Raw genomic sequence first — 72,089 nt, forward strand, 5'->3', positions numbered from 1 at the left:
GAATAGAGGAATAGAGTGGGCAGGTGAGAGGACAGCTGATACAGAGACTAGCAAGACTCTTACAGTCATTCAGGTGAGCAACGGTGCTGCTCTGTGCCAAGGGCAGCACTGATGATGTAATGAGTCATTGGAACATGGACATATTCTGAAGATAATATCTACAGGATATGTTGAAGGACCAGATATATGATATGAATCAAGGGTGAGGTAAAGCAAAATTTCTCTTAAGTTTTGATCTGTGCTGAAGGATATATTTACCATTTACTGAAGTGAATAAGGCTGCAGGTTGGGGATGGAGATCAGGTGTTTACCTTTAGACCTAGGAAGGCTGACATGCTTATTTGACATCCGAATGCAGATGCTGAGTAGACAGCTGGATATACGAATCGAGAGTTAAAGGGAAAGTCCAGGGTAGAGATATAAATTTGAGGCATGTTCCTCGCACAAGTAAATACAAGCAGAGCATAACAAGGCCTTAAGGACAGGGTACCAAAGTCCTGCACAGCTTAGTGGGAGGTTGGGGAACAAAAAGCAATGAGGTGAAAAGACTCAAAGAAGAAGATGGCCTCTTGAAGCCCAGTGAGGAAAATGTTTCACAGAGAAGTGATGTCAGATGGAGTTTGAGAGTCACCACTGGCTGCAGCAACGTGAAGTTTATTGTAACCGTGACCAGAGTGTATGAAGTTGAGGGGTAGACTTTCTATGTGGATTAGGTAGAAGATGAAGATAAAATAACTAGAGACAACTCCCACAGGTAGTTATTTTGAGAGGTTTTGTTATAAAAAAAGGGGAAAGAAAAATGACACATTGGCTTGAGGGGGAATTGAGATCAGGAGGACTTTTTTAGAGGTTGCGTACTAGGGATTAAACCCAGAGGCGCTTTACCACTGCACTACAGTACCAGCCTTTTTTTTTTTTTAAAGTTTTGAGATGGGGTCTTAATAAATTGCTTAGGACCCCACTAAACTGCTCAGGCTGGCCTGTCACTTGACATCCTCTTGTCTCTGCCTCCCAAGTCATTCAAATTATAGGTGTGAGCCACTCCCAGCAAGTAATTTTTAAATGTTGATGGAAATGAACTGGTAAAGGGAGAAAAAGTGATCATGCCCAAGGGAAGTGGAACACAGCTACTATAGTATCTTTCAGTAAGGAAGATGGACTAGGACCTAGTGGAAAGGTGTAGGAGTTCATACAATAGTTTGGATACTTCATCTATGATGCCAAAGCAAGCAGGAAAAGTGTGTGGGTAAATGCAGATGTTGGGTAAAGGTGGCAGTAAGAAATTGTGGAAATGATTTTCTGATTGTTTAAATTTTCCCAGTGAAATAGAAAGTGGTGTATGAATTTTAAAATAACAATAGCATATTGGATGTAATAGGAGATCTGGAAAGTACAGAGAGATCATTTGAGGTTAGTCATCATGTATTGAAAGGTGAACCAATTAAAAAACCATCCACTTTTAAAAACACATTGATTTGTGTGAACTCAAGAGTAGAAGAGTCAGGGATTTAGATTTAAGCAGGATTCGAGTTTTGTCTGGTGAAGGAGGGAAGCCAGATGGGACCAAGGGAGTTGGTTCCTAAACATATGCTAGAAAATGCATGTGCTTTCTCTGGGTAAAGAGAGAAAATTAAGTAAGCAAAGGGCAGTGGAAAGGGTATGAGATTGTCAAATTGAAAGTCCTGGTGGGGCAAGACAATTTTGTTATTGTACTTAGAATTATTAAGTTTTCCAGAACTGTCAACCATTTTTAGCCAATTAGTTAAAGCAATAATTTTTAATTAAAGCATTATAATAATAAATGTTCAAATCTAATCATAGGGGAATGCTAAATTGAGTCAACTGCTGGTCACCTAGAATTTCTCCTTCCTGTAAAGAGATATCTATAATGTCTCAATCTTCTTATATATTGGGAAATAATATATTACCTCCAAAAGATTGGCAATATCACATAAATTAAAGATGATGGTTTGTCACAGATATTCTCAAAATTCAACCATTTTTGTTTCTTAAATATTTGTAAACATTGCCTCTTCAAAACAAAATTACTGTTTTCATCTGTTTATAATTTGATCTCTTGTCAACACTTCTAGTTTTCCACTGCATATAAATAGTAGGCATGTGGGTTTCTGTCTTCAGAATGTAGGAGCCCCATCTATCCTTGGTAAGGTAAGAACACACATTAATATAAGCTTATAGATGATTATATAATAACAAGGGATCCTAGGGAATGGTACACCAGGATACTAGGAAATGGTACATTTGTATTCCTGGTTTATAACAGTGCAAATGTATGTCCTGCTGGAAATGATATATAGAATCAAGCAATTCTGAGGCACAAAAAAGTCTTTTTCTTTCAGATGAGCATATGGCAGAAATCTTGTAAAGAATGCATGAATTTAAAAGCTGTTTTCCAGCAGTTTTGTAGAGTAATAGATATGAGAACCAGAGATGTGTTATGTGGCACTGAACCTCAGCTTTTTCTTGCTACAATTGACACACCAAGATAAAAATCCCCATCATTTCCTCTGTATCACTTAACACCTACTTGAAGGCCCACAAATAAAAATAAAATATAAATATTTAAACTATAATGGATTGTGAGCATCCCATCCTAAAGATAAAGCTTCCTGGTGTTTATGTGTATAGTCACTCTCAAATCAAAGATATCAGAGGATGCCAATTTTGAAGAGTTAAAAGATGGGCTTGCATTATTGTGACTTCTTTTTTTTAATATTTATATTTTTGGTTGTAGGTGGACACAATACCTTTATTTTATTTTATTTTATTGTGGTGCTGAGGATTGAACTCAGTGCCTTACGTGTGCCAGGCAAACACTCTACCACTCAGCCCCAGCCCCAGCCCTATTTTAACTTCTTAACCATCAAACTAAAGCACCTGGCATCAACAGACCTGAGTCAGAGTCCTTAAGGGTGAGGCTATGGGAAGTGGTTTCCTACACCTCATTTTCCTACTCACACCACTGTTTCCTTTTTTTTTTTTTTTTTTTTACAGCCATGTTTGCCTTGCCAGCAGTAAATCCTGAGCATTTCAGAATGGACCCAACCAGAAAGACGACATTTCAGAAAGTTTTAGGTGAGTTGGATTCAGATAGAGGGCATGTTGTAGGCACAGATGTCAAGCAGATGTTTTATTTTCAGCTATCATTCCCCACAGAAACTTTGTACTCTTTGAATTCTTTGAATTAAAAGAAAAAAAAAGCAAAAGGTATGAAACAGTAATTTTCAGAAACTGGGAAGTAGTCAGGAGAGGGAGGCTTTGAGGGAAGGGAAATGAGTGAGCAAAGTCCTATCAGTACTCATCCTGTTGAATGGGGGCCGTTTTCAGGTCACAGTGAAGGTAGGGAATCAGCCTGATTCAGTCAAAAGAAAATTGTTTGTAAATCCTTGGTGTCAAACAACACTTCTTGTGGAAATTTAGAATAGTGCACCTAGTTCGAAAATAGTTCAACAATTTCTTAAAATATGAAACACATACCTATTATGGTTCAACCATTTCATTCTTACATATTTACCCCAGAGGAAAGAAAATACCTGACCACATCAGTAGTAGTGCATGAAAGTTCATGGCAGCTTTATTTGCAGTATCCCCAAACTGCAAACCTCTCAGATATTTATCAATGTGGATAATCAAATGTGTTTACCTATGCAATTGGATCTTCACCATATCAAGAAATAAACTATTAATATACCCAACAACAGGGAATGCATCTTAATTATGCTGAGTGATGAAAGCCTGTTAAAAATACATACAGTATGATTTCATTTATAATAAATTATACTTAATGGGAGCTCATTTATAGTGAAAGAAAGCAAAACAGTGGTTTCCTAGGCAGGTGAAAGAAGAAGTGATGACAATGGGCCACAGTGAAACTCTTGTGAGTGAAGGAATTGGTGGTGATAGTTTCAGAAGTGAATACATATGTTAAACTCATCAGATTGTGTACTTTAAATACACAAGTTGTATTTTATTACAACTGTGCTTCAAAGATATTGTAAGAAATAAACCTGTACTAACAAACTCTTTTACAAGCTTTATATTTTATTCTAAACTTAAGTTCCTGGTTACCCCTTTAGGGTAATTGCTTTTTAAAGCCTACCTCTAATTATAGAACAGTGTGCTTCAATTCCTTCAATATGGCGCCAGGATTTAGCAAGTGGATGGGGAATACATCTAGAGAGTAAAGAAGATAATAGGAAATAATGATCTCTAAATGGAGGGTGAAGTATGTTGCAGGAGAATATGTACATCACTTAAGCATTTACTTTTTTTTTTTTTTGACAATGCATAAAATCCAGACATCTAGGGAAGTAAAGAGCTTAGGATGATCTCTCTTGCCTTCCAAACTAAAGATCAGTTTGATTTTCCCAAGTCTTAAGATTACAAATGAGACAAGATAAATTTGTTGTGAATTATGCCAACTGGTGGGTTGAGAGTCAGGAATGTAAGTTGCACCATGAAAAGTTCTAAGTGAGAATTTAGAGATAACCCAGCCTGACTCCCTCACTCAATAGATGAACACAGTGGGAACAAAAAGGTGAAATGACATCTTAATACCCTATCGTCAATTTCATTATTTGCCAATCAGAGATCAGTCACGGTTATAAGGACAACCTTATTTAGTTATTTTAACAAGAAAAATTAAGAGATTGTATCACAGATCTTAAAGATCAGGGCATCATTGTCCTTGCCAATTTTCTTTCCCATACACCTATTGATGCCATTAACACAGACACATCTGTAGTGTAGTGATTAGAGTGAGTGTTAGTGCAATGGATTGGAGTAGATTTCCTAACAGATTCCATTTAAAATACTTTCATTTATGCATGGGCTTCAAAAAATGCCGGGCATATTTAAATTAACATGAAAATCAATAACAATAGTTTCAGGTTTATGTATGATCTCATTCTAAGAGATAAGTTTAGTATGAAGGGATAATGCAGTGTTTTCTGTTATAACACTACTTAAATTCAGCACTGATTAAAAGGTTGAAATAAGTTCAAATATCATTGCTTTCATTTTTATCGGTGAATCCCAAATGGAAATTCTGAAGCTTAAATTGATGTACAAAGTGCTATTATTCTCATGTATTTTTTGCCTTGTAAAACTTATAACCCAGCACAGTATTACTTCACAAACAAAAGCTTTGCAAGGTTATCTTTTTTTGTCTGATTTGCCTCATAGCTCCCTTGTCTCCTAAGCTTGTATTACACATTCTGAATAGGACCCTGTGAACATAATTAAGGGTCACACATATGGTATAAGAGTAGGGGAATGAGGAATTAATTTCTCAGCTTTTTTTTTTTCCCTGGGCTACAGATTGGTTTGCAAGTTACTATTCAATTCAGCAACACAGAGCTCAGAGGGAAAAAAACCAAACTGCTACAGCTGCTTTGCATTATAAAAGCAAAAAAGAGAGAAGGAGAAAAAGATTAGTTTTTATTTGCACACAAAATGAACATCTACAGTCTGTATACTCTGGGAATCGCTCCATGTTTTGGGTTAGGTAGGTCTTTTAAATGTTCTTTTTCTTTTTCTTCCCAGTTCTACTCAGTTCATGAACATCATTAAAATTCAGACAGAGTACCCTTTTGGGCCTCATTCATGCAAATTGTGGACTATTCAAAAGGAAGAACATAAAGGTGATGCAGAATGGCCAGGAAATTGCACTCTAAGGGTGATTATTAATGACATGAAGGGATCTGAGGAGCAGGACTAAGCCTTATCTACAATGAGTCACTATCTCTAGCATTTTGACTGACACCCAAATGTGGTTTTACTGTGCTTTCACCAAGTCAATAAAGACTAAGATGCTTCTAAAGACAAGAAAATAATAAAATGGGTGAATCTATTGACATAACATCATAGGTGTTAATAACATGTTTAAATAGGCATCAATTACTTCATCATGTAGAACAGCACACTTAGTAAAAATTTATTATACTAATTTTTGTCTTCCTACCTACAGCCAATTGGGTAGGCTTCAAGGAAATCAAATAACATTAGACTGGTCTCTTTTTAGGACTAAATTCACCAGTGGGTGCAAATAAGTTTGTAATATCTCAGTCCTAACAAATTCACAGCACCATCTTAACTTGGAAAATTCATTCTTTTTTCCTTTAACGTCTACTTTTATACTAATACATTTCAATTGTACATAGTAAAAGTATTCACTGTAATATTTTCATGCATGCATACAATGTCTACTCTTCCCCCAATGTCCTCCTGCATGTAACACCCACCCACTACACACACATCACATACCTTCCCAGTCTGGAGTCCCTAGAAATCAATATTCTACTATCCTAAGCTTCTTTGTGGCTTAATAATCCTATATTGTACATAGGTACCATATTTCCTTTTCATTTATCTGTTGATGGGCACCTAGACTAATTCCATATGCTAGCAATTGTGAATAACAGTGCAATAAAAATGGGCATGCAGGTATTTCTTTTCTGCTGACTTCATTTCCTTTGGATATATACTCAGCTGTGGGATTGTTGTATCATATGGTAGTTATACTTTTAGTTTTTCATGGAAACTCTATACTGTTTTGCATAGTGGCTATACTAATTTTCATTTCCACCAATTGTGTATAAGAGTTCCCCTTTTTCACACTTTTCTCAGCATTTTTTACTATAATTTTTTTACAAGAGCCATTTTGACTGGGATGTGATAATATATCATTGTAGTTTTGATTTGTATTTTCTGATGGTTAATGATATTGAACATTTTCTTATATATTTATTGGCCATTTGACTATTTTAAGAAGTGTCTATTCAGATCATTTGCTTATTTTTCTAACTGGTTGACCTGGGGTTTTTGCTAAGTTTTCTGAGTTCTTTGTATGTACTGGATATAATCCTCAGTCAGGTGAGTAGCTGGCAAGTATTTTCTCCCATTTTATAGGTTTTCTCTTCACGCTTGACGGTGCAGAGGGTTTTTATTGATGTAATCCCACGTGTCAATTTTTGCTTTTGTTTCCTGTTCATCTAGAATCCTATTCAGAAGATCATTGCCTATACCGTTATCTTGAGGTGCTCCCCTATATTTTCCTCTGGTAGTTTCAGGTTTTATATTAAAGTCTATCACTCATTGAATTAATATTTGGACAGGGTGAGAAATATATGTCAAGTTTCCATATTCTGTATGTTCATCAGTTTTTCCAGCATCATTTGTTTGTTTCTCTAATGTATGTTTTTGATACCATTGTGAAGAATCAGTTGGCTGTACATGTATCAGTTTGTTTTGTTTTGTTGTTGTTGTTGTTCCATTTTGTTGTTGTTGTTGTTGTTCCATTCATTCATGTGTCTGCTTTTATGATGATTTTTAGCTGTTTTTTGTTGCTGTGGCTCTGTAATGTGCTTTAAAATCAGTTTTGTGATGCCTCTGGCTTTGCTCTCTTTGCTCAAGGTTGTTCTGGCTATTTGGGGTCATAAAGCTCCATTTAACATTTGGGACTAATAGATAACATTCATTGAAATGTTGGGTTCTGTCTTGTAAATGAATGCTATTGTCATTTCTGACCTCTTCCCCAAACTTTTCAGTAGTCAAATTTTGATTTGGTTTCCTCTTCCTCCAATGTATTCACTTCTTCCCATTTTTTCCAAATGAGGTACTATAGGAATCCAAATAGCCTCTTCACCTTTTCTCCATACTCCCATCATCTCTTATCCTATCCTTATCTTTACCTACCTGCTCAGGTTAATGGACTGAGAACAGACAGGAGGAAATCCTTAAGAAGGAAATGACACAAGATAAGATTTGTAAGTAGAAAGCAAGCATGCATCTCCAGGGTACACAGAGGGTGAAAGGAATAGAAATAGTAGAAATATAAAGGAATCAAAAATGAAGAAAAACAGGATATGGAAATCGGATGGATGTAGACAGTAGAGACAAACCTTTGGAGAAGACAATTGACATATGGGTAGCCACCTTAGTTATCCTGGAAAAGTTCCCAAAGCTCAAAGCAACAACAATGAATTCTGGGTGAATAATAAGTCTTGTAAATTAAAAATATAATGGTGGATTTAAAAAAAAATTTAGTGAATCAACAAAAAATTAAATACTTATAGCAATAATAATTTGCTTCAGAAGACGAAATTGAGGAAATTTCCCAGAATTAAGTATAAAAGATTATGAGTCAGAAAAAAATAAAATTAAGACCCATGAATGAAAGATACAGGAAACTTAACATCATTTTAATAGGAATTACAGAAAGACAAAAAGGCAAGGAAGGGGAAATAGATAAATATAAAATAATATCCCTGAGCCAAAGAATAATAAAGGCATTCTGATTAAATAAAACCATCAAGTATCAAGAAAAAGAAAAACTTGGATGCCCCTTTTTATAAAGATTCTGGTGAAATTTCAGAATTTAAAGATCTAGAAGAAATGCTAAAAACATACAAGGGTGAGAGTATAGTTTTCCTATTGAAGAATAGGATTATATCACCATCAAACTATGCCTTAGAAGTTTTGGATGCTTGAAAATAGCAGAACAAAGTATACCAAGTATTAAGGAAAAAAATAATTAAAATTTGTTCAGGTATTTTTATTTCTAGTAACTTTAAAAAATTGAAGTGGGGTATAAAGAGGAAATGATTACTTTTAAATTTGTTTTAAAGCAAGAGGCAAACCTAGGTTATACACCAAATTCAGCCTGCTGCCTGTTTTTGTATGGCCTGTGAATTGAGAAAGGTTTTTAAATTTTAAATAATTTTTTAAAATGAATATCATGACAAGGATACTATATGGAATTCAAATTTCAGTGAACCAATAAGATTTTATTGGAATGCAGCCTTATTTATGTACATCCTATGACTGATTTTCATTGCAACAGCAAGGTTATGACACAGAATGTATGGCTTGCAAAGTCTAATATATTTATCTTTTGGTTTTTAACAACATTCAGGTCAATCACCTCTCCTCTCCTTCCCTCAAAAAGAATATACAAGCCCATGTTCCATTTCCTCAGGGCTGCCTAAATCTTGCTAGGTAATATCAGAAGCAATGAACACATTAGTAGGAATCAAATAAACAAGCTAAAAGGCAATAGAATTTTAGCTAAAATAAACTCCACAAGCAAATATGAAGGCAAAATAAGGACATTTTTGGACATGCATGGACCAGTAAATTACAGAACCTCTCACAGCAGCGTTGCAACACAGCAAAAGAGGAAAATGGAAAAAAGAGGAAATGTGGTGCACAAGAAACAATGGCAACAACATACCACCTGGCTAAAATGGAGCAGAAAAGGAATGAGAAGGGAATCCACTGAACCTGACACACTAATCATTCTCATTTGAGATTAATGACAGAAATATATTCCCTCCTCCACCAGTTCAGCTATCAGGTGAACAATATTTATATAATGATTAACTGAAAGAACTGTGTTTATTCTGTTCAAGTCATTATATTAACCTATGGACAAAGAAAACACTAGTTATTTATACTTATGGGTCTGAATATAAATTTGATATAAATAGATAATGAAACTAAAATAATATAGTTAATAAAAATAGGTAAGAAATAGGATTATGATGCTAAAATCCTCATATTTCTAGATGGTCATAACTTTCTCAAGTTGGTCAAGAAGTAAAAGTTGAAAGAGAAGCTCTCAGAAATATTACCTGCAATTTACCTCCGGAGATTAAAAAAAAAAAAAAAAAGACTGTTGTATTTTATTTTTATTTTAGACCCTTCATTATTTAACCTCATGCACTGTATTCTGGATGGCAAATGTGGACCTTACTTTCCGTTCTCTCAGGGCTGCCTAACAGTTGGCCAGGTGACAAAGGCAGTAACAAACATCATCACATAGCATCATGGGGCAAATAAATAAGGTACAAGCTGATATAATTACAGCTTAAATAAATTCATCTGTACAAACCCTCGTGGCAGAGCTGAGAACAGGACTTCCATGGTCTGGGATGAGCTGCTGGGTGAAAGAGATACCTCTTCTGAGCAGCATTTTGTTTACCCTCCAGTGGTGTATCACAGGTGGGGACACAGTCACTTCACCCAAGGCTATTCAGGAATTAAAGAACTGCAATCAAGCACTGATGGAAACACAGTATATTTGAGTCAAATATTGGGTATATCTGGTTCAACTATGTTAAATTTGGGTCTCATGGCCCAGGGTAAATGGATGACCATTGATATTCTAGGAAGAGGTAAATATGGGTCAGATGGAAGACTCGGATGTGGATTTTGGCCACTAGGTAATGGCTTCTGAACCCAATTTATTCCAAATGTTCTGTGAACAATCAAGAATCTCATAAAATAACCCACCTACTCAGTATGGCCACAGAATAAACTAATGCTATGGTCTCTCCTAAAGAGTGCACATCAGACTAAAGACAAACTAGTTCCTATTGAGCCCAGGGAAATGGCTCACTCAGCAGGAAAGAAGTTCAACCCAGCAGGCTACCTCCCTTCAAGTGTTTTCCTCTGACTAAAGCAACATGAAATGGAAGGAGAATAGCATCCAAAAAAACAAATAGTTCAAGCAAATCTCTTTTGTAGATGAATTACCTAGCCAAACTGATTTTCCTGGCTACTCTTCTCTCAACCCTGTTATTTCTAGTCCTCACCCAAATCCAGGGGGTAGAGTTCTATCTTGCAGAATTCATGTTTTGTTGATTGTCCATGCTTTTGAAGTAAATCTAAATCCTTGAGGGGATTTTTTTTCCTTCCTTGTTTTTATGGACTTTGGCCTTGCCATATTTTAAAAGTCATTTTCGTTTCCAATTATCAGAGCTTCTGACTTACTGAATTCTACTTCCTCCTGATTTTTCCCACTTCCTCTTCTTCCCTTGAGCAGTTTCTTTGTGCTTCAGGAATAAAGTTCTGACTCTCTCTCACCTCTTCACTCCAGTTAGCTTCCCCCTGCTGGTCCCAACTGCTAATCGGACCATTTCTCCACACTAAATTGCAGAATTATCCTGAGGCAAGAAGACTTCAACATGAATGTTTCTTTACAGTTCAAAAGTATTTTAGGTACTAGGTGAATGTCTAGTGAGAGTTTGTCCCAAAATGTACACAGCGGTATTCTTTGGGGCTTAATTTAAGCTATGAAAGCAAAAGATAAAAGAGGCATTACTTCACCAATGTGTTTTCTCCTCCTTGGTATTTATCAGTGCTTCAAGGTCATCCTCTGATACTGGCAGCTTTAGCCTCCTTCTAAGTCTTCCTCTGTTAATAAATGGCTCCTGTGACTCTCACTCCTTAGCTTTGCAGGGTCCCTCTTTAACCTTCTGTGAATAGAAAAACAACTAGGCAGCCTTGCTCCTTTCCCCCTCCATCCCTTAGATTTGCTTCTGAACCTCTGCTGAATTATATTTGAATAATTCATCCAACTCAATTTTTACTGAGTGACTAATGTGCTAATTAAAAGAGGAGTCATTTTAAGGTTGGATTTGGTGCTCATTACTAAACACCACTATAAAATATTCATGTTGTATTTGGGAATTTGGGGGGAAATACAGAAAGGACAGACATGTGTGAGCATGTTAATACCTTTTCAGAAACCATGATCGGAATCACCATCTTTCTGATCCTGGGAGGATTTATGTTATAAACCCTGGGCTCTGCCATTTGTTGCTGGGTAAAAATGCATTTAGGTAAAGGATGATACAATTTAAAACAAAAATATCCTAAAACGACATGGCTGCTTAAATTGCTCAAGTGTCTAAAGAGCAATTGAATCCAGTAACCAGGCTATCGTGATTCCAGGAAACCCTCTTCATTTCTCAAACTATGTTTTATATGTATCAACAAATTTCTGCATTTTATCATGCATTTATATGTACACAGACCTCCCCCCACACAAAACTGTAGATACAACGTCATTTCTGTCTGATAAGGAAATTATATTTTAGTGAAAATTGTTTAAAGATTCTATGTGCAGGCAAGTGGTTTTTTTTGGCCAGAGAACTTTCTCTAAAAGTCATGATTTAAAAGCTTTCAAAAGCATATTTGAAATCTTTGGTGACATAGGTCTCAGATAGCCTTGATTGGACTTCCTACATAAAAGAATAGTAAAACCTTGATTAATGGAAATGCTTGAAGAATGGAATGTTCTGGTCAATTTAATTCTATAATGAAAAAAGACACCTCTCTCTGTTTCAATTCTTATTAAAAAATCTTACTCAAATACATGGTTTTGCCCTTAATACTATAGGGATCAGAAATGCATTTTTTCTTTGATGATTGAAAATTATGGAATCATCATCTTGAACACCCGATTGCTATAAATTCCTATATGTGCACAAACTTTAAAAGATTATACAATTTTACATATACATATGTAAATTTGGGATTTCATAAAGTCTCTACAAGTTTCTTCATCTACTCTTTTACCACTTCAGTTCCCTAGAGTGTATTTCATTATGAATAACTGAGTTATGCTACCTACTTGATGTAGACTTACTATGAACTACTCTCAGAAATTAGTAATGGCTTCATTCTCTCCTTATAACCAGTCCTTGGGAACAGGACACTTTCGAAAGCACAGAAGAATAGCTTGGATATTATAGTTGTTTGGCATTAAATGCAGACACATTTCAGAGTTTAAAAACTGGAGGAATAAAAGTATTAATATGCAGGTAGATCCTTTTTATTGTATACATAAAGTGGTTAATAGTCCAATTTCTCATGGCTGATGCTGGAAGTGAGAGATGAAATGAGCGTTGTTTCATTCTGCTGCAGTACCTCAAGGGAAGTATCACTACATCTAGGACTTGTATGCAGAAGACTTCTTTTTCAAAGTTAGTATTAACAGAGAAACTTCTTTCTTTCTCCCCCAAACCCAGAGGACTCTACAACTTCTCCAACCTTCTCCAACCATAAGGGAAATTAGAGAGATGCCCCTACATACAGCTGAGATAAATTAGACGGATAACAGACAAATCAAGATAAATACATACAAATGATGGGATTTTGCAGGGAAGGCAAACCTCCTTGGAAGTAAAAGAATAAATCAAAAGTTCCCACCAGAATATAAACCTTGAGGAATTCTAAATGGAGACTGAGGACTTCAATGTGAATACTATTAAGAAATTCTCACCAAGCTGGGTGCAGAGGCACATGTCTGCAATCTCAACAACTCGGGAGGCTGAGGACAGGAAGATCAGAAGTTCAAAACCAGCCTCAACAGCTTAGCAAGGCCCTAAGCAGCTTAGAAAGACCTTGTCTCAAAATAAAAAGTCAGTCAATAAAAATAAAAAGAGCTGAGGATGTAGCTCAGGGGTAAAGCACCAGTTCCAAAAAAGAAAAAAAGAAAAGTTCTCACCATTACAAGGAAGTGAAAACTCTCAATGATAGAACAGCAAAATAGAATATTAAAGAAGACAGGTCAGGACCCCACACTGCAGAACTAAGATAGTAGGAAAAGAATGCAGCTCTGGGTAAAGGCAGAGTGATAGCCAGTAGTCTCAATTGGCCAGTAGAGTCACTAATTCCCTTTAGAAGATGCTTTGCAAGGTGTTTCCATAAAGTGAGAGGACTAAGGCATGGTCCTGGACTAGGCCCAAGGCCTTCCTAATTGGGTGATTTTTCAGCAAGTTATTTGACTTTAATTTCCCACCAAAACCATGAATATAATGAAGCCACCAATTTCTGCTTATTTCAGGTTGAAGTGATATAAGGCATGTCCAATTCAATCATGTAAGAAATTCTTAGAGCATATTATTACCCATGGGACTGCTGCTGCTGCTACAGCTATGGGTAAAAGTATGAATGGAGCACAAAGGAAGCAAAGAATATGGTTTTCTCTGGGTGGAAGAGGTGTGAGGCTTCACATAGAAGTTGGATCTTGAAGAAAAAGTCTATCAGATTTAAAAAAAAATTAAGCAAATGATTTCTAGGAGTAGGAGAGATATATGTGAGGGTAAATATAAAAAGAAAGGAAATGAACACACACACAAAAAAAAAAGAAAAAAAATGAGGCAAACACTGAAGCCACATGGCACTGAGAATCTTAATGAATGCCAATTCTAGACTTCTTAATGGTCAGCTCAAGGTTGGGACCTCAGCATTAGAAGTTCAAGGCTAAGTGAAGTTGGACTGCTCAGGCGCACTTAGTACACCAAGGAGGAAACTAAATACTTCATGGGAGCCTAGTAACTGGATACAGAAATAAACCTAGTGGATGACTTAATACTTTGTGGATTTTAAGAGTCATATAGAACACTTAAGAGAGATCAGGAATCTTAGCTATCATCCAGTTCAACACCCACATTTTACAAATTAGAAACCTCTATCCCCAAGAGGGAAATAATAGAAAATAGACAATGAAACCCCAGGTTTCCCATTTCCTAATCCAATGCTCTGTTGTATCACAGTAGGAATCACAGGTCACAGTATTTTTTGCTGCCTATATTCTGCCAAAGTTCTCTGTATGCAAATACATGGCTTTCCCTCTCCCAACTCCCACCTCTAATTTCTAAGAAACAGAAAGGTCTGAGTCAGAATGCAGAGACTCCAGTACAGAGAAAGGGCAAAAATATATGGTTACTACTACTTGGAAATATTTGTGGTCTAGAACAGATCTTTCTTGGTCCATGCTCTTTATAGTTCCCCTATAAATTCTTTCCTCATATTAACACAAGTTTATCAACTGAAATTCTGCTTCTTGGCTTTGCTGTGTGCCCTGGCCAAGGACATTGTTGAATAATGCTCTGTTATCAGCCTAACACATAAAATGATCATGAATCTCTTCACTAATTAAGGATAAAGGAATTTATTGTATACAGTAATGCATTTATAAGATGAGTAATTGTCTCAATTCTTTCTGCCAGTGCTACTTCTATTGATATTTTAAGTAGACTAGAGCAGTTTTAAAACATGTTTGAAGAATGAGGTGTGCAAATATGAAGTGTAAACATAAATGTCTCTTAACATCTTATATTAAAGTGAATGGAGGAAAACTTGCCAATTGGAATAAAAAAAGACATGCATCAATTAAAGATAGGGAAAATAACAGTAGCATAAGAATAGCATAATAAAGCTATTAAAAGAAACAAAAGAATACAATGCATTTTACAAACACTGCAGTGAAAAAAAGAAGTACCAGAGAGAAAATAGGTCCACTAATAAATGAGGAGCATGAAATTAATGATGAGTCTAAAATGGTAGAGATAATGAACTCATTTGTAAAATTGGCCCTTAACAAGAAAAATGAAGATAGGAAGTTTGAACAATTAAGAAGTAATGAAAACCTTGCAAAAATAGCTGTTGACAAAGAAACAGGAAAGAAAAGGCCAATTCTATTTTAGGTTGGATTGGAAGAATTATCCCACAGCAATGAGGGAATTTATTGTCAGTGGTAGTGTACCCAAACTCCTATGCAAAGTTGGTGGCCATCTTGATCCGCTTATTCCCATCCAAGACTGGGGGTAAAGAGACAAGAACTTATGGAGGCACCAATGTCAGTTATATACAGATGCAGAAGTTAGACATACCATGCCTGGCAGGGTGAGGAAGGAAGAGCTTTTTGCATGTGTTGTTTCCACCCTCAAAGCAGGATTGGTAGGTATGGTATACCCTGAGTATCTGGAAATATGTTTTTCTATATAAAGTGTGTAATAATTTTTTCTTCAATTAAAGTCATTCAAGTTGAAGTACTGTTGACTGATAACCTTAAACAGGGCAGTAAAAATCCAGGTAGGATGATTACCATGTCTTTCCCATGAGTACCAGTTTTCTACTTGCTGATGGGGAGCACAGACATTAACACTAGAAATACATAGAAGGAAACGCTTAGTATCTGTAATATAAAAGATTCTTTGCTTCTTCATGATCTAGCCATGACCAAGCAGACGCTAGGAATGTTTAAAAAGAGATGCCCCCATTGTTAATCTCTCTATCAAATTTTCAAAGTACTTACAAGGCTGGAGAGACACACACAGTAAAAGAGAGAGAGAGAGACTCTGGAAGTACAGGATCTGATGGAGCCAGAGGCAATACTTAAATGTCACAGGTAATTTCCATATCCTGTCCTCTTCCTCCCACTAGAAACTTTTGGCCTAATTTTCTCAAAAGAAACACACATCAAATGACATCATTATTGTCAATAGGAACAGAATATATGTTCTAAAGAAATTAAACATGTTCACAATTTTTAACTGATTAATTCAACACTTATTTATGGAGAGTGTATTACATGGCAAGGAAGACTAGGAAAAGTGTAGCTGAGATTTGAGCTAAGATATGATTGACAAAAAGAACTCACCTTTCTGAGATCTGGGGAAATAGCCTTCCAAGCAGAAAAAAATATTAGAAATAGCATAGGTGAAGTAGTGAATCTGAGAAAGACAATGTGTTTGTGTCATATTAAGTGAGAGAAGAGAATGCTCCTAAATGATGTGGGAGGTGTACAGAAGAGGCCAAATCAACAAAACTATGTAAACCCAGGCTGATTTTTTTGTTTGTTTGTTTTAGATCATATGCTGAGTTCAGTAGAAGCCATTGGAATATTTTAAAGAACCACAATGATATTATTTACAACTTTGAAAATTAGCGTCATTTGTAGTAAATAAGGATGGCCACCTTATAATTTGAGGGTAAGAAATGAATATGATATTTTAGACTTCTAGAATATATCAAATGAACAACCTCAGATGAAAAATTTAAAAAATAGTGGCATTTGGGGGAAATGCTGTTGTGAATATATAGTCACACCCAAGATATGAATAGATGTTGAAAGGGATTTGAGTTTAGGATTAAAACCACAAGGTAAAAGAGCAACTGCAGGCTTACTTCTGTTATTTTATGCAGTATGTTCTTTTTTACTTACTACCTCTCTCTTCTCTTTTCTCCTCATTTTTTCTCCACTTACTTCAAGTGTTCTTGTACTTCTCTCATTTTTAATAGCCTGTCCCCTCTCAGTTTCCAAGTTTCTCTTTATCATTAGTATTTTTTGTCTTTATGCATTGTTTTGGCTTTTTAGCCAATTTGTTCTCAGTATGCTAGCATCCTTTCTGTCTGAAGGTATTTTATTCCTGGTGACTCCACAGGATCTCCTCTAGGTTCACCCTGAAGAGGCACCATGTGACTAATAAATCTAGGCTCAGTCTAACCTCCAGAGAAGACCAAGATTTTTGGTCACTTAGTGCTAAACATATTGTATTTCCCCAGAACTAAGATTCTTCTCAGACTATATGTGAGAATTACTCTACCTCTGAGTTATTTGGAATTGTCAAGCATTTGCTTTCCTGTTTTGTTTAATAGAAGAATTGTGAGATGGGAAGTGGCAAATAAAGAAGGATCTTAGGGTCTATTTTTCTTGCACCCTGCTCTAAAGCACAATTCTGCAGACTGAGTTAAAGAAAGGCTGGTGCCACAGGTATTTGAAAGGGTCTAACTATAAAACCACAGCACTGTGAAAGGAAGAGAGTATTTAGTGCTCATGTAGATTCTGCTCTTCTAAGAAACAGTAATCAGTCTGTGTATGTAATTTGGAGAGTAATGTAAATTTGGATAGGGCTTGTTTATAACTGGGTACTGATGTGGGAGTATTGTGCTAATGAAAGAGTCAAGAGGAAGGCAGAGGCTGCTCTTTAATGGATAGTTTATAATAGAAGTAATTGTAAGACAGAGCGATTTTACTTAACAATTAGGCCATTGGTGGGTTTGTGATGGGCTGTTATGTTTTTCTATGGATATTTTCAATCATGGTGCAAAGCGGTGAATTGGCCTAGGTTTTAGTTAGAGAATGGATGCAAGGAGCAGTTTTTTCTTTCTATGGATAGGATGTTTCAGGAAACAGGTGCCCTAGGTGATGTCAAATGTCACTGTGCAGCACAGCAACAGCAGAGGGTAATTGCCTCTGTAAATGAGAGGCAGTAGGGAGATGGTAATCCTAGGGCTGCATTACCAAGGCAGCCTCTATACACATGGGGGTCACTGCTTCTTGCTCTATGCCTTGCCCTTGGCCAGGATTTAGAGATCTGATTTTGAAAAACATTGAATGAGATGAAAATTGGACTTCACTAAAGATAGGCATGCAGTATAAGAGAAAAAGCACAGAACTGGAGTTAATAAATACTTATACAGGAATTTTAGCTCTGCAACTGACGAGCTATTACCTTAAATAAGTAATAAACTGTTGAGCTGCAGCAAGAATGTAAAAATAATAATACATATCTACTGGTATGATCAAGCTTAAGAAACTAATATGTAAAGCACTCAGTTAAACTCCTAGCTCATAGAAACAAGGGATTATCTTTTATTATCAACACCAAAGAAGAATATTTTAGGTGTTTTCACGTAAAAATATAGAATTGTAAATCTAGAAAAAACATTGAACAAAAAGAGCAAGTTACAAATGACTGTATAAAGGTTGACAGGAGGCATATAAAGATTTTAAAGAAACAAAATATTGCCATTATGACTTAGAGACTAGATACAAAATGAGAATGATAAATTTCAAATTTAGAGTTTGGTGGCCTCTGCAAAAGGCTGAAAGAGACAGTGGAGGCACTGTTAAAGGACAAGACAGGGACACTGCATGGGGCAGCGGGGCTCCAACTGTCACTGAAATGTTTCACTTCTTTAGCTGAGTTGAGGGTAGATGGATATATATTTTTTACTGTACCTCTTTACAGGTCTGGAAAATTTAAAAATGAATTTATTTAATTTTTCACTTCATCTTCCCTATGTTAGAAAAAATATAAAGACATGTAACACATGGGAAAACTATCACTGGATGTTAGTTGCTATCTTATTTGCTAATATTTAGGAATTCACAGAGACTTTTGTTTACATTATCTTATAGAGCCCATAAACATCAACACATTTACGTAAGGTGAATAGTAGAGAAAAATGCAGTTTTATTCTCCTTGAAGTTTAGCTTTGGCGAGTGGAGCCATGTGATCTTGGTCCATGTCCATGTTCTCAATGGCTCTGTTTCTTAATTTATTAAACGAGAATGATAATACTTATTTCATGTGGTGATTGTGATGAAATGAAATAGTATGTAGACCTAGAATATAGAAGTCTCTCAATGAATTTAAGTTCACCTGATCCACAGCTTGGAGAGACCCCACAAGGAGAAACTGAGATTCTGCAGTTGTCTCTGTGGGTAAAAATGAATTACTTTGGTATGATGAAAGGTTGCAAAATATTCTCTTTTAAAATCAGCAAAACAGAAATCCATGGCTCAAACATCTGGAGGATGAGGGGGAAGTGAAGATTAGAGAATAGGTTGGGGAAACATTTCTAACATCACTTAGGAAAAATTAAGTTAACTAGTACTCTGTTTATGTGATGTTCATGTTCTACTGCCAACAGAGTCAGTAATAGAAAAATAACTGGATGTAGTGAAATCTAACAGATAAAATGTAACCATATGAGAATACCATCAACTCTAATTCTGAAACACAGCATTCATTTCCCTTTCTCTGAGAAACCTTCCTACCTCAAATGGATGCTAGAATATAAGAAAATAGACCCAAGCTTCTTAAGTTATTTCATGACATCCCCCCGCACCCCACTCTCTCTCTCATTCCAAGGGCTTGCAAGAACCCATCTGCTTTTAATCCTGGACAAAGAAACATATGGGATAAGAAATCATTTGAACTTGAAATACAACAATTATCAGACAATCTCTATGCTAATCAAAGTATAGCCTATCACAGAAAAGCAAAAAAAAGAGCCAAGGTAAAACCATGAGTCAGAAACAGGTTCATTAAAAGAGGTGACCTTTAGCTATGCCTCATTGGCATTTTCTCCTCACAAAATATGACCACTTATATAAGATACCACGAAATTACATACCAGTTATAGTTACTTTTGCTCTTTGCAAATGGGACTGCTCAAACTAGAAATTGGAATAATGTGTTGAATCCAAGCATGTGCTTTTTAAAGGAACCCAAAGGTGAGTTTGAATTTTACTGCTGATGTATGACAATGAGAACAGAAAATTTACACACATACTCACATATACACTCACAGGTACTTTTTTTCTCTAAGCTTCTTGAATGAAGAGTTAGAGGAAACTGGTACATTGATTTTTCCCTTTGATTTTATGCCAAACAATAACATTTTATAAAGGATGTCCTGGTGGTGTTTAGAGCAACTATGAGAATATACTTTTCAAAAAGCAAAAATTTCAAGATGAAAATATTTATGCTGTATTGATAAAAGTATTAGAGAAGTAGGCATTCTCAAATGTTATTAGTAGATATGATCTGTGTAGAATTTGGCAACAACTCAATGTATCGAATTTTAATTGTATTTTCCCTTAAATATAGTATATTGACTTTTAGGAATGTAGTCTGTAAATGTGTTCATGTATACAAAGGGTATCAGAGAAGCAATACTTCAGTAACAAAAGAATAGTAAAAATCTACATGTCAATTAATAAGTGAATTTAAATACATGGATAAGATAATGAAATTGAATATATTTTTGCCACTATAAAGAATGAAATAGACCTCAAATGTACTACATTGATTGACTTCTCAAACATATATTTAAATATAAGAGAGGTTAAGAAATAATTTATGTAGAATAATCACACATATGTGCATACACACTTGGTTATACATAGATTATTTCTAAAAAGAGTAGAAATAGTTATTGATTCTGGGAAGACAGATTAGAATTTAATAACAACTTTTAATTATATGGCCTATTAAATGATTTTGTTTTTCATCATATCATATATTATATTCACGTTACTCATGGTGTCAGGAAGGACAATACATGATGTTGATTCCACTTTCCCACTTGAGTTTGAAGCAAAATAAAATTAATATAGACAAATAGAAAATTTAGCTTTAGTGTTATGATTGAACTTATTTTTTTGTCACTCCACCCTTGAAATGGATGAACTAAAGATTCAAAGAAATCCTGGACAACAGTAATTATTCCCACAGGAGCCTAAGACCTAGAAGTGTCTATGTTCTAAGGACAGGGTGAGTGCAAAGTAGGGAAAGACCTGGTGGGATCTGATCCATGAGTGTTTATTTATTTATTCCTTATGCCAAACAGAGAAATCACTCTTCATACCTGAAGTAAGCTTCCTCTCATAATCCCCCCTAAGTATTAAGAAAATTCCATTCTTTCAAAGAAAACTTGAGGAGTCAGAAATAAATTCTCCTTGCTAATGACTGAGGGAAAATATTAAATACGAACTTAGATTGTGGAACCTGTCTCATCCTCAATGTACAACTCCTTTGATTGTTATTTTACCATAAACAATGAATCTTACTGATTAAAAAAAAAAAAAAAAAAACTTTTCAAGGAAAATGATTCTGAAAACAGAGTTTGGTAGATAAGTTATAGTCTAGTCCAGACATATTGAAACACCCTGGAATACTTATTATAATATTATATCATTTGTTATAATAATATAATATTTTTAAAATCTGAGTAATTCTTGGATTTTGTTCTTTTATTTGCTTTCATCAAGATGGTAAGTGAGTGATGTCCTTCCCAGGGAAACATAAAGCTGATTCTTTATTCGTGAGCCACGTTCTGTTCTCCATTGGTATGTAACTGATCATCTCCAGTGTGGATGTCAGACAGACAACACCCCTCATTTTTGCCTCTTCTGAGTAGAATATTGCTTTCTTTTGCTGCAAACACCCCACATGAGTTTCACCAAGCTTACCTTTTATCTGTGGGACTTCAGTGTTAGGGAAAAAAGTGAAAGGAAAGAGGGTAATAGAACATTTTCTTTTTATCTGTCCTTTAAACTGATTATAGTTCTTCCAAAGTGTGTTCAGAGTGCTCTAACTCTCCATTAGAGTATCATTAGGATGACACCATACATTCTTAAAACATTCTGAAAAGTAATATCAGGTGAATTAAAAAGCCATGTTTTGACTTCCAGTTCCTGGGCTGGCATGTAAGAAGGCTAGAGGTTGCCAGTTCATTCTAACAAGAAGTAAAAACCCAAACAAACTGAAAAATCAACAACTCTTCTAGGATCCATCAGAAAAGTGAGATCATGGGGCAAACTGGCACCCCCCAAATTGGAAAGATAAACTAGCAACTACAAAGAATCACAACTCCCAGAACACAAACCCACAAGCAGAAACCTCTTCATGAACTAGTGTTGGAACAGGAAAAACTAAACTCTAATTGATACTTGCTGGAGGCTCATAAGGGACACCTGAGTGTTAGAGATTCCGGGGACCCAGTATTGATGGAGGAGGACTATGTTGTTATGAATTTTACCTCCAGGAACTCTACCAGGTTCTCCTAGTGGATGGCAAAAAAAATATATATATATATCTCTTGTGTTCAGGATGGGGAGAGAGAAAAGGAACCATTTTGAAATATCCCAGAGCCTCTGTTCTGCCCTGAGGAGAAACTTTCATCAGAGCTTAACATGCTAGGCTTTTACCAGAATCTAAGCTAACTAGGGAAAGGGAAATAACCAATTCTACCTCCTTCTAGTTTTCCATTTGGGAGAAGGGAAATACCCAACTCTAGCACCCCTCCTACCCTCCATGATGGGGTGAAAAGATCAGAGAAGCACTAGTGAAGTTTCCAGTTCAGGGTGCAGGCTCACCCCAAAACAGACCTAACACATGACCACAGAATGCTTCACCTTCTCATCCCTTACATTTGCAATACTACTAAAAGCCCATTTGTAACAAAATATCTACCCAGTACATCATAATGCTTCTCAACAAATAATCACAAGGCATACTAACAGGCAAAAAGAAAGTCTGAAAAGATTAAACAAGCATCAGCACCAGAGTCAGATATGGCTGGAAAATTCAAATTATTAGACCAGGAACTAAAAACAAAAACAAAACTATGATTATGATGCTAAGGGCTTTAGTGTGACTTTTTTTTACAACATTTCACAATACAACTACAAGTAATGCAATTATTTTGTGCTTTATTTTGACTGAGGATTGTACATCAGAAGCATTGCCAACTTAGATCTTTGTATGAGATGGGCTCAACGTGAATACTGAAAAATAAACATCTTGTGTTTTCCCTCTGACCTTGAATAGTAGAGAATACTACCAACTTGGAAACATTACTGTTTACAAATCCTCACACTAGGAATCAGAGAGATTTACAGGGTCAGCATGACAGGCATGTCATGAATTTGCATCATGTTTGAAATGTTAGTGGCATATCACACACATGGAAGCATCCTCATTTTGCAGTATGCATCTCAGTTCTTCTGTCAAGCATGGGAAGCGTGGGCAATCTGACTCTCAGATATGGTAAAAGAGCTTTCCTTTCCAGCTCCTCTGCTCAATGACATGAATCCATGCTTCTAGACTGCAGCAACTCCAAAACCTTCAGTGTTACAGATCAATGTACTTTTTTTCTTATCATTTATTGAAATTGGTTGCTATGATCTGGAATTAGCACAAGCATATATCCAATTTTTAACCATCTACATGGCAGAATTTAAAAGGTTCATATCTTCAGCTTGTGCATTGTCTCCAAAATCTCTTCACCCTTTACAATACATTACATTTTATATCCAAGATGCCAAGTTTTTTAGGTTTGCTAGTTTGAATAATAAGTCTTAAGAGGACCCTAGGTAATTAGTGTACAGGTCAGCTGCATTTTTGATTGAAGGAGAAGAAAACATACTGGAGTTGAAAGTGCAGTTCTGAAGCTGTGATCTTACACGGATGTATGCATGATTAAAAGCCTGGGTAAATCAGAGAGAACTTACTAAAAGGAGGTAAAACAATCATAAAAATATATTTTGCTTTTTTAAGAACAACATTAATTTTCCCAAGGGCCCCTTAATAAACTGATGTTTCAGTAATTCTTTAGGTTATTGACTTTAAAAGCATTGTCTACACCTTGAGCTCTTGGAACCCATTACAAGAATTGTTATGTCCCTCAGAGTAGTGTATTTTATGGCATTTCTTGAGTGACAACTAGAAGCTAAGTGTTTATAAATACGAATAGGTAACTATGATTCCTCCTGGTGAGAAAACTTTCCAAGATTCCATTTTCCCTGTAATAATCAGCCTAAAACCCTTACTTGGCTTAAAGATATTCAAAAATTGGTCTCAAATTCATTGGTATTGCTTGCCACCATATGCTCTTATGCCCACATGATAATCCCATGGTACTCATTGTCATCCACTTTCAGAACATTTTCCTTTTCCCATTTACCAAAATTTTAAGGACTACATCAAGACATTCTTTCGTAACACTCCCTGATCTATTAATTCAATTTCTTATAAATTCCTGTAGCATTTAATTTGATTAACTAATTAAGCCTAATAATTATACTGGTTAACAGTGCTGGCTCTGTGAATATGGAGGATGCTACATTGGGTGAATCTGGAGGATGGGTATATGGGTGTCTATTGGATTATTCCTGGCATTTTTTATAGCTTTTAATTTTTTCAAAAGCTTAAGAAATAAATGGCTTAAGGCAGACAGTCTATTTTCAAATGCTAATGCCCAGATCTACCAGTTGTAAGTTTTGAAGTCAGATATTCTGATGTCTTCAATCTTATTTTTCCTCTCCCCCTCCCACATCCCCAGATTTCTTTAGTTATTATGAATCTTTTGTGACTCCATATGTATGGATTTGAGGAGTATCTTTCAATTTATGAGAAAAAGTAATTGATATTTTGATGGGAAGTGCATGAATCAACAGATTGCTTTGAGTAACATGATTATTTAAAATTGTAGATTCTTCTGAATCATGAACACAGGATATCTTTCAATTTTTTGTGTTTTATACTTTTCATTGTAGAGATCTTTCACTTCTTTGGTTCAGTTTATTCCTAATATGTCACATTTTGTAGCCTATTATGAACAATCCAATGGAAAAATGAGCTAGATAACTAACAGATACTTCTCAAAAGAAGACGTATGAATGGCCAATAAATACATGAAAAAATGTTCACTTTCACGAATCATCAAAGAAATGCAGACCTAAAACCATAACGAGATGTCATCTCATCCCCCTTAAAATAGCTATCATCAAAAAGATGAAAATAAGAAATGCTGGTATGGATATACAGAAAAGGGAGCTCTTATACTGTTGGTGGGGATGCAAACTAGTAGGGATATTATGGGAAAAATTATTCAAATTCCTTAAAAAACTAAAAGTTGAGCTACCATATGATCCAGCAATTCAACTACCAGGAATATATTCAAAGAAAATGAAATCACTATACCAAAAAGATATTTCCACTCCCATGTTTATTATGGCACTATTCACAATGGCCAAAATATGTAATCAACTCAGATAACCTTTAGGGGAAGAATGGATAAAGAAAATGTGGTATATTTACAAATTGTAATACTATTCTCATATATAGAACAATGAAGCCCTGTTATTTGCAGCAACATGAATAGAACTAGAGGTCATTACATTAAGTGAAACAAGCCAGACACAGAAAGACCAATATCATATGTCCTTCCTCCTTTGTGGAAACTAATAATTAAACTTCGTGGAGGAATGGGCTGTAAAAGTGATCACCGGAGATAGGAAGGGGAGGGGAAGGGAGAACACAAAGATGGATAAGAGGCATCACTTCTGGTATAATAGGGGTATTTATTATTGAATAAAATACATTTATTTACTGGCTAAAAAATCTATGATAATTTCAAAATAACCAGATGGCTAAGAAATTCCCAATACACAGAAAGGATTCATGTTAAAGAAGTGATCATACTTATTACCTTGATTTGACTATGATGCATGGTGTACATGTATTGTATTAGCCTAATGTGAACCATAAAAACTTACAAATTAAAAAAAAGGCTGAGCTCAACACTTCAAAATAAGTTTATTATTTAGATCAATAGCTCTAATTGTCACTGTATATAATGCAATATAGCACAGTGGTTTATAATTTGAAATTTGTAGTCAGATTACTGAACTCATGCCCTGACAGCCACCACTCACTCACTGTGTGACTCTACATGATGATTCACAAAGTTGATCTTGCAGATAAGCAATAAAAAATGGTTATATCTATTTATTGCCTTGTAATAATTATTGATAAAGATATTTGATCTATTTTTATCATAAAATCCTGAATTTTATTGATTAGACTAATTTATTGAGGTACAAAAAACATACAATAAAACCCACCAAACATATATAATAGATAGAATTTTATGAGCTAACTCTAAATTTCTTAAAGTCAAAGACTCCTTCTTATAGTTTGAAATATCCCTTTTAAATAAACAAAAAGCAGAGAAGATAGTGGCTATTTGAGAACTATTACTTGCCTTGAAACCAGACTGAATTCCTTCTTTCCTACAAGGGAGAGGTAGAAAACATCAAGTTTTCACATGGGAGAAAGAGCTAGGTGAAGAGGGAAAAGAACACTCATATTTTTAATCATCACAGTGAGTAATTGGCTCATAGTTTATATTCTTAAATATTTAATGTGGTGAATCAAATAATTTTTAAAAGAACTAAGCTTATTAAAATTGAGGAAAAATTGGTGGGGAGAGAAAATCAAACAATTCTTGCTCTGGGGGCAGGAAGATGCCAACTGTGTCCACGAACCAGGAATGGCAAACAGTTTTATTCCATGTGCCAACTGTGATGGGAGGCAGTAGCTGGCTTTTAGTGCTGAGAGAGATTTGGGACTTATTAAGAAATGTAACTAATGCTCACACTCAGGGGTATTAATTAGAGTAATGTCTGCTATAAACATGAAACCCTCAGTAGCTAGACTCAATTGAAATTTACTTCTTGCCATTGCAAAGTCTAAAAGGGTTGCATGTGATGGAGGGTAGGAAAAGCATGGAGCATTCTCTGCTGTATGAAGTCCCTGATGGTCCCGGATGGATGGCAGCTCATCTTTCTTCAATATATTCCTTTTGTGCTTCTAGTGTAGGAATTATACACTGGCCTCTGAGATTTTTGACTGAGCTAGACTGAACTTGAGATTGGTGGCAGAGGACTTTCTTTTTCTTGAAGAGTGTATTGGGCTCTGCAAAGTACAGGTCCAGGTCCGCAGTGGGCCATGAGAAAGTGCAGGAAAGACATTATAAAACAACAACAACAAAAGACTATTTAGGAGGCTTCAGGTCTAAGACATACAGGAAAACAGAGCAGGTGTCCTTGAAGGTGGTGAAGCTCAATGGCAGATTTTAAAAAAATCATGGAGTAGAGTACTCATGGAGAACTCATTTTTCTTCTCATTTCTCTCATGTGCCTCATTGCAATGGACAGTGCAAGAGATTCTGAACCTTTAGATGAATGCTCAGAAATTGGCTTCAAATAAAGTCTTATTTTTATTTGTCAATTTAAAAAAAATTTCAGTGTCTTAAAATATCACTAGCATTGGAAAACTTCTAGTCCCTCACCCCAAAATTTTCTCAATACACTTATAGTTAAGAGAATCATTTGCATCCTTGTTTGACATGCCACACCAGACCAATGAAATAGACTTATCCTGTTCTTGGAAATATTGGGAAACTAATTCTCAAAGGGTGCTTCTGTCATTCTAGGTTTCCTGTATCTTCAAAAGAAAAGGTGTTACTTTTCTGACTGGTGAGACTGTGAAGAGACTGAAAACACAAGGCCTCAGGTTTTGGCATCTCATCTGGGGAATCCATTCTTGAAATTCCCAACCTTGGAGGAGAAGATAGGGGCACAGGGAGAGTGCTCTGAAGTCCTATGACTCAGTGAGTTATTCAATTCTGAGTGAAATGTGCAAGGAAGCTCTATTATGGTCTTATTTCAAACCATCCTTTCGAAATTCAACTCTATTATCAATAAAGTTTATATTTTGATATTTATTTTTCTGACTCTTGTGCACATCTCACCTGATCCTTAAGCACACAGAGAAAGGGTGCCATTCATTGACTCCCAACTCTTGACAATTAACAATTTTGCTATTTCTTTTGTGAATCATTTTTAGCTTATTCTAGTGCTTCTATGGCTCTTAATAATGATGATGATGATTCAAACAAATGCAGCAATTTTAATAGTATTCTTCCAGATTCTCGGAGAAATGTAAAGGTAATATAAGAAAAAGCAGAGTATTAAATATTTCATTTCAGCGGAATCTAGAAGCTTGATTTCCCCAGACACCTTTTTTTTTTAGACCTGGAATATTAGCACTAGCTGAGTCAAGGTGACAAGGAGATATATTGAAGTTTAGAAAGCCTTGGTTTCTTCAATGAACTTTTCTGGGCAGTTTTACCTCCAAACACTTCTTGCATAGCAGACAAAAGAGGGGTTATATGGTGTATATGTTTTTAAGTTAAATTATTGCTCCCTAGAATGCAATATGACTCTAGCCTACACTTCATGAGGGCCATCAGTGTGGCTGAAAAGCAAGAAATAGTAATAAAGCCATAAAGATGAAAGAGATATCTACTTCAGATGGTCTGAGTTGTTTTATGGCTAAAGACAGCTACCAATTTCAATTGTTAAGGAAACCTGAAGTAAAGACGAATTCTGCTCATCCCAACCTTTCCATATTTGGTAAACTTAGATCAGTGTTAGTAACATATGGTTAATCAATCTTCCTTGAAACTCATCTGTGATGAAAAATAAAATTATTCCCAAATCTGTTGTGTAAACTATCCTTTTCATCAACTGAGAACTTCTTACATTCTTGGTTTGCTTCTCTTCACCCACTTGTAAATTATCTCACATGTTCCTCCTCATAAGCAGAACGATGCAATCTAAGAGTTTGCAAACCAAGTAAGCATAAATAAATCATGCATTTAAATTGGAATTCACTGTAAAATCCTCTCTGATTCAGCCACAAATTTCCCCTAATGTGCTCACTGTCTTCTGTTTTGCCCTGAAAGATGAAAGTATGTGGGGTGGAGGGCAGTAGATTTCTAAGGAAAGCAAAATCATACTTTACCTTAAGGATAAAAAAGAGGATCTCCCCCACCACCCCTTGGCCATTTTAATGTGAGTAGCCATGCTGTTCTATAAACTTAGTTCTGGAGAAAGGCTGTGCTTATTTTACCCAGTGCTTTTCACATTCCCCCAGAATTTATTTCAAAAGTAAGGAAACCTAATTAAAACTATTTGCTTTACTACCAGAGTGGCACTTCAATGCCCTGGAAAGACACAGGGATTGCTCAAAAAGGGGCTAGGAAACCAAAGAAAACTTTGAGCTCTGCTGTTCTTTGTGGGCAAAGAAATGAGAAGGAGGAAAGATTAATGTTTTTGAAGAAATCTGGAGAGTGAGGACAGGTGTTAGGACCCCAGGCAAGAGTTGAGACTGTGGGAGATTCTATACCTGGAATGAGGGTATCTGCTGGTTTTGGAATATCCAGTGGCAGCCCTGACCTATTTGCTCTCTGGGAGTGACCGTGTTATTACTTGCAGTTTAGTGTGTCAACCTCCATGTTTACTGAACCCTGGATGCCAAAGGGTACATACGACATGACAAACCCGGATAGCTTTATTATCAGTGGTTTAATTTCCTTGCTGTTCTCTAGAGAGTCTATCCCTACACTCGAGAATGTTATCAACATGAACTGATAAAACTAACTATATGTGAGAAAAAGAGAAATGTCCACTGAAAACTTCATGTTAATTAGCTGCAAATAAAACCCAAACATCTCTAGAAAACCAAATGCTTTACACTCTCATCCTATCAATTGTGAGGGTTCTGTTTCCCTATTATCCTAGAACCAGAGGGTGAAGAAATTTCTCTTTTATTATATGTAGCAATGTTTTCAAAGTAGCTCTACATGCCACTACTTTCCTCAATTTAAAAACATTTAGGAATGTCCTAGCTTTTGGTGGGAAGATGGGTGACATTGAGGCACCTGTATTGTAAAATTTCATGAGGCACCAAATTTCAATTTTGCCATAAATTTAACATTTTACATCCCAAACAAAATTATGACCTCAACTCATTAATAAAAAAAAAATTACGTGATTCCAGCTCAATACAAAAGCCCAAAAGATCGAAAGGAAAATAGTAAAGGACATGATTTGTATATATGTGTTGCTGCTGGGTTTGCAGAGAGCATAGAGGAGATAATGGGTAGGGGGATAGCAGGAAGGGGAAAAAGAAGTACATTAAAAACCATGCCAACCAGGAAAATTACCTTTGAGTAATACTAGGAGGCATAAAAATACTCAGAAAAAGATTTCACAAATAAGATTTTCACCTTAAATGCATTTGTCTCTAGAAAGTAACACTCTTAAATTGGAGACGATAAAAGTATTATAAAAGAGACTGCACAATTGGAAACTGAAATAGGGTAAAAACAGGAAAAATTCAAAACTGTAAAAAAATGCTAATTTATGTATCCGCCCTTTTAGAATTTAAGAGAAAACAGCTGAAATTTTTTCACTCACAAAAATTTTTAGCATAAAACGTTCAGTAAGATATACTTAAAAGCCTCAGAACTTTAGATCTCTTTGGCAAACCTGTGCTAGGTGATAGAAAGATCTCACTACAAATTTGAAAATTCACTTACTCTACACAATATATTGAGAGGAATTGCTAAACATGATTGGTACCTGTTGATAAAGGTAGTGATGCACCTGTATGAAGAGGCGTAGTCTAATAGTCCCCTAACACATTCTGGGTATTCAACCCTTTGGGTTGCTTAATTGTTATTATTTTGTTTGTTTTTGAATTTTTTGTTAGGGTCCATTCTCCCTTTGCTGTGAAATATGAAAATAAACATAATTCAATGTCTATGAGAATTCACCATTTGTGGATACAAGTGAAATTACACTACTAAACACCTTGAAGTTTTCTGAATATTTACCACCTATGGAAGAGGAGAGCAGCTCTATCCTCTTTAACATGCCTTCCCAATCTTCTTTACTGAAGGAGCATTAAGCAGCTCCTTATCTTTAATCTGGTCTCAGCCAGTCCAGGTCTCCCACCCCAGCAACAGCATCCTGCAGATCCCAACCTTGAGCACTTCCTAGGCAAGGCTGCTTTGACACATCCTCCTCAGAGCTCTGCATTCTAACTCTGGGCTCCTCCTGACCACTCCTTAATCACTGGTGAACAGGGGGGAGTTGGGGGGTACCAAGGATCGAACTCAGAGGCGCTTGACCACTGAGCCACATCCCCAGCACTGTTTTGTATTTTATTTTGAGATGGGGTCTCACTGAGTTGCTTTACACCTCACCATTGCTGAGGCTGGCTTTGAACTCTTGATCCTCCTGTCTCAGCCTCCCAAGCAGCTGGGATTATAGGCATACGCTGCTGCACCTGGCTTAGCTCTAACTTTTGATAAAGGCTGAATGAAGGCTCATGCAGAGGTGTATTTTCTCCTCAAGCATCTTCAAACCTGGCCAGATTTCTCAGAGATGAGACCCAAGCAAATAAACCCCAAGGAGATAAAGTTATCCCCTCCTCACCTCCAGACTAAGGATTCATTGACTATCTCAAAATTAACTTTGTCCCTGGGTGAGTGACGCTGGAAGCTTACTCCTGGTGAAGATCCTGACTTCACCATCTCTGCACCCCCATCCTGCCTTCAGTGATGTCCACACAGACAGTGGGGGTGGGGAGCCTGGGGAAGCTGCAGAATCAGCTGCTTTACATCACTTGCTTCCAAATCATTAAGAATTGATGGCTCCTTTAGTTTTCAAAGTTTTGAAAGTTCCAAGTTTCAATCTTGAACTTGTAAGATTGAAAAGTGTTTCATAGCACTTTCTCCTGGAGAAAGTGAAAGTGATTCTTTCAGCTTTTCCAGACCCCAGCCACCTCCAAGAAGCCACTAACGAGCAGAAACACAATATAAACATCAGTTTGTAGACATCTAAATCTGTACTCGGAAAAGAGACTTGTTTTTTCAGAAGAAGCCTCTTCAAGAAATACCATTCTGCCTACTGCATAGATGACCTTTTCCATGATCATGCAGAACAGTTTATCCTTATAGCTACAGCTTCTCTAACACCTCCTTTCAAAATTACAACCTGTGATTTAGATTTGCAAAACTGAAAGGGCCATGCACTGATTTTTCCTCTGAATATGGAAATAATGTTCATCAACATTGTGTTCAAGTCCCAAGTTCTAGAAAAACTGCTTATGGTTCCGAAATGACCCTTTCCACAGCTTCTGCCATTCTTATTCATGTTTCCAAGAGTTTGGAACCAAGCATATGCCAAGTTGAAATTCGAGGTACCACATGCTTTTCAGCACTTAGCAGTCTCTGCAAGAAGCTCACCCAAGAACAGAACTCAGCCCTGAGCTGAAATCAGTGTAATCACTTTCCTACGTTTCTTTAGGAATTGCTGTTTTCTCCCTGTATAGTCTGCAAGTGACCTTTCTACAAGACACCCAAAATAATGTCAGTTGAATAATTATAATAGTAAACATCTGATAACAGTTACTATGTGGCAGGTACCCCACATACATTGACTTACTCTTTAGAACAATATTAACAACATATATATCCCCCCCCACACACACACCACCCTGAGAGATAAGGCCAATTGTTTAGACAAGAGAGATTCAATGACTTAACTAAGTCATACAGAGTATAAAAGCAGCAGAACCTGAGAGTTTAGCTCCAGAGTTGATTGCTTAATCATCCCACCACAAAGCTTTAAGAAATTGGCTATCATGTTACTTTTCATAGGGTCCCACCTTTAAAAGTGGCTAAATTCACTTCAGGTGTTTCCACCATGAACTCATCTCATTCACTTTCTGAGCATGGTCCCATCGTCACTTTAACACAAGTTTACCACAAAGGATTGTAGAGGAATGTGAATGCCACCTGTGTCTTCCTTGTTTTGCATTATTGTCAGGCACCTCCTAGCAGCTACCATTGGTGGAACACTTACTTTGTCCTGGGCACTGAGATAACTGTATGCAATAAATGGTGTCTTTTAATTTTCACAAGCTATGAAATAGGTGCTATCATTGTCCGCCATGATGCTAAATAGGGAACTGAGGTTCTGAGAAGCTAAGTCACTTGCTGAGGGTCACATGGCTGTTGAGTTTGAAAAGTAAACCTTGAACCTGGTAGACTTAATGCTTCTTCCCATGACACTATACTGTCCTATAGGTGTAACTGTTATTCCAGGCAGATGAGATTGGGTGTAAATCACTGTGGTGTAGTGAGGCTATTCAAATTTTTTTAAAAGATGAAAATCACTTTTTCTCATGCATGAGAGTCTCAGATTTTTTCCCCTATGATTTATTTTTAGACTACCTAATACATCATGTCTAAAATGAAGAAGCTAGTTTTATGGAGAAGAAGAAAGATAACTTGACTCCAGTTATCTGAGGTTTGAGAACTCTGTTATTAGTTTTTCCATTTTTGGATTCATCTCATGAAACCTGAGATTGTATTCATTACCACCTTGGCGAGAACCCCAATTTACATGCATGCACGCAGTCTGGTATGAAAACTGTTGTTCTTTGTTGTATAATTACTTTGACCTGGGATTCAATAAATAGAAACATGTTTATAAGATTGCGATGCTAATTTACATGAAATTGGAAAACTTCCAGTGATAAAAAAATTAACAAAGGGAATATGATATTAAGAATAGTTGGAGGAGTCAAAATAATATCAATACTGCTATTATGTTTATAATACCTGTATTTTCACAAGGTTTCTTATCTAAAAGAGTCCAAAAGACTTCTTTTACATACAAGAGACTTTTTTTTTCTTTACATTACAGACTGAGGGTCTCCAACATGAGGTAATTGAGACATTTGGAAGAAAATACTGTGTACAGTGAAATAGCTCAGCACAGTGAGAAGAGCATCAGCATTAAAGGCAAGACATTTGGGTGACATTTGCTGAAAGCAAGCATATCAAAATCTTATAGTTATTTTTGTCACAACAGGATTGCAGTGCTTGGTTTCACTTGTGGAAATTAACTGTAAGAAGGCAGTGGGAACAAACCAACAGTTTCAAAGAACTACTTCTTTCAAATGGTTTATTAGCCCACACATTCTCCACACTTGATACTGTGTCCTCGGGATCCATAAGGTCATCATGGTTATTCATTAGAACATAGTACAGTCACCTAATGACTGAAAGGATGTAAGATCAGGACTGTTCTCTACTGCCTTCTTAGCTCAAGGTGGAAATGGTGACCTTGAGAAATACATCCCTACAAACACACATCCATCATCTGGACTGACTCTTTAAAAAGAAAATGGGTGTCATATCCTATTAGTGGGAGTATAAATCAGTACAATTACTTGGGGAAACATTTGACAATATCCACTAACCATGGATGTTTCAATGTCCCATATCTGGCAATTCTATGCTCAGGATTAGCTCCCACTGAATAGGTACATATTTCACAAAAATGACACCTGTTATTTCAGAGCAGCACATTTTTAGTAGCCAAAACCTAAAAACTGTTCTTATATGTTTCAGTTGTTGAGTAAGTAACATTCATACAAGGAAATTCTTACATAAATAACATTCATACAAGGGAATACTATACAACAATAAGAAAGAACAAACTGCCGCTATATAGCAACATCAATTGTAGGAATGTAAAAAGAAGGCAGACACAAAAAAGAACAGGCTATGATTCACATTCTATAAAGTTCAAACATGGGCAAACCTTATTTTTGATGTTAGGAATCAGAAGAGCACTTATCTATGGCAAAAAATGATGACTGAACAGGGTCATGAGAGGGCTTCTTGGTTATTAATTATGTTTTGTTTCTTGGGTTTCACAAGCCAAATTTGTGAAAATTTATTGAGATGTGCACTTAAGACTTCTGCATTTTTTTGCTTAGATGTTATACTTTATTATAAATTCATATTAATAATGAATATACAAATATTAATATACACATATTAATTATTCGATGTACATTTATATATATAAAATTTCTATATATTCTTCATCAGATTATCTTACATTAGGGATTATCAATTTGAACACTATTAAAATTTGGGGGCTAGGTCACTCTTTGTGGTGGGAAGCTGTTCTGTGCATGGTAAGGTATTTAAAAGGATCTGTTGCCTCTGACCAATAGATGCTAGGGCGTCTCCTCCTCAGATCATAATAACCAAAACATCTCCAGACATTACCATAAAATTGTCCCCAGGTAAAAACCACTACATTAAATTAACTTGAACAACAGGATCATATTTTTTCAATGTTTTTTATCATATAATTATGCCATCCACATCTTTTAATAACCATACGTTAAATGCCAAGAATTTTAACCAGTAATATCAACTTAGATATCAAGACAGAGCCAAACACATTCAAGTAATGGAATCCATGTTACATGTTGTTCCAATGTGACTGGAATGAAAAGAGATTCTAAAAGTCAATTCAAAATTGCTTGCTCTCCTGGGTTAGATCCTCAGCACCACATAAAAATAAAGGCACTGGGTTGTGTCCATCTACACCTAAAAAATAAATATTAAAAATATCTGCTGGCTCTGAGAAAATTATATGGTCATCAGAAAATAAAATAGAGCAACTCTGGATCTAAATCAAATAGCAAGATTTGGAAAGATGAATACTGTAGAGGAAGATGGGTAGTAGATCAGATGAAAGACACTCCTTTTAGGGTTCACTGCAGTGGAACAGGAAACACCAAAGTCCATGTTACCTAAGGAGTTATAGCAGGGGGTCTGCCAACATAGTCAATCACTCTTGTCAAAACACCAGAACCCAAAACCTGTCCCTGTTACCCTGACCTCAAAAAAGCAATAATGCAATGACATGGTTTCCCTGCCAGACCTATTCTTGGATTGTAGTTTTTCACTTCCTCTATCCTGGCCTGGTTCTTTAACCTGAGATGTCAGAGAACTCTTTAGAAGAGTGTTGTTCAGGCAAAATAGAATGAAAATCACCTCTCTGATTTTCTTATTACCATATTTAAAATGATAAAAATAGAGAGGCAAAATTAATTTTTATAATATATTTTATTTAGCTTGATACATTCAAACCATCATTCTTTCAACATACAATTAATAGAAAATATTGTGAATAGATAATTTGTATTCTCTTTTTCCACGTTCTTTTTCCACGTGGAATCTTCAAGATCCAATGAACAATTTACAATAATATCATAAGTAAATTCAAACCAGATACATTTTAAGTACTCAATAGCCATGTGTGGCTAGTTGGCTACACTATTGGAGAAGACAGGTTTATAAGCAATAAGGAGGTGCACAGTGGAGATATCTGGGAAGAACATATCCATATGGGGGAAGGCATATGGTAGGCATAAACAATTTTTATAAATAAACAATAAAAATGCACACTCTTCTCATTTGTTGCTTTCATTTCTAATCCTTTTGTTATTTCCACTATGTATTATTTTGTGGGAAGCCGTTCTGGCACGTGATTGAGCTACCTCCCTGGCAGGGTGTGAGGCGTTCAGAGGAGCTGTGTCAGAGCTTTTCCCCACCCTTCCCAGGTGCAAGGGCTTGTCCATGTGGGGGTGTGACTGACCATTGACCTGGAAACCAATCACTGACCCTGACCTTGGAATGCTGTCCCCCTCGACCTTCATTGGATGGATTTCTCCCCTGAATTTTTTGTTCCCCAATAAAAGCCCACTTTCTGGCGTGCTTCTTCCTCTCTCCTGCTGGTCTCTTGTGTAAACCTTGCTATCCCATCAGGTGGCTAGAGGCAAGAGCTGGGGGAAGCTGTCTCTGAGCTGGGCAAGAAAAAAGTAATTTGAGAGTTATGTGTCTTTAATTTGATCTCACTAGTCAATTTCTATGTTTCGAACCTCTAGTATGAAGCTAGCGTGCAGGTGGCGCAGCAGATTCTTTGATCCATAAATTCTTTAGAAAGTTATATTAAATTTTCCAAACTCATTTGAAAAGGAGAGAAGGGGAAAGAGGATGTTCCAATTTTCTTGTTGGATTTTAATTTTATTTAATTTTTGTCTATTTACATTAATCTTTGCAGGTTATTTTGTTTGGGAGCCTTTCTTCTTGGTCTAGTACTTGGTCAATCTAGCACATGAATAAAATTCATGTTTGGGAAAAAACAATCAAGATTATTAACTATGTTGTTGAGCTTTTTAATATACTTACTAAATTTTACTAGATGCAAAGAAGTTTGTTAAAATCTTCTACCAGCATAGTTTTATCCATTTGGGGTATCTTGGTTAGTATTTTGGTTATATATGTACTGAACTATATGAAATTGCCAGAACTTGGTCATTTTCAACCTAAAATATGACAATATTATAGGATTTAATCTAATATTTTAGTTGTTATATGCATCAAAGTTTCAAATACTTGTTATCTTTCTCTTTTTAATAATGTGTTCATGTTTTATAATAATATTTTTACATTAAAATCTTTATGTTTGATCATATTGTAGATACTAAGTTTCTGATTGACATTTATTTAAAACACTTAAAGATCATATATTTCATTGAGGTCAACATTTTTAACATTTTAGGTATATTTTTATTAAGCATTATACAGCTAAATCATTTTAATCTGAACATTTGTCTTTTAACTATAATGTCCTTTGAAGTTAGAGGTGGTATGGTTATGGGCATCCTTGGCTTTATTTTCACAGGGTTCTGTATATCTCTAGTCCTCACTCTGTGCTTTTACCTTTGTTTTCTCTTTCCTTGCTTTCTGTAGGACTGATCTTTTCTTAATTTGTTTATTTCTATTGATAGCAAAGTTATATTTCTATCTACCTGTGTTAGGATTATTCTTAAGCCAATGTCATGAATTATTGGGTGCATACAGAAAGTCTGGCTTCCTCTTGTAAAATAAATCTCTCTAAAATATTTTACCTCTATTCACAGCCTTTCTATCTGACGTTGTTTTTTTTTTTTTTTTTTTCTAATCCCCCCCAATTTTCTAATACTCCCAAATTATCATTATGGCGTGGCTAAGCAGTAAGTGTTTTACTAATCCACTGATTGGTGTGACTCCCTGATTCTTTGCCCACAGAGGTTATCACACTCTACTTATTCCACTGAGATCCATTTTCTTGTTTATCAAGAGCAGTCTTTTGTAGATCCTTCAGTGAAACATCACAGTCTTCATTGCCTTTATTTCACCTTTTCTTTACCAAGATACTTTATTTCTGTATGTAACTCTAGATTGACTGTTATATTTTCTTAGCACTTTGAAGGCATAATTTTCATGATTTTCTGGCCTCTTTTGTGTACTCTGTCAAACTAATTCTGGTTCTTTTGTAAGAGATCTGTCTTTTCTCTGTAGTTGCCTTATTTTTTTTAAAACCTTTGGCTTTAGTGTTCCGCAATTTCACCACAAAGGGCTTGACTATTGATTTGTTTTTATTAATTCTGCCTATTTTTAAAATACCAATTCTGGAAAATTTGTAGCTATAGTCTCTCAGAATATTGCCTTGCAATGATTCTTATTATTCTTTTGTGATGAAACTCTTCTAAATATATGTCGAACCTCATTTTATCTTCTCTAGTCACTTAACCTTTCTTTTCACTCTCTTTTGTTGTTTCATTCTGGGTGATTTAATTAACTATGAAGTTCATATATTCAATATTTAGTTGTGACCAATTCCTTGTTTAATATATTGATTTGTTTTTAAATTTAATTAATATTTCCATTTTTAAAATTTGTTATTTCATCATTCCTATGTTATTTCATTACATTTTAGGTCTTGACTTAATATCTTAATCACTATTAATATACTAATTTTATTTTATGTTGAAGACTATTATTTATTATTATCTTAAGTTTGTTGTGATAAATCGTTCCACTATTTTTAACATAAAATCGATGTGCTAAAATAATTCACAGTTTGTGTTGTGACATTATCTTTACAAATTTTCATTGAGAACCCATATACCTTCGATTGTGGGAGTGTCTCTCAAGAATAGTTTCACGTTTGTTTCTATCAAGGATACCAGTAGCTTCACCAGTTAGGGACCAATTCAGAACTTAAACCCCCTTTTGATTTCTTATAAATATTAGTATATCCCTTCCCCATCTCTGTAAAGGAAAGTCTCCATCTTCTCCCTTGGTAGATTTTCTCTCATTCAAGGACTATAAAACTCATAAGTGCCAACTTTAGGAAGGGATCCCACTATGAAATACCCACCTTAAAAGGGTCCAGTGATTTACTCTTATTCCTCAAGTGCAGAGCAAATGAAGCTCCCTGTTCTTTGATGACACAGCCTTTCAAAGGCTCTAACTGCACCAGGGGATTTTACTACCAAATGTATGGTTAATTCTTTGCTTCTCTCTCTCTCTCTCTCTCTCTCTCTCTCTCTCTCTCTCTCTCTCTCTCTCTCGGTGAAAGGAAAGCTCAGCTTACTAGCTATCAACTGATAACTCCCACTCAGTATCTCACTCCACAACAACCACAGATGCAGCAGGTGCACACAATCCTCATTTTCAGTTTACCTCTGTTGTTAGTCCCCAGAGATTTTTTTTCTTTATTGAAAACTCAACTATACTTTAATGAAATGCTGCTGATGATTTTACCCTTTATTGAATAATTCTACTTTCTGTATCATATTGGTCTGCCCTCTTGTTAAAATTCTGATGCTCTTTGAACTTTTTCTTTCAACATTGGTGAAACCTGAGATATCCTCCTACCCATCATAGTTGTTTGGTTGGTTATGCAATGAATCATGTCCATAGAGGTAAAAAATATTTGCAAAAAAAAAAAAAAAGCAACAAACAAACCCTAAGGCAGTGTCTTTTAATCTTTTATGGGTTCATGATTCACCTGGAGATCTCATTAAAATGTTAAAATGCAGATTCCAGTTCAGGAAATGAATCATGTAATTCCATGCCACTGCCGGCTCATGGCTCACACTTAGGAAAAAGATCCAATAAGACTCCTATGTGGACCCTTTAAGGAGGCATCTCCCCATCAAATATCTGTCTGTTCCAAGTCACTGTTTAATGAAAAACATTTGCTGGTATGGTTTGTTATGATAGCCATACCAACCTACCAAAATACCATTGTATTTTTCTAATGATAATTCTTTCCTTGTGGTATTCATATTGTATTCTTATTATTTGTGTTTTGAAGTCTCACTTCTAACTTTTTGAAGAGATTTACAAACTTTGACTATCTCACTTATCTGGTGTGTGCCTCGCTTTCACCAAATTGTTTGGGTTAGTAAAATCGATATCCTAAATATATTTTTAAATATCAATACTTTCTGCATTCCCAGTATTGCCTACTCAGGGAGGATCACATAGAAGATACTCAGTTCAGGATTGCTGATTACCAAAAATGAGCTAATGTACATTATCCAGGGAGGGCTCACTGTCCTTGGCTTTGTTCTGCAGTTTTGTGAAGAAAGAACTGCTTACCATTAAAAGACTACTGCCTGTCCATTACCTATGCTGGGCACTTTAAAAACGAGGCACAGTCTGGAGAGGAGACACTGTGGGGAGTAAGTCTGCTGTCCTCAAGGATTGTATGTCTTGTATTGCTCAAGGTGAACATCATTGCCTAGAGGGGAGCATAATAAATCATTTCCCCAGCTGTGATGTTGTTTAAGGACACGGTTTCTGAGTCTGTTGGCTTTATAACGCTCTAGTCTGGTTGGGAACAACATCTCAAAAAAATTTTTTTTTTCAATGGAAATATCTTTACCCTTTTTTATATTCTAGTGTACATTACTTCGTACAAGAAGATTAAAACGCAAAAGTAAGTTAGTACATAGAGTTGAATCTGAGGACCAAAAGTCATGTTTGTGTCCCTCCCCAAAGTATTTGAATGGTTCCCTTCACCTTTTCATCACTTTATCACCAAGTTCAATTTATAATGATGGGATATTTTTAAAAGTGTGTGTAGAGTTTTAATATATAAAGAGTATACACACATGTATAAACATATACCCATACACACCCCTTTTTCAAAATGTTCCATCTCTATAATTTGAGCTCAGTGATGAAAGGGTAAAAGAAAGTATTCAAATACTGCTGCATATCCAAAGAGTAAACATACACACACATCTATACCCACATATGTATGGTTGTCGTATCTACAAGTTTACAAGAGAAACAGATTTAAAGAAATTAAAATATCTGGGCCTCATTTCCTTCACCCATGCACTTCAATTCTGGCACTTTTCTGTATGTATTATAAAGTACTTTAGATCACACACACACACACACACACACACACACACACACACACACACACACTCCCTGGAAGGACCCATCTAAGTTAAGTTGTTTTTAAAACAACTCAGTGTCATATGATATCAAAGCTGGGATGTAGTACAACTAACAAAGTAAACATATATCAGAAAAGCTGGAAAAGGGTTCTCAAATTCTCAGTGGGCCATAGTTGGATCACAAAGTTGGAAATCTGAATAACCCAAGGGAGGCCCTTTTAACTGCATACCATTTTTCCAATACCTTCCCACAATGTGTTTCTCTTGTGCACGTCCTATTCGACGTTAACCTAAAGTAGCTGCCATGAAAACAGCTCAGCCATCTTCCCACAGAAGCAGTCTGAGATGATTTTACTAATCACAGAGGTATTCGGGGCTATATTAGACTTACATTCCAATGGCGTAGCGTGTACTTACAAATGTCCATCCACTCTTTAACTAAACCATCCAGGATTACAATGCAGAGAGAAGTATTTTCTCTTATTCCAGTCAGCATTTTATCTCTTTTTCTTGCTGTTTCTCTCTCCCACTGGAAATATATTGATGACCTATAACTGACTGCTCTTAAAAAAGAAATGAAAAGCAAAAGAAACTCCAAGAAGTGCCTAATTTTTCAAGCAGAAGTGAGTGCCCTAAGCTGAAATTAACAAAGAATGTCAGTTCCTCTAACCTAAGAATTAACCTATTGAACTTTATGGCTTTTTTTTTTCACAGATAGCTGATTCTGTGTGCCTGGAGACAATAAGAAAATGGGACATCAGCATATGGATGATTCCCAAATCCAACTTCAGTTGATAGTTCTTACTAGAGCCCTTAATAGAAGAGAGTAAGGGTGACTGATAGAAGGTAACCTCCTGTTCCATTTCACCATATGGTGGAAGATCTTGAGATACTAGAAAGTCCCAGAGGTGGGCAGCTACAGGATGAGAGATCTGAATAGACAGAGAGAACAAGTAGCTTCCATGTTATCACTGTGAGCATCAACCTCTGAGGTGCTGGTTCAGCCTCCAAGAGAACTGACTTAGCAGAAATCTCTGTACAAACCCTGCCCCTGGATTGCATGCTCCAGAAGGCAGAGGTGTATGTTATCCATACCACCCTGCACATTCGCTGACATGTGGTAGGTACTCAAAAGACACCCAAGTTAGTTTCACAGAAGGAAAAAAAGAAAAGGAGGAAAGAAGGACTGAGACAGATTTATCAGTTTATGTATTGAATTTTGCTGCTTCTTATTGATGGAGCAGCATGGTGACCTCTATTTTTAATTTCAGAAAGCTGCTGGCATTTATTGAACATTACAGTCTACTCTTGACTGATCCTTTATCAACATATGCCCTAGTCACCCATTGAGGTCTGAATTGGCAGTTACTCAGTGTGCCCCAAGTATAACTTTGTGACCACAGGAGCCAGTGTTTTCTGTAATTATGCTCCTGGGCTGTGAAATCTGTTCCCTGTTGAGATTAAGAGAGGAGCATCTGTTGCAGAAATTGGGTTAAAGTGAAGGAGGTTCGAGTATTTGCCGACACCTTTAATCTTTACTATTGCTGTCATTTCATTTTCATTTTATTTTATTTATTGCAGCACCGTAAAATAAAATGGCAGTAATTACACCCACACTTACATTATTTTACCAAGTGCCAGACATTGTTTAGTCCTTATGTAAGTTTTATCAGAAGTACTAAAATTGTCTTTATTTTATAGATGAAAAAAATAGATGTGCACAGAGGTTAAGTAACTTTACCACTACTATTCATTAACAGAACCAGAATGCAGTCCAAATCATCTTCCCCCGCCATGATTATAAATGCATTTCAACTATATACATCAATGTAGACTGTGCCTCTGTATATGTGGATGTGTGTGTTGAATGTGTACAGTAAGGCAGACAGCACTATAAATTTGAACAATGATGGTTACCCTTGGAAATCATATTTTATACCACTATAAAAGCAATTATACTTCAAAAATCAGCTCCATATTCCAAGCACTATGTTGTCTGTTTCATACACTATATCTTACTTAGTGCATACAAGAATGATACCATTTTACAGAGCAAATAATTGGTTTATAAGGTATTCTCTCAGGATATCACCTCATAAATGACATTGTCACAAATGAAACACAAGCTGATTCCGAAGCAACATTCTTAGAAAATGTGGGCATGTAACAGAATTAATCATGTGTTTTTAAGAATCTAAGATTGGTTCCTCAGGAATATGAGTTGAACATGGGCAAACTGGAACACAGATTGACCAACATATTATAGACTTGGGATCTAGTCTTGAGATGCCTTCACCTCCTTCTCCATCTCCATAGCACATAGTCTATATTCATCTCCATACAGGAGGCCAAATGTTACATAGACATACATGCACACAGACACAGAGAAAGAGGAGGAACAAGGTGAAATGAATCCCAAAGAGCAACAGGATATAAGGCCCTGAAAGAAAGAGGTGATACGGGCTTTGAAAGAACAATGGGAGAGTTGTGAGCTGGGAATGCATGCTGGATATCACCACTTGTCTTTTCTCTTTCCAACTTTGCATTTTAACTAAAGAAGAAATACTATATAGTGTGAGGAAAGGAGTTCCAGAATGCCTTACACCTTGGCTGGGTATTGTTCAGACATGCCTAGGCTTCAATGATGTTTAGTCTGGTTCAATAGCCAGGAAAGCCCAGTATTAATATTGTCTTAAACACTAGACCTCTTCCAGAATGGTGATATAAGATCTTGTATAAAGGGAATATAGTTTGAAAGAACCCAGTTTTCCCTATCAGATTAGATGAAGCGTACACTGTGAGGCAGTTTTGCTGGTTTCTGTTTCTAGAGAACCTGGCAGGCAAGAGAAGCTATGCTGAGATGTACAGTATCTGTGTCTGCTCTGGGCCCTACTCTATGCCAACTTTATATCCTTGTCTTTTCATGAGTTAGTTAAGAATTTACTATTCCATTGCATGAGTGCGTGTGTGTCTGTGTGTGTGTGTGTGTGTGTGTGTGTATGTGAGAGAGAGAGAGAGAGAGAGAGAGAGAGAGAGAGAGAGAGAGAGAGAGAAAGGGAGGGAGGGAGGAAGAGGGAGAGAAAGATTTATTTTAGCCAATGGAGATGCCCATCAAACAGAAGAAACACAAAAATATAATGTCCTTGAGAAGTGGCAGTATTTGATTAGCTTGAAACATAGAGGTTTTGTAAGCCAGGCACAGAGGTACACACCTATAATCCCAGCGGCTCAGGAGGCTGAGGCAGGAGATCACAAGTTCAAAGCCAGTCTCAGTAAAGCAAGGCACTAAAAACTCAGTGAGACACTATCTCTGAATAGAATACAAATTAGTATGCTATTTTTAAGTCTTTTGGGTATAGTCCAAGGAGAGGGATAGCTGGGTCAAATAGTGCTTCTATTCCCAGATTTCTAAGGAATCTCCATACTGATTTCCATATTGGCTGCACCAATTTGCAGTCTGACCAGCAATGTATGAGTGTACCTTTTTCCCCACATCCTCACCAACACTTATTGTTGTTTGTCTTCATAATAGCTTCCATTCTGACTGGAGTGAGATGCTATCTTAGAGTAGTTTTGATTTGCATTTCTCTGATTGCTAGAGATGATAAGCATTTTTTCATGTATTTGTTGATTGATTGTATATATCCTCATCTGAGAAGTGTCTGTTCAGGTTCTTGGCCCATTTGTTGATTGGGTTATTTGTTTTTCTGGTGCTTAACTTTTTTGAGTTCTTTATATGCCCTAAAGATTAGTGCTCTATCTGATCTGTGAGGGGTAAAATTTGCTCCCAGAATGTAGGTTTAGAGCAGCACAATTCACAATAGCTAAACTGTGGAGCCAACCTAGATGTCTTCAGTGGATGAATGGATAAAAAAAAAATGTTATATATACACACACACACACACAATGGAATTTTACTCAGCAATAAAAGAGAATAAAATGATGACATTTACAGGTAAATGGATGGCATTGGAGAAGGTAATGCTAAGTGAAGTTAGCCAATCCCCCCCAAAACAAATGCCCAATGTTTTCTCTGATATAAGGAAACTGACTCGTAGTGGGGTAGGGTGGAGGAGCATGGAAGAAATAGATGAACTATAGATAGGGAAGAAGAGTGGAAGGTAGAGGGAGGAGGCAGAGGGTTAGCAAGGATGGTGGAATGTGATGAACATCATTATCCAAAGTACATGTATGAAGACATAAATTGGGTGTCAACCTACTTTACATACAAACAGTTATGAAAAATTGTGGTATATGTGTGTAATAAAAATTATAATGCAAAAAATCCCCCCAAAACAAAGTACATGTATAAAGACATGAATTGGCATGAACACACTTTATATATAAAGATATGAAAAATTCTGCTGTATATGTATAATAAGAATTGTAATGCATTCTGCTGTCATGTATTTAAAAAAAAATAAAAGAAAAAAATATTCAGAAAAAAAAATACAAAATAGGGCTTGAGATGTGGCTTGGTGGCTGAGTGCCCCTGAGTTCAATCTCTGGTACCCACCAAGCCCCCCCCTCCAAAAAAAGAAAGAAAGAATAGCTGGGGTGGGTAAGAAAATAGGAAAAGTGGATGGGGAGAATGGAGAGGTTAAAACTAAAGAAGGCGGCATAAGGGGCACCAGGGTTACAGCTTGACTTGGCTTCTGGACATCAAATTAACACTTTCCTCTTTCTAATGAAGCAAAGATCAACTCCATGATGGCCCTTCACCACCAAGAAGAGTCGTAGTTATCAATCCCATCGTGTCACAGGAGGATCTACAAATAACACTGCTGATTTTATTAACAGGCATCCTTTCCGCTGCCAGACAGAACAGAGAAAGAACTCTAAATGACTTTTTTGGGCTATCAGAAAGATCAGAATTTTAACTCAGTGGAGACGGGGAAGCTGTACTGAAAGAGGAATCCTGACAACTTGATTCTATGTGTGGCCCAAGCAACACCAAGTAGGTCTAAAGTGTTTCTTATTTTTCAGGATTTCTAAGACTTGAGGGAAAGAGAGACAGGGGCCAGATGAAGAAGGATTGGAGGATCCTGCACCTCTTCTGTGTATAAGAGTAGGGACTTCTTGGTAAAGGTGATATTTAAGTTGTACCTTTTGTTTTGTTTTTTAATCTGTGTAGCACCTACTATGACCAGGGCATGGTGATGGGTACAGAAATGAATGGTCTACACCTCAAACCTATAAAATTTAGAGGAATTGGTTTTTTGTGCATGTGTTTCTGTGAGTTCATTTTAGTTGTTTTATTGAGGTATGATTGATATGTTATAAAATGAATATGCTTCAAGTGTACAATTTCATAAAATTGGCACATGTGTACACCTGTAAAACCATCAGGGTAACTGAAATATTTGTTTCTTACAAAAATCTCATGTGCCCTTTGGTGATCTCTCTCCCTCGCCTCCCATTTCTCTCATCTTCAGGTAATCAGCAATCAACTTTCTGTCACTTATAAATTGGTTTGCATTTTGTAGAAATGCATATAAATGAAATCATACTGCATGTGACATCTTTTGTCTGATTTATTTCATTCAGCAAATTATTTTGCATTATCCATTTTGTAGCACATGTTGGTAGTGCACTTCTTTTAAATGTCGTGCAGTATTGAATTGTAGTATATTGAATTGACTGGATAATCCACAACTTAGACATTCATTTGCTGGTAGAAATTTGGGTGATATTCAACTTTTTTTTTTTTACTATTACTCAGCCCTATATATACTCTTATAGCTCCTGCTGTCATATAATGGCTATGTCTATAGCCTCCTTTAGCAGGCTCAGCACTTCTCTGGTGACCTTATACCCTAGTTACTTGTCTGAGCTAAAAAGGCAAGGGGGATCCATTCTAGTTAGCACATAATAAATTGCAAGCTGCACATCATTCCTACAGCCATTTTCTCCATGCTAGGAAAGAGTCAATCACTTTTGCAAGAGTTTCAAGAGAACCTGGGATTTGAAGGTTTTGAACTGCATGGAACATGATATTTTCATCTCATATTTTAGGATCCAGCTCCTTTCCAACCAGGGTTCTGACATCAGCTATTGAAAATCAGTATTCTTTGGAGTTCTATGCTTATGATTGAATCCTGTGCCTAATCCTCATTTCCCTTACGCCCATTCTCACCAGCTGCCCAAGATAAAAAATCTCTTAATACACTGTCAAAGAAGCCCTTGGACTTTGACTTGAATTGGTGATTTGTCGTCTAGATCTTTTCATTGTCTTCTTTCATGCTTTATAGTGTTAACTAGCAATCATCAGTTTCCATTGTACTTATAGTTACTACTACCTTGGAACATCTCAATTGCCTTTCTATAGATTCCCACAAACTCAGGTTACCACTTGTGGAAGTTTTAATAAATCTACCACAGTGACTTGACACATAGGTGCTCCACCCACCACTAACAATAGATATCCCATTGCCAATGAAATTGTGACTACTCTAGTCTCCAAATCACATTTTTAGATCCATTCCTGAGATGACTCCTGTCATAAATCATCTGAAATCAAGTTCCTCAGCAAACAGATTCTGAGTTGAAGATTCATATGTAAGAAGTATATCAGGTAATGATCTTTGAAACAATAGCTCAGAATAAGGGGAACATGCTTGGGCAGAGGAAAACATTGATTTGAGACACATTTAGAACTTTAAATCTAAACTGCTTACATGTGTGTCTGGAGGTTGACATTGCCCTTCATAACTTTATGGAATTGAGCTAAGGTGGATGGATTTGGTACAACACCTTGAACAGTCACTGAACGGGGGATGCTCTTTAGGACTAGGATTGTAATCTTGGCAAGACAGCTCCCTTTTTTCAAGATCAATCTTTAACTCAGTTGAAAAGCAATTATGTTTTTTACTATTACTCAGCCCCATATATTCCATTTCATGTTTACTATTTCTGTTGGTTAAGGAAATGCAGTCCTTAAGACAGAGAGTATCTGGGTAACACCATAGCATGAACCCTATTTATGACACAGGTATTGAATTATCTCATTTTATGTTCTTAGTCATCACATCTTCTTCCTTCCATTCCACCCTGTTATGGTTTAGTCCTTTAATCTACTTATCAGACTACTGTGATATTCTGATCTTCCTGATTCATCTCTACCCTTTTTGAGTCTGGCCTCCATATTGCTATCCTGGTAATCCTTTCAAAATGTAAATCCTGGCTGCCATGCACATGTGTTCAATGACACACCATTGCCTATAAGAAAAATCTGGGCTGGGGATATAGCTTAGTTGGTAGAGTGCTTGACTTGCAGGCAGAAGGCCCTGGGTTCAATCTCCAGCACTATGGGGGAAAAAAATCCAATGACTCAATATGACATGAAAACCTTCTTCATCTAGTTTCTATTTCCTTTTAAATTTCATCTTTGTAGACTCTCTCAACTTACCTATATCTAAATTCTAAATCACTTAAGAGTTCTCTGTCAGCAAGTCTGAAAATTTTTTCATGTGCTGAACCTTGTACCAAAAAATCCCTACTCTGTGATCATCAATCTAGTGAACTCCTACCAACTGTTTTAGCACCTAGCTCAGCCCCATTATGCACTCTGGAAGACTCTCTGCATTACATTACCAATCTTCCCAGTACATATCTCTAGGAAAGACTTAACATATTCTTCATATTTATATATTTACTTCCAGAGCTAAACAAAGAGTTCCTTGAAGGCAGGTGCCATATCACATTCATCTTTGGCTGGACATGTTATTTATCTGGTGCCCATGAATGTTGTTGAATGAATAAATTAATGAATCAGTAAGTCAACATGACTTCCTTCCTACTCCTTTTTATCTAAGTGTATTCTATGTGTCCTGTGAAATCTTTACGTAAATATCATCAGTTTCATGGACTGTCAAATACATTGTCCTTCCAAATGTCTTCCTAAAGGCTTGATCTTATATGATGATAACTGAACCTTTTCTTCACTTTCAGTTTTTCTTTCCCTTCCAGCTGCTAGTGGCCTTTACAACACACATATAAGTTAGTGGAGCAAGTGAAATAGGCAACAGGTAAATTAGATAGTAAGAATGAGGTCAAAGGGACAAAAGTACTCTTTGCTAATGCCAACCCTATCACTGCACATCTTAAATACCACTACACTTGTAAAATCAGCAAAGCAGACAAAAATACAGTTTCCCAATGCATTTTATTACCCAAAGATAACCACAATCTTTTTCTTAATGTATTTCCTTCTGGTATTACGTGTAGTCGCACATATTTATCTTAACAAAGTGTGGTTCAGAATATGCATAAAGTTCTATATCCTGCAATTTTAATTACCATTTTACTATGGCCATTTCTTATAATTTTCCAAATATGAATTTTAATGAATATGTAATTTTCCTTTGTGGAAGTTTGTGTAATCAAATCTTGATTTCCTAAGCTACTGTAGGCAAATTGTACTAAGAAATGATGGCTATCTAATACCTATTAGGGTAATTTAAGTTTGTCAATTATCACCTGCTATATAGAGAATTGAAAGAGAAAGAGAAATTTAAATCTAAATACATAGTTCTTGAGATTTTTTTTTTCATTCCACAGAAAGAATTTATTGGTTAACATTTCTTTGATATTAAATAGTGAAGAAGATTTTAGCAAGTTACCTAAAGGTCTTAAATTAAGGATTGATTGATTAATATTTCTATATAACTTTTCTCCATCTCATTTCATCAATATGGCACTTTAGGCCTTTTCTCTCTTGCATCATTATGCACTGACCTTTCCATTGTTAATGCTTCTATTCTATGCCTGAGTAGAGAGAATTTTTTTCCTCTTTTCAGAGATTAGCTGCAAAGAAAATTTATGTGACATTCAAAAGAATTATTTCCAACCTACCCTTTCAAATACCTTTCTGACATCTAATGATGTAATTCAGCTACATTAATTTTAGGGAGTATCTAAATTTGGATGATAAAAATTTTGATTTTGCTTCAAAAACATGCATTCTTTAAAATTAATGCAGTTTTTTTCCAAATGATACTAAACTACGTTTAATTCAGTTAGTCTATTAAACTGTATTCCATTTCATGTTTACTATAAAACTTGAGTCTATGTCAATATTGTAAAATTGACTCTGATCCTTTACCAATATCCAAATTTCCTCACTAATAGCCAATTTTTTTGATGTCCAGGGCACCTAACTCTCCCCCCAAATATTTTTTGTGTAGATTATACACAATAATATTCTCTAAACCTTAGCTTCTCATTATTTGTTCTATGTAACTTACCTTCTTTAGGATGAGGAAGAACATTATATAAGTAGGGACATTTTTACTATATAAGTTGGGACAAAAGTAAGTGAAAAATTCCATGTGTCTTTATTGTGGATACCTCCTGGAGCCACTAGAGGAAAATAGAATAAGAATAAAGAACAATAGATAAGATTTACTTTGCATTTCAAAAAGGATGACTTTCTTCCCATCTCCTCCAGCCAATTACCAGGGATCCCTTTTCTTCCATTGCAGGACTGATTACACTGGAACCCAGAGCACCCTTTTATCAAACATTTCCACTATCTTTTTATTTTATTTGTTTTTGTCGATTACAACTAGCATGATAAGTATATTGTGAGTTGTATGAGAAAGAAGTGAACTGAAGCACATGGAAAGGCTGAAAGGAAATAGTCCAAATGCTTCAGAGAAGAGCTTTTGACTATGCACCAAAATGGCAATGTCCCCATGGCTCTATGGTATGACTCATTCAACAAGCTTCTGCTCACACCTCATTTGAGATGTTTCTCATTGTAGAGGACCTGTAGATATTTTTATTTTTTATTCTTAAAAGATTGATCTTCCAGATATATCTAGAATTTATTTCTTCTTCGTTCCATTACTGCAATTCTAAGCCAAGCCACTACCGTTTCTCTGAGGATTGTAACAAGTATTACAACAATAGCCTTCTAATAGGTCTCTGTACTTCCATAATTGCTCATGCTCAATCTCATCTTCAAAATTTCCATCTCAGATTTTTCTCCTTAATAGTCCTCAAAAATAACCAATCATGCTTCCATCTCTGTGCCTTTAAACTTATCAATCTCTCTGTCTGCAATGTTCTCCCACAATTATATGAGAGGATTGTTCACTCACTTCTTTTGAAGAACAAATGAATACATAAAAAACTTTAAAAAATTATACAGTTGCTTATTCTTCACAAGGGAAGCTCATATGTGTAATGAAATAGTACCAATTTTGGTCTGAGATCTATGATGACATAAATGTAAAAGTTGAAAAAAAAGAAAAGTGATCTTAACGTGAATATAAAAAGCATTTAAGGAAATTAAATTAAAAGTCACTACATGCTGAGTATTTTATTCATTTAAGAATAAATATTACATGATAGACTGGTATATATATATATATAATGTTTTTGATTTATAGAATCCACTGGGATACAGCTGAGAATGATGATTCTGGAAATTAACAACTTCCCTGTTTCCAAAGTAAACTGGAACATAGAAAATTAAGTGATTCTCCCAAATCTCCTAGTTAGTGTTAGAAAAATCACTACTAGGAATGCACATTTTCTAATCCAATGTGCTTTCCACCACCCAAGGCATTTAACGTCTTGTGCTCTATGGTAAGATATTCACAGTGACATGCATTGGCCATGGGGCCATAATTATACCTTCAATGTAGAGATGAAATGAAGGTTTGCTTGGATTTATTTGTTTAGGGGCTGAAAAGAAAAATCTGCTAAACTGAGTGTTTTTTTCCTTACAACTTAAGAAACATCTTCCAAAATGGCTTATGGCTTTGCCTGACTTTCTGAAAAAAAAAAATTAGCTTAAGTAGAAAAGAATATGAAACTGCTGAAGAAACTCCCACCTGTATCTTTTTTCATATCAATCTTCTTTATAAAATTTCAACAGTTTTAGTAAAAAAAGGTCTATGTGTCCCTCTGGCAGAAAATACCCAAACCTTCAAACTCCCTTTCATGAATAACTTCTAAACTTACAGCAGAATATTTTCATGTGTGAGACATTCTTTAAAGTAACAGGCAGGTTTAAAAACAAGACAGAAAAACACTTTTTCTGAACAAATGTGTGGTTATTTTTGTGTTCTTCCTCCTTTACTCCCACTGACTCATGATGATTTGGGTACTTCAGCTTTTAAGAGAATACTCTGAAACATAGTTATGAATGTTATTCATTTTTTAAAAAAGCTATGGTGAACTCAATTATAACCATATATAAACCTATTGTAACATCCATTTTTTTCCCTTGTAATTGTCACATACATGGGCCTCTTCTTATGCCCCACAATTAATGAAGGACAGAAGTATGGACTCCAAAACCTGTTGTCAGAGGCATAGATAGATTTAAACAAACAAACAAAAACTTGAGGCATTATGTATTTTTATGTAAGACATTTTGGTGAATTCTAAAAATAATTCTGTGCCCCTTATGAGAGCTCATCCCTCTCAGTGGTATCTTCCTCTTTCCATTTTCTCTTTCAATCTACCCTATAAATTGTAACAAGTGGGGATAAATTTTAGAGGAATCGCAGAAGGAACATGCTTTGCACATGTCATTGTATTGATCAACTTGGAAAGAAGCAGGTTAATTTCTGTTTTCAGAGAGCTTTATTAATATTGGTGAGTTGTGTGGAAGGTCATTGAGTATTAGCATTTTTCTACCTCCACACCAAGAAAACTACAGTGGCTGCTCCATTGGAAGATCTATAACAGTTTGGAGGAGATGTGTAACCATCTACCCACTGTCATGTGCAGCTTCAGGGTGCCACCCTGCAATTTATTTTGCTCTCTGCATGTCTGTTATACTGTTATTCCTTTCTGTCATCATTGCTGGATTTCTTAGCTCTCCTATTGCTTTCTGAAATATTTATTTTTAATAAACAGTAGTCGTTCTGAACATAAGAAATACCCGAAATTTTTACTGGAAGACCAAGATAAATCAAGATGATTGTTTTCCTAGTTTTTCAGATGTATATACATATATGTGCATATTATGTTGTGTGTGTATACATATATATATATGCGTGTGTGTGTGTGTGTGTGTGTGTTTATCATATATTGGATACATACACTCACAAGTATTTGATCAAATTCCTGGGAATTTCCAAGTCAGTAGGAGTGATGACATCCTTTACAGAAGCCTGAAACCGGGAAAATGGCAGGTGCCATGTACTAGGAGGACTTTAGTTTGCAACTAATTTCAAATTATGTATATTTTAATATTCACAAGTTCTATCAGGAAGCTACTGAGGACATTGAGAGGGACCAAATCTTTTAATTTTCCTTCTCAATGATTAATTTTGAAAGAGGTATGGCTTAGCGTTAAAATTTAGAGAATCACAAAAAGAGGATTAACATTTGGGAAAGGGTCCTATAAGCCAAAGTGAAATTTCTAGATGTGTTCCACATGGCGCTTATGAAATACAAATCTGAGTATAGATATGGCCTTTATGGATTATGTTTCCATTTTCTCTCTCTTCTATTCTTTCCTTGATCCTCATTTCCTGGGTCTGTTAATGAGAGTTTTCCACTTCTATTAAATAAGAAAAAATGTGCTTGTCTTTTATTTTCTATTTCCAGAAAGGTCACAAAGACATTTTAAAATAGTATTTCTTTGCAATATTTTAGGGCTGTTAAAAATCTCCTAATTCTCAGAGGTTCCAACGAATCACTACACTTTTTATTTGATGACTATCTGCAAAAAAAAATGCCATTTTCCTTTTTCATTCCATTTTTATGCAAGGAAAATAGAGTGTCAGAGAGAAGAAATGGGTTCTAAACAGTCTAGGTTAGCATTCTGCTCAGACTACAAACACTGACACACAATAATTTGTTTCAGTTATCAGATCACATTCAGAAAGGGGTCACACAGTTCAAATACAGTCTTTAAAATTGAATCAGAAGGTTTTCCCCATTTCAACACTTTCTGAGAACAATATTGTATCCTAGATGCACGTCTATCCGTCCTCTCTGTTCAAGCTACTTCATTTTTCTCTCTAGAGGATTCTTCACTCTTGGAGACATGACTACAGACTTCAGGTATCCTCCCTGATCTTTCTCTTTGGCTCCAATCTGTGCATGGTCACACTTAACAGGGTAAGGTTAACTGGAGTGATGCTTTTGAACATCTTCCCTAAAGATCTTTAAATCCTTAAAACTGTACTGCAAATGAGTGATTAATTTTGGTCTTCTCTAGCACACCATCTGGATGGCTTACAACTTTTGGCTGGAGTATGTTTAAAAAGAGAAAGAACCCAGGTGTCACCTTTGTTTTTGTTTGATTTTGTTTCCCAAATAAAAATTTCTAATTGCCTTAATTTCATGTGATTGTCCCAACCCTGGTGTCCCTCCTTCTGGTGACACAAACAATTAACTCTCAATAGGCTAATACAATTGGGATCACGACTGCACTGTCTCCTTCATTTCTGGGCTGAAAGTGAGTTGATCAACACATACCGGTCAGCTACCTCAGCCATTCTGTGGACAGATCAAGTGAGAGCCAGGGGGAGAGGGAAGAGCTGTTTGTTAAACTCTGACTGTGTAAGCATTACAATCCATGTTTTATGCATGCCATTCTAGTCTTTGCCACAATGCTTTGAGTTAGATTTATCCTCACATCATAAATGAAGAATTCAAGATCATATGGATCCAGTGTGATGCTGAAGCCCATAACATGCAACCATTATTTTAGGCAAAAGGGACTTTTACACTGAATATATTTCATCTCTGCAAAAATATTGCATGTTGGAGTCCCAACTCTCAACATGAGAGTATTTGGAGATAGGGCCTTTGAGAGATGATGAGGTGAGATGTGTTCATGAGGTTGGAGCCTCATGATAGGATTAGTCTCGTTATGGGAAGGAATAGCAGAAAGCTAGGTGTCCTCTCTGTCTTTTATCCCTAAACGAACAAAGAAGTCATCTGAGGACCCAGTGTTCTTAGCAGGCAACTGTTCACAACCTGAGGGAAGTTCTTAATCAGAAAGAGGCCACAGTTAATGGCACCCTAATCTTAGACTTACAGCCTCCAGAACTGTGAGAAAATAAACATCTGTTGTGTAAGCCATCTAGTTGTAGGGATTTTGTTATGGCAACCCAAACAGATGAAGATAGGGGATTTCCTTGGCATTCCATTCAGAAAGAGTTGGAAATAATCTGGAAGACTGGATTTCTATTCCTGATAATATATAAGGCATTAGAGGGTATTTTAAAATGTAAGAAAATCTTACTCTTAAATCTTTTTTATAAAAAAAATGTATTTCATGTCAAGAAATTATCAGAGACCAGAAATCTCCAAGAAGAATCTAGAGAGGTATGAAGATACTGAGCAGGTTTTGGTTCTGAGGCGTCTGCCAATTCTTTCAGGTGTAATCTAGGGGCCACTCAAGAAGGATCGTCAGAGAGAAGAGACTTAAGATCAGAGACTTAAAAATAAAGCCAAGGTCCTAGGAAGGAAAGAGCTACAGAGGGTACACTTAACACACACACAGATGAAGATCATGAGGATAATCTCCTATTGTTACCTTAGTTCTGAATGAAATGGGGAGGGGGAGGAAATTTGTCTTTCCTGAGAAATCTTAAATACAAACCTATCCCTGTGCAGGTGAAGGTCAGAAGTCCCATTGCCTGTATGGTCTCCAACTTTCCATGTCCAACAAAAATTGAAGCTAGAGGTTCGCTTTGATGGTTCTGAGTCAAGCTTTAATCACCTTGTATGGCTTTTGTCAAGGTTCTGAATGTCAACCCTTGGCAAGCTGAGATACAGGCTGAAAACCATTCAGAGCACCTGGGAGAAGGAGGGGAAAGAAATAGGTAAAATGAAAGGAAAACTTGTTGACCTGAGTAATGCACCAGATGCTCCATAGTCACTATTCTATTTTTTTTTCTCACGTATACCTGTGAAGTAGGCATTGCCTCCTTCATTGAAAATATTAGATTACTAATACTTAGAGAGGGTAGGTAACCAGTTAAAGCACACCCAGCAAGAGCACCGTGGAACCACAGTGGTAGTCCAGTTCTGTGCTCTCCAAGTCCTTTAATTATTTATGGCCAAAACAAGCCCTTATGAAAATAGTTATACATGTGGATTAAAGCTTGATGAATGAAGTGTATATTTCACATGGATATCATTAAGATCTAAGTAGGCTTTTTGTTTGTTTTATTGCCATGTTGTCCTCGGGCAACACTGGAAAAATCTTTTAAAATTCCAGGTCCTCAGGAGGTCATTTTAGTGGTCCTGAAAATTGTAAAACAAATTGTTGAGAACAGGCTTTTTAAATTGTTTCTTGGCAGGAATTGAATAATCAAGTGCAATGAATTTAATTGATTACAGAAGAATGTTCCTTTGAGCTGATGTAGCAACTGTTTTTGGTCTGTTTGTGGCTTGAAATGTGAATTGACGCAATGACTACCCATGTTAGGCTTTGGTATTGGAAAAATCTTTAGTGGGAAAAATGGGAAATGTGTAATTTGAATTGTTCTTACAGGGGGCCTTCCAATATGTATAGCATTTATCTCTCTGTACTTCCCTACTTAAATCTTACCCTACTCCCATTTTCTCATTCTTAAGAATTTGATTCTCTTAGTAGAGACATGATTTAGATAATATAGGTTCTCGTTATTCTAACCTCTGCCACCAACTAGCTGTGTGAGTTGGGTCAAGTTCAACCTTCCTATCTAAGTTTTCTTCTTTCTAAATTGAGGAAAATGATAATAAAGCTAATTTCTTAATGTTACTGGGAAGATGGTAGGTAGCCAATAAATATTACCTAATAATGTTGGTAGTAATACTAAATGTAAATCTTAGCATCTCTTGAGTGTAGTGATTATATATGACATTACTGAAAATTTGTGAATATTATTCTTGGACTCCCTGTTAATAATTCTTTGGGATTTATAGAGAATGAAATTGTGAAAACTTAAGATGGTTAAAAAAAAAAAAAAGGAATGCAGGAGGTGGCTCAGTGGTAGAGCTCTTGTCTAGCATGTGTGAGGCCCTGGGTTTGATCCCCTTTACCAAAACAAACAACAACAACAACAAAAATAAATAAATAAATAAATAAATAAATAAATAAACAGAGAAATAAATAAATAAATAATTAAACAAAACAAAGCAAAAGACTAAAAACCAACAACCACCACAACAAAATAAAACAGGAAAAGAGGTTCTGGAAAGCTAGAGGTGTCTATCTAGACAAAGTCTGGAGCAGTCAGTGAATCCACATGTTTTGTATGCCATTTGTCCTTCCTATATTCCAGGTTAAGCAGGTTGGAGCTGTTCTCATGCATTAGTTTGCTATGACTGCTACCACAGATCATGTGGTTTAACAGACATGTATTGCCTCATGGCTCTGGGGTCTGGAAGTCTGAAACCAAGGTACTGGTAGGGTTAGTTTCTTGAGAGGGCTGCAAGGAAGAACATGTTCCAGCTTCTTTCCTCGGCACCTACATGGCTCTTATCATGTTCACACAGTGTTCTCTCTGTATCTTCAAATTGTCTTCCCCCTGGGTATTTTCACCACCCAACTTCCCTTTTTAAGGACATTATCCTATTAGATTGGGACCAACTCAAAGGACCACATTTTAACTTCATTATCTCTGTAAAGACTCCATCCAAATAAAGGCATATTCTGAAGTTCTGGAAGTCAGAACTTTAACATATTAATTTGGGGTGGGGGACAATTCCACCCATAACACGCTGTTCTCTGGGTTCCCTAAATTTATGTCCTTATGATATGCAAAATCTATGTACCCTATTCCAACATTCACCCAAGTCTTAATTCATTTCAGCATCAACTCTAAGTCCTTAAATCTCAGTACCATCTCAATCTGGGAAATACTCAAACTAGGATTCATTCAGAGACAAAATTTCTCTGCAGTTGTGAACCTGTGAGAACAGACAGCAAACTATCTGGTTAGGATCAGAGAGTGTGCATATAAAGATTTGTAGAACAAACTCTGTTTCCTAAGCAAATCCTGGGCTCTGATTTCTTGGTTAAATTTTTGGAGGATAGTATAAATATATTACCTCCCCCACAACATTTATCAAGATTAGAGGGGAAAGAAGAATTTGGGAAACTGTATTCTGAAATCCCTAATATGTATATCTATAAAAATCACCCTGCAATGTGGATTCCGAAAGAGAAATTAATCTTCAGTTATAGACTGTACGACAAAATTATGAAAGGTTATAAATACAAGATATATTTTTGCATTAAATAGAAGGAATGATCATGTAATTGTGAAGTACCTAAAAACTTTAAACCTAACTCACAGCCCTTTTTTTCTAAACAACACAATGTCTTACAGAAAGCACCCAAACTACCTAATATACAATTTTGCCCACATAATCACCCTGAAAGCATTTATGTAATCAAAAGAAACCTCTGGGAATGGAAACTGGAATCTGGAAGTGAAACTCAAGAAAGATTTCATCACTGCACAAACAATTTCAAATTAAGCACTAATCAGAGGGGAAAATTAGGTTTATTCACAGGGGCCACTCAAAATAACCCTCTTAATAATGAAGAAATTGGCTGTAGCAAAAGCCCCACAAGTCTAGACACAAATACATTTAAAATACAGCAAAGCCAGTCAATATAAAATGTAGCAGATACAAGAAGTCAATGTAAAATAGATTTCCCAGATATGAGGAATATGGTTCCAAGACTGTAAGCAAACTGCTTAGGATTAAAAAAAAAATGAAAGAAAGAAAGAAAAAATTGTGATTTAGCTGAATTGCAGACTTACAAGAAACATGTTTGCTTTTACTAGTGTCCTGATCTTGAAGTGCCTTTTTATATTTCTCTTTCATTAATCAGAACAAATGCTGACCCAAAACAAAGTGATCACTAGATTTTGAGGTCATATTTGTCCAGCTGAAAAGAAAGGAAGTAGGCAGAAGGACAGAAAATAGTGGCCAGTCTACTTGAGAGTGGCATTAAACTTATCAGGAGCTGAATTCAAATATTTTGTGAGGCATACATAGCGTTAGCTTACTCCCTAGCCCTTTTCCCCCAGAACCACTCCAAATATAGCACCTGGCTTATAGCCAAAGGCAGAACTACGAGTAAGGTCACCATTTATAATGATTTTACCTTTTTTTGTTGTTGTTTTGATTTTTGCAGTGCTAGGAATGGAACACAGGGTCTCAGACATGTTAGGCCAATGCTCTACTGCAGAGCTATGTTCCCAGCCCAACATTCATACTTTTAAAATGCATATTCTGACTCTGTTCTTTTCCTTTCTTTTTCCTTCCTCACCACAGTTTGTTTTCACTTTTCTCCTTCTCTTCATGCCTCTCCTGGCTCAAGACCCTTGTACCAACATTGTTTATTCCTGCAGATGGTAAAAGAGGTTTCTGACCTCTGACTTTACTCATGAAATTTTTACATACACCTGCTCCAGTGCCTTGCAAATGAACCCACTCAGAACCTCCAATCACACCAGGCTGCCCTGCATCTCCAGCTGGAGAATATCTAGTCTCCAGGCAACCAGAAAGAGCATTCTGTCTTAAGAAAACACACTAAGTGCTCTCTTGCCCTTGGAAGACCTCTAAAGTTAGGCTAAGAGTTTGGAAAATATTTGAATCAAACTTTGTAAGCTAGATCAACTTTCCCTGGTGATAAATGATTTTTAAACAGGAAACAAAGAAACTATACGAAGAGGATATAAACTCTCAGTCACCAACATCTGAATAATATAGAAAATATTAGAGATAGATCACTGGTCTAAAATTGCACTGGCCAATTTGATACCCATTAGCCACATGTGGCTAATTCAAATTTCAGTTAATTGAATAAAATTAAAAGTCCCCTTTCTTGTCACACCAGCAACATTTTAAGTTCTCAGTAGCTGCAAGTAATGAGTGGACTGGATGATGCAAATGTAGAACATTTCCCATGTCACAGAAAGTTCTCTTTGACAGTGGTGAAATCTCAGTAGATGGAGAGAGAGAGAGAGAGAGAGAGAGAGAGAGAGAGAGAGAGAGAGAGAGAGGCGCGAGGACAGAGAGACAGGGAAAGCCAGTGAGAAGAGAGAGCCAAAGAAAGAAGAAACAAGGAGAAATACAGAAAGAGAATGATAAATTAAAAGGAAAGAAGAAATACTTGAATGAATAAAACCTCAAAGTTGAGGTGGAGTCTTTTCTTCCAGGCTCAAGTCACTCTCAGAAAGTCCCAGGTATAATATATTAGGAGGAACACACTAGATTTTAAGAGGCTGCCTTGGGTCTAAGCAAAGTCAATATGAGGACTTACCTATATGGCAGGTGAGAGTTCTCAGAGCAATTAGTTGTTTTGAACGAAATCTACTCATTTTCATTTAGATTTCTTTTTCAGACTTCCAGTGAGCATCTTGGGATCATTCCCCCCATCTGCTTCCATTCTGTATTTTGGGACTGGCTATGACAATGAGGCTGGAACAGCACAGGCATTAGGAGAGAAGAGCATCAATAAGAATTTAGAGACTGTGTCTAGTTGGGAAGAACCCAAGGGGACTTCAAAAAAAGTAATCAGAGTGAGTAGGGAAGGATTCATAATGCAAAGTGTTCCCTCCAGGAACTTTACTTCAACAAGAACAGGAGTGTTTCCCCCAAGGACAAGAGTAATGTCAAATGTAAGTGTTCACCATGCTTCTCCTAGGCACCAAACAGGCTTTTAAGCCACACATGCCTGGGGCTTACCAATGGGTTCAAAATAGAAACTGTAAATTTGTTCCCTGTCTTTCTGAGTTTGCAGTAAGAGGCCGGCAATGTTGGGCTTGTTGTGCAGACTGGCTTATAATTCAATGGGAGCTCATAAAAAGAAAGAAAGAAAGAAATGGATCAGTGACACTTTAGCGTTTCAACATTTTTGATTAGGTATTCTGGAAAACCATAGAACTCAGAGCAAAGATTCCAGCAGGCTCTGAAAATATTACAGAAGACATGTGGACTGTAGGCTTACTTTTTGAAAACAATAATAAAAAAGATATAATTTTCACTTATAATCCCTTAGATTTAATGAGCCTGTGTGTTAGCTGCTTCCTTGGAGAGGAGAGAAGGTCAAGGTGTAAACACCCTATGGAGATGGATGAAATCACCCCAATTAAGCCTGCTATAAGGAGAAACACCTCAAAGTCCTTTGCCCTTCACCTCTATACCTCTTATTCCAAAAATGCTTTTGCATCAGCCTCCCCTTTCCAAGGAGCAGCCTGTGACCACCAATTGCCAACAGAAACCTCTGGCTAAGGTCTTACTGCCTCTTGCAACTCCTTATCACAGCAATTCATGCTCTTCCCCTTTGCATTCAGATCCTGACCTCTTAACAATCTAAACATGGAATGTCCAGGTCAGGATAGGCACAGCACACTGGGATTCTTTAGAGAAGGGACTTTGTAAAATAGGGTTTTGGGGAGGATTGAATGAATAAATACCTCTAAAGCACTTCGAACAGTGCTGATAGATAAATGAATAATTGAGGAGTAGAGTCAAAGTCTGGCATTTATCCTTCTTTATTCATTTGTCTCCTAGAAAAAAGGCACTAAATGATATAAAGATAGCTAAAACCATAGTCCATGTTTGTAAGAAACCCAAATTTTAATAGGAGACAGACGTGTACAATTGATTGCAATGGCTGTGACAGAGTCAGATACTAAATTGCCTCAGGAATACAAAAGAAAAAGTAAATAATTTCCCTGGAGGGTTTAGGGACAGCTTCATGGATGAATTCATGTCACCCTACAGTTTCAGTACTCTTCCAGAAACTACTGGGTGTGTGGTCAGGGGCAAGGTGAGTGGGGACCAGATACAGTGTGTCTATGCATGACCCTTTTCCTAGTGTAGTCCCATGACGTGAGTATCTATATGCTGTATCAAACCAACCTTTTGCTCTACATTTGCTACCAGTGCTTAAAGGTAAAGGTCTTCTCTAGCCCTACTGTTTTCAAAGCAGCCTTTATTCCTCTGTTGAGCAGTGCTTAGAGCCACAAGAGCTATAGATGCATACATATACACAATAAGTTATAGTCACTCTATGTTAAGTAAATATACACATGTGCATTAAGCTTTTGAGTAGGTGGCCCTTTTTTAAGTCTTGAAGGATAAAAATAATTATAAGACACTTGTCCATATAGAGTTTATATTTTAGTGAAAGATAAGCATACAATACATAGCAGAGGTACTGCAAGAATGAAATTGAGGAAATTGAGAGAAATTGAGTTCTGTTACATTGTCTTTATCTCAAGCCACTGTCAAAAAACTTGAGAAACACATTATGAGATAACTGTAGCATTCCCCAACTATAAGCCCTGTTACTTATTAAGAAGAAAATAAAAAGTTAAATAGAAGATAAAACAGCTATCAGACACTGTATGGTCTCCATTGCATGCTCTCTATGACCACCAGAATGGTCTCACTAAAGATCTGTGCTGTCTCCACAGACATATGTTCCAATCTAAGCACAGTTTTTCCTTTAAGGAACATGAATATTGAAACAGTATCCTTGGGGCTGGGTGTGTAGCCAGTGGTAGAGCTCTTGCCTAGCATGTGTATAGCACTGGGTTTCATCATTAGCACTGCATAAAAATCATATAAATAAAATAAAGGTATTGTGTCCATATACAACTAAAAAACAGAAAGAAAAAAGAAAGGAAACAGTATTCTTGTTTAAAGCTCAGGAAGCTCAAATTCTATACAAGTATGGTCACAAAACTAGTTGATACCTTTAGCCATTTTGCGCTTATTATGGGTTAGATATGGTTTGAGTGTTCCCCCCACCACCCAAGACTCATGTGTCAGGAGGTTGGTTCTCAGTGTGGCAATGTTAATAGGTGGTGAGAGCTTTAAGAGGTCAGGCTAAGAAAGGGTCATTAGGTCATTGAGGGTATGCCCTTGGAAGTGATTAATACATTACTCTTGAGATTCCAGTCACTCTCTGGTTTTAGGTCTTGTGATGTGATCTCCCTCACTCTCACATAACCTCCCAGCATTATGATGCTATCTGCCATGAGAAGTGGTCTTTGAAACACCAAAATTGACCTACATAAAACTCTTTTCTTTGTAAGTTATCCAGCCTCAGGTATTTAGTTTCAACAAGAGAAAACAGACTTAAACAAAACCTTTTTTCCCCTATCTAAAAATGCATGAATTGGGCTAACCAATGAATAGCATGCCTTCCTGTTCTGATGCCTTTTTTAAGACAGAAGGCAATCATTCTTGGAAGTGACACCTAAATGATACCTTCTTTCCTTCTGTGTTCTTTTTCCCTAGCCAAAGTATCATTATTTTACTGAATGGCTAAATAATTCAAACTATAAAAGCCCTAGAAATGTCACCTTGGACTTCTAAATATCGTCCAGCTCAAGATATCTCTGTGTTTATTTTCATAAAATATCCTGACAAAAAAAAAAACATAAAATGAAAAGTACTTTTCCCATGAAATTTTGGCCAGATGTAAACAATATGAGTTTTAGCTGATTGAGCTTGCTTGCTGGAGTTTGTGTGACTAACACTATTAGAGTATTCAAAATATTCTACTGGGACATTTCAAGACTACGCACATGGGCTCTAAATTTACTCCTGATTATATCCATGAGCAAAAGTTCAGTAGACAAACTTTTATTTACTATGAGTTTTACATAGACCTTTGGTCCTCCAGTAACATTAAACTCAATCTGCAGGTCTAGAATTTCTCTTGTTCCATATACCATGTGGAGTTCTAATAGACAAATGCTTTGGAATATGTTATTTTTCAGAAACTTTGCACTGTATCTTTCACCTCAAACCTCTCACCAGTGGAAGTTAATTTCAGCTAATGTTCAAAGACACATTAGACATAATTATGGGTATAAAACATTTGGCTTGGTTTATGTCCTTTTCTGTTAGCCAAAAAAACAAGACCTCCATTATGCTTTTCTCCAACGGTACCTCTTTCCAGGTGCCTGTAATCTGGAGACAAGGAGGACTGCCAGGACATTTTCTAGGGATCTTGTACCTTGGACAGAAATCATGAGGGTGTCCATGATCTGATGCCAGCTCTGAAGATGCTTTTGTGTCCACTGGTTCTTTCCAACCTATCCTAAAAGATGAATTCATAATTAGCCAACACTTTCATCCTCTTCTTTCCTGCTGCATCTAACTTAGCACTTATCAGAATGTAGGTCAATGGAAGTTTTGTCTATTCTAGATTAGGTTTTCTATGACAATAATCATTAACAATAATTGCTACAACTGCTCCCATTCTTTGAACACCTACTATGCTCCATGGCCCAAATCACTTTCTTTGCAAGTAGCACTTATTAATATGGCCTTAACATTTTTCTTATATTGACCAAATTTGAGACAGGCTTTCCTGCCTCTAGGCCCCTGACCTCCCTTTCCTTAGAGCATTTGCTTTAGAAAATGTAAAAGTATAAGATTTTTTTTTCTTCTTATCCCTTTGAGGTGTAAATATTTTTAAAGACTTCTTGCCAGTTTTCCAACCCAGGAATGTCTTTCTCAAGGTCCTGGGAGTCAGCTGTTTGAAGTGTAAAGCTCAAGGAAGATAACACCTTCATCTATGGGATTTTTCAGAGCTTGACTTTGGTAGGTGCCTTTCTCCAAATTTTAAGTCCTGAAGACACAAGAAAGTTTTACTTTTTCCTTGAGTAAAGTAAATTGGCAAACACAGATGGCCTAGGATACCTCCACCAGAGCCTTTCAAACTCTCCAGCCCTTTGCTTAGTGGACTTGATCTAAGTCTCTTTCCTCTATGGCAAGGGTTTTGAATAGTCTCCCTGGTCTGTTTAACGTCGTTCCATGCAAGTTTTGTTTTAATGCTATTTTTAATCTTTAATATATTGTTGGTGGGCCTTTGTGTAGGTAAGGAAACTGAGATTCAGAGTGGTCAACCAACTTATCCAGGGTCATGTGAAAGGCAGGTTCAAACCCAGGTCAGCATGACCCCAGAGCAGCATGCTTCCCCCACTGTGCTTCAGAAGCCCCTAGCTCTGGCACTCATTCTTACAGATACATTAGAGTTAGGAAACCTTTATTTCTCTTGGCTCCTAGTGGTGGCTCTCTGGAATAAACCTAGCTGCCAGTATGGTGCCTATGTCATAACACTGTCTCAGAGCCTGCATTCATACTCTTAAGAATGTATTGTTTCTTAAATGACTGATTCTAGATTCTATTAACCCTGACTTTCCTGGAAATTCCTGAACCATTATTCTAAAAATGTCAAGTTCCTAAAAAATAATCAGCATGTTAGAACTTATATCCTGATCTTCCTCACCAAATGTCCTTTTCCTGCATCATAACTGATACCAAATCCATATGCCTGTTCAGGCCAAAGCAGTTGGAGTCATCTCTGCCTGTCTTTCACCTCCCACATGGGATGCATTAGTAAATCTTGCTGTCTCCATCTTCAAAACATCCAGAACATGGCTGTTCTTCTCCATCTCTGCCGCTACAATTTTACTCTGAGTTACAATGCTTCTCACATGAATTATTGCAGTAATTCTAGTGGTCTCCTGATCCCACCCTTCTACCTCTACTGTCTCTTCTTAACACAGCAACCAGAGTGAACCTCATAAAATGAGTCAGCCCACATCACTCCTCCAATGTCTTCCCACCCTGCTCTGTGTAAAAGCTCAAGTTTTTATGATGGTTACAAGGTCCTACATGATCTGGCCCTGTGTCACCTTCCAAGTGACCTTATTTCCCTATGTGGCCTCTTCACCGTTGCTCACACTGGCCTCTGCATTATTTTTAAACTAGACTAATATGCTCCTGCCTTGCAGCCTTTGCATTGTTATTTCTTTAGCCTGAACCACTCTTTCCTCTTCTTTGCAAACTCTCTTGCTTTTTTTCAGGCAATTAATTGATGGTTATCATCTAAACAAAAGGAAACCTTCTTTGATCATCCACCTCAGCACACCCAGTACCCCTAGATCACCTTTAGATGCTCTAATATTTTCTCAATAGCACTTATCACCTTCCAACATAACATCATTTTAAAATTATGGTTACTATTCATGTTACATTTGCCTTCATTAGCAGGCAAGATTGTCAAAGATAAGACTTGTGTCTGTTTTGTTTCATTTGAATAGTTCCTGGTTCATGTTAGGTATTGTCTGAATTTTGTCCCCTTCCCTTCAACCCATGCGTTGAACCACTTAACCCTCAGCACCTGGAAATGTGACTATATTTAGAGACAGGGTCTTTAAAGAAGTGATTAAGTTAAAAATCAAGCCATTAGGGTGGGCTCTAATCCAAACTGACTGGTGTCTTTGTAAGAGGATTAGGACATACAGAGAGACACCAGGGGAATGTGTGCACAGAATTCAATCCAGGTGGGGAGGCATCAAGAGAATAGCATGTGCAAGCCCGAGGGCTCAGAGGAAATGAACCCTGCCTCAACCTCCATCATTCTTCTCACCTCCAGAGCTGCAAGAAAATAACTTTCTATTATTTAAGCCACTCAGGCTGCAGTATTTTGTTATGACAGCCCTAGCAAACGAAGACAGTGGGCACTCAATGAATACAAATGAATTAATGTTTTCAGAATCACAGATTTTTTTAAACAGCACAATTTTGTGTACCTAAGGATTTGACAAATCACCAAGAAGCCCAGCAGAGAAGAATGCCTAAATGAATGATTTCAGAATATAGAATGAACCACCCACCCACCACTGTATTTGAAATTAGATTCTGACCTTTATAGAGATAAAAACTACATCATCATTTCTAATGATCATTTTGGGGGGAACCAAAAATATCTGAATTATTCAATCCACACAGGACAACTCCTGGAAGTCTGAACTCTTCTAGATGTGAGAGCTACTTTATAAGATACTCTGAACTACAGAGAAATATGTCAGAAGATGATCTGATTCAGTGTGCTTTGAAATCTAAGAAAAGCTGTCCTCCAGAAGTACAACTTTCCCCCTCTCTGGCAAACTTTATTTTAGTGAGTTTTATTCAGACCATCTGAACTAAGCACAGTTGTGGTTTGATTGATACTTCCAAGTGGAAACCACTGCAAAGTTTCTTTTGCATTGATTAGTGTCCTCTAGCTGCCTAAAACCCCACAATGAATTCTCAATGCATTAGGGATCACATCAGGGGTTTATTTATGGGTGAGGAGCATGCTTATCTCCACCTCCGCTGGGCTATGTATATGCCAAAGGATCAGAGACTTATTATAGGCCTTTCTTGGGCATGATTCCCACCCAGAGTGAGTGACTGCTTTTGATGAGCCTTAAATTAGCTTATCTGCAATTTGTTTTTTACAGAGAAAGCATGCATTTGCTTTCTTCCAAATAAGAGTTCACAGTTATCCATCACCAAGTCTTACCATAAATCCAAACAGAACTGCCAGTGGGCCTAAGCTATAGCTTAGCTCACCAGCATTAATGGGTTACCTAATACGCTCATCACTGAGGTGTGAATTCAATCAGCCTCTTATCTGGCTCTCCCACTCAAATAAACAAAATAAGGAAACTGCTGAAAATAAGTGGAGCTATATCTTATTCAAAATGTTATGTACATCTGTTAAGGAAGAATACTTGGGAATCAGCTCCATTGTGGAATTGCTGTGTTAAAAATGGCAGGGTGCTATGGCTGAGGAGGCATTGTAGTACAAAACCAAGCCCTGTAGTGTCTGTTTGGAATTTACACAGTATGAAATAATTGAGGAATTCCTATATCTTAGCTGGGCAGCACTCCTAGGATTTTTCATAGGTCTGGTGATTTTTAATGAATGATAATGCTTAGGAGAATCAAGATGCAGGGGGAAAAATAAACCTGAGTTAAACTGAATATATGTCCTCTGAAAGAAATCATTCTGTTTTCAAAAACCAAGACCATCAGCGAGGGTATAAATACTGTAGAATAATCAATAGTCTAAGGCAGAAACACTTTCAGTGTCAAAAGTTTATAAATAAGGGAGAACAGAAGGACAGATAGAATAAAATAAATAGAATAGAGAGACTAATATTCTCTTTTTAAGTGATCCTTGAATGCAGCCTTACTTAATGGGAGCTGACTGCCCTGTCAAAAGAAAAAAAAAAGTAGAAGAAAAAAATAACAATAACAACAAAAATACACACAAAAAATTCTTTTGATTACATTTTCTAAAAACATGTAGCTTTTCCTACTGCAGTCTCTTTGAAATGGCTAAAGTGCTTCTGAGTAGACACATGCAATCTAGTGCATGCATTTTAGTTATTCTGTGTCTTTTATTTCTGTTGTACTTGGGCTGCACTGATATCCCTCTAGGTTAATATCTCACTGTCAAGGATGGTGCCCCATAGGGAAGTTCAGCCACTTCTTTCAGAAGTTCTTTCAGATCCTACCACTCACTGTCAAAAATTCTGGCATCTTCTATTGGTTTTTCATTCCCTTTTATGTATCATCTTTTTATTGTTTTTTTTCTTCTTTTTTATATGCTTTCCCTCTCTCTCTCCTCCTGCTGTTCTTATTATCTCTAGTCCCACAGGTTCTCAGTTGTAGTTTTCTTTGTTTTCTGTGTTTGACTGGAAGCTTCTTTGACTCCTTCTCCATATCTCTAAGATTCTCTTTCAGCATTTGCTCTCCCTCTAATCAATGCGTTTCTTGTTTAAAGCTCAGGTGGTCTCTGGTTTGTACTGTGGGTTATTTGCCTTACTGTGGCAGAGGAGAAATGGTCTTTGCTTTTGCAGCTGAACTAAAGTGTTGCCATCCATCAACCTGGAGATGACTTTATGTGTTTAGGATGTCAGGAGCACGAATCATACTAAATGAACAGTATTTACTTGAAAAGTCCCAATGAGCTTGCACTTGTTCTCTGTGAAGTCCATAACCCTGGTTAGCAGTATCTCTCAACAGAGAAATCAGGTTTACATAAACTTTAATGTTATTAAGTTAAATTCTCATGGATTCATGGGGAATGTGAGTTTATCAATGTTTTTCAAAGTACCGATAAGGAAACAAGGTGTGTGTGTGTGTGTTTGTGTGTGTGTGTGTGTGTGTGTGTATGCATATCCATATAAAATATTTGCTTTAACATAAACTAGTTGAACTCTCATTCATGGGTATATGTAATTGTAGGACTAAGAATTTTCTACACAGACATTTGTACTATAAACTGACCTTATTCTCAAAATTATAAAATACTCTTCAGTTCCTCAGCACACAAACTGATTAGATGAAATATTTTATTTATTTGGCTTATTTCTAGTTAAATAATCATCTAGTACACTGATTTCTGAAATATAATTTAGCTGGAACTATCTCAGTCTTTCATCAGTGAACATCATATCATGATCTGAGCTTTTTTATACATATGCAAAAATGCAACCCAATGATATATCAGAGGATTTTTGTATTCTTGTTGGATAAGGTAGTTTCTCTCTACACCCCAGGGCTACCATTATAGTTTCAAGGGGGAGGAAGAAGCAGATTTCATCTCAATAATGCTGCTCTTATTATCTCTAGTCCCACAGGTTCTCAGTATAATAATAATAATAACAATAAGCAGTATCCCAGCCATAATGCAAAAGGAGAAAGGTAGGAGAGAGAGTACCTTTTCCAGCTCAAAGGTTATGGGAGGAAAATGGATTTAAATAGAGAAAAGAAAATAGTCATAATTATGTTCTGATTTACCCTCCCCCAATTTTCTTTAAAAAGAGGAGGTAGAGCCCTTTGTCCAGCTCCTTGTTTGGGGCTTAGAAAAATGATGGCTAAATAGGACAGCTCAATATCCCCCAGCACAGTAAATAGAGGAGAGCACTGAGATAAGGTGCAGAGATAATCCAGTTTGTAAACCTGTGTCAAATGAGACATTTAGGAGGTATAAACTTTACGTGCGAGGGGATCTGTCCTTTGGTACAATGTGATGGCAGTATTGGGGGAAGTGGTAAAGTGGGATGGTTAGAACTTGTGCCAGATAAATGACATGAAAGAAACTCGGAGGGTTTTGTGGTAGCCATGAGAGGAAAGACTAAGTCATCATGGTGGCCCCGATCAAGCCAAGAACAGTCAGAGTTGGTTATCCTCAGGTGTTAGCAGTGTTCCAAGTACAAGATCATAAAACCACCACTTAGTCAGTTGGCACTAGCCAATATCAGATCCAAGAACCAGCATCCACTCAGGGACTTGACTTCCCCTAATTCCACAACACCATATAGGTCTCTTTCTAAGAAGTTAAGATGCTATTTTTATAAAGAGGAGAGGGACAATATCTCAAACATTTACTGAGTATTTTGCCTAAAGAATTAGTGTAGCCAGAATAGGCAGTTAAACTGTAAATAAGGTAAATGAAGAAATGAGCAGAAACATGTTTAAATCAGCATGAAAGGAGATGTTACCTCAGTATTAGGTACATTTGAGTAAAGGACTAAGCAAATTCAGGACTGAAACACGAAATATGTAAGGGAAAAATATTCTAAGCAGAGAAAAGAGCAAGGGCCAAAAACTCTGAGTTGGGGGAAATGACTAAAATGGTTAAGAAAGACAAAAGAGGCCCAGGTGAGCTGAAGAGAGGGGGTGACTAATAGGTAAAATTAGAGAAATAATGGGGGAATCAGATCCTAAAAATCCTTGTGGGCCATATGAGGACACTAGTTTCTAATCTAGGTGAGAAGGGAGAACATGATCTATTTGGCCCACAGCAATGACATAATTTGACTTCAGGTGGTCAGAGTTAAGCAAGGGAAGAAGCAAAGAGATTGTTTGGGCAGATACTTCCATAATTCAAATGAGAGATGGTGGTGGTTTAAACCAGGGTGGTTATGTTCAAGGAACAAGAACTCTAATTTGGGACATTTGAAGCTCAAGGTATGGATAGCACATTCAAGTAATAACAAATATGAGATTCAGGGAAGAAGTCTGAAGATCTTCAGCCTATTGGTGGCACTTGAAGTCATAAGACTAGATGTATCATCAAGGTAGTGAATATGAAGAGAGAAACATAAGAAATCCAAGGATTGATCCCTGGAGAAAGTCTTCATTGGAAGGTTAGGGGGGTGAAGAGGAACCAAAGGAGGAGACACATGAGAAGAGTCTAGGAAAGTAAAAAGAAAGCTGAATTGGTGTTGACATCTTGAAAACTCAATGAAAGAAAGACTTTCAAAGAGGAGAAAGATAGTATGATGCTGGCAGATCTAGCAGGGTGAAGACTAGAACTGATCATATTTAGTGACACAGAGGCCATTGGTGAACTCACCAAGATCAATATTGCTCCGGGGGTGGGAGTGCCTGGTTTAAGGGTATCTGAGAAGGGATGGAGGAAAGGAATTGGAAATGGTGAGTATATACTAGTCGGTTTTTTTTTTTAATATCAGAAATGACAGAAATGATAGCATATTTAAATGTTGATGGGAGGGAAGATTTTATGATGCCAAAGAAAGTAGAGAGAATTTCTGGAGAAGGCAAGAGGGGATGGCATATACTGTACAAGTAGAGGGGTTAGCTATAAACAGATGCCCAGTCAGTTCATCTATGCAACAGAGAGATAAGTCCTGACATGCCCACAATTTTCCAATATCCTTGAGGTATAACATGGATTGAAAATACTGTCATTTTAGTTATCAAGGTGAAGAATTTTTTACATAGTGATTTTCAAAGGCCAATGAGGTGATTTAACATAGCCAAGGGGGCAGATTGAGTCAAAGTCTCTGCCATTCTAAGTGCAATTTTCTTGATCTTCAAAAATCATTGTGAGAGCTAAGTGAGATATTGAGAGAACAATCGAGTGCAGACGTGTCTAGTTGCAATTGCTCAACACTATCCATGAGCTCTCTTCCCTGGCACAGAGCTTACTGTGCATCTCAGTCATAGTCACAGATAAGTAGATCTACAGGCCTGCATGTTGTCCATATGAATGTGAGCAGAATGCTGAATCTCAGCCCTGAGTCTGGTCCACTATGACCCGAATAGGTCCTTTATCTTTTCTGCTTCTCTCATCATTAAGCCAGTTGTATTCAGGGGGTGCATTTGAGAATTCTGAGGCCCTAGAAGATGGCAAAACCATGGAAGGATGGATCCTTTCTGACTTGATGTGAGCAAGAAATACACTTTCATTATAGTAATCCACTACAATTTTGGCTTATTCATTAGAGATCCAAGAATTAATTCCTTTAACTAATACCATGAGTTTTCTTTATAAATGTT

The sequence above is a fragment of the Urocitellus parryii genome, chromosome 6, assembly GCF_045843805.1.
Source record: "Urocitellus parryii isolate mUroPar1 chromosome 6, mUroPar1.hap1, whole genome shotgun sequence".
NCBI classification, from domain to species: domain Eukaryota; kingdom Metazoa; phylum Chordata; class Mammalia; order Rodentia; family Sciuridae; genus Urocitellus; species Urocitellus parryii.